Genomic DNA, 72,089 nt, shown 5'->3' on the forward strand with positions numbered 1-72,089 from the left:
GACTCTTCCATAGATAATCGCTTTATAATGGTATCGATATAGGTGGCTTGGGTGAGCCCCAACATCCTTTTTTATCTATCTCTATAGATTTGTATTCCCAATACATAGGACGCTTCACCCATTTCTTTCATGGAGAATTTACTCGCTAAACATACTTTAGTTGATCTCAATAATCCTACATCATTCCCAATGAACATGATATCATCAACATAAAGTACCAGGAATGTCACTACACTCCCACTAACTTTCTTGTACATGCATGGTTCCTCAGGATTCTTAGCAAAATCAAACTCTTTGATAGTGCTATCAAATCTGAGTTTCCAACTCCTTGACGTCTGCTTGAGACCATATATTGATCTCTGAAGTTTGCATACCTTATGCTCACTTCCCACTGATGTGTATCCCTCAGGTTGAGACATATCAATTTTCTCTTTGATGTCTCCATTGATGAATGCAGTCTTTACATCCGTTTGTCATATCTCATAGTCATACTATGCTGCTATGGCTAGTAGTATTCTAATAGACTTAAACATAGCAACTGGTGAAAAAGTTTTCTCATAGACAACTCCTTACCTTTGAATATAACATTTTCCAAGCAGTCTTGCTTTGAAGGTCACTACCTTCCCATTCGCCCCAAGCTTTCTTTTGTAGATCCATTTGCATTCTATGAGAACGATTCCCTTAGGTGGATCCACTAATGTCCAGACTTGGTTTGAATACATAGAGTCCATTTCTGACTGCATGGCTTCAAGCCATTTGGTTGAATCAGTATCAGATATTGCTTCTTTGAAATTCATTGGATCACATCCAACACAAGACTCATCATGGCCTTGTTCATGAAGAAACGTATATATTGCAGGTGGTCTAATAACCCTATCAGATCTTCTAGAAGCTTGTACTTCAACTACTGGTTCTTGGGAAATGGGTTCAACTTCTATAGTTGAGGGAGTATCTTGAATTTCTTCAAGTTCTATCATCTTGCCTTTTCTATCTAATAGAAATTCCTTTTCCAAAAAGGTGGCATTTCTTGAAACAAACACTTTTGCTTCATTGGGATGATAGAAATAATATCCAACAGAATTCTTTGGATATCCTACAAAGTACCACAAAGTGGATCTACTATCCAATTTGTCTCCCACTGTCTGCTTCACGTAAGCAGGACATCCTCATATTCTCTCGTAAGAATATTTGGGAGTTTTTCCCATCCATATCTCATATGGTGTTTTATCAACTGCTTTAGCATGGACATTATTCAACAACAGTGCCGCAGTTTCAAGCGCAAAGCCCCAAAACGATGTAGGCAATTCAGTGAATCTCATCATAGATCGAACCATGTCCATCAATGTTTGATTTCGACGTTCAGAGACACCATTCAATTGTGGTGTTGCTGGTGGAGTCCACTGTGAGAGAATCTCATTTTCTTTTAGATAACCCAAAAATTCAGCACTTAAGTATTCTCCACCTCGATCAGATCGAAGTGCCTTAATACTTCTTTCAAGCTGATTTTCTACTTCAGATCTGAATTCTTTGAACTTTTCAAATGCTTCAAATTTGTGTTTCATCAAATAAACGTACCCATACCTCGAATGGTCATTAATAAAGGTAATGAAGTAGGAATGCCAAAATTTTGTGCTAACACTTAGCGGGCCACAAACGTCTGTGTGGATCAAATCCAGTAGACCATGTGCACGTTCTACGTTTCCATCGAATGAAGTCTTGGTCATTTTTCCTTTCAGACAGGACTCACGGGTAAGTAGAGAATTTATGTCTGACAAGTCAAACATGCATTCTCCCACTAGCTTGTGCATCTTTCTTTGAGAAATGTGACCTAGTCTAGCGTGCCATATTTGTGTGGGATTTGGATCATCTAACTTTCTTTTGTTTGTTGTTGAAATCATGTTTACTTGGACATTCACTTATCATTTCCAGAACATTTCTGGCACATATAATTTCTTATGCCCGGACTTTTTACAGTGAAATAAATATGTTCTAACTTATCGGGCTTTGTAGGCCTTTTAAGTGTCTTTCAGAGTTTGCCTCTTATTGGGATTGTTTTTCTTGTGAGGGGAAGAACATTTCTTTCCCTTACCTTGTGGGCAATTTTCTTCTGACGAAAGGCCCATAAGAAAAGCAATAATTTCTGTTTTATGGTGATCTCATAAGTTATAAGCGTATTAACTAGCTCTTCAAGGCTATCATCTATCTTATCCAAATTGAAGTTCACCATAACCCCGTCAAATGAGGAAGAGAAAGACAACAAATTGATGTCATCAATTAACTCGTTAGGAATCACATATTCCAGGCCCACCACATTTTCAATAAGCCCAATCATATGTACACCACGCTCATGGGCCAGAGCCCCATCTTGCATGCATGTAGTCATGAGCTTTTAAAATGGTGTGCATCACTGTACGAGTTTCATGTGCCATGCAACTCTTGCATGTTTATTCAAATGTCAGCAACATTCAACATTTCCTCAAACTGTCCCTACAGTTCATTTGACATAAAAGCGAGCACATCACACTTTATCTTGCATACTATGGTCCTACCATCTTGCATGCTTTGTCAGTTCAGCAGGACTGACATTAGTGTGTATGTCATATTCTCCTAATTTAGAACAATTTTTCCAACCAGTCTTGAAAATTAGATTCGGTTAGCTTGTTAATAACAAAAATGGATTACGTGACGAAATCGAAAATATACTGATATAGAAACAGAACAATGGTTGCTGATTATTTTAAAATAATTTTAAGATATAAAATATGGATTTCATTTTATAAATCTCTCTCCCACTATTTTGACATTTCCACCACCATCTGATGAAAAAGGGAAATCGTATTTCCTTAGTGGGCACGTAGAGTCCAATTAGCCAATTATAATCCCGAATAATATCAGCCAATTATAATTTCTAAAAGGTAGAATCCAATTTCATCCCTATGCAACCTCCGCGTGTTTTGCCTCACGTTTAATAAGGATTCAATAATATGATGCCGTTTATTTTCGCGTGTCAAACCGACCCATCAATATTGATTTGTAGTAAACGGTCGCCATGAGTTCCCCCAATAATATGAGCCTAAGTCATGGGAGTTCCACTCAATTCACATCATATGTCCGTTGGAAGTCACAGCTTTCCGGCGTACAGGCCTCCCCAATAATATGAGCCAGACACTGTCCGCGGGTAGCGATCAACATGCAACCACGGTTGATGGAAGGCAAGGAAAAATTAAACTCTTTTAATTTTTACTTTTACGGTTTGATATGAATTTTGAATCATATTCAAAATGAGATATTTTAATTTTAAAATTGTCTCATCATTTTAATTTAAAATCGCGTGCCATGTTTGTATGTTTGCCGGATCCATGCAACTATATTATCTAATAATATACATACATGCATACTACTATATATCCCATATATCATAATATGACATTCAACAATAAATAAGGATGATCGATCGCCAACACTATTAGATCCATGTGAGCCAAACATGGACCCAGGTCCAAAACCTAAGTGAATGCAAGGATGCAAATGCAACTATTACAAGTGCTTCCAATATTTTACATGTCTTCATCTCGTCCACCGGGCCCACCATCTTCCAGTCTTGATCTCCCATTATTTCTAATAATTACATTTAAATAGACATGACACATAAGAGATACATCTCATGGGGTGGGAACGGGCCATAAACCAAGCCCACTTTAATAATATCAAATATTAAAAAAAAAACGAATAAAACAGTAACATATCCTAACATACACCTAACATATTGGTCAAGGCTCTCGATCATCATTCATGCATTTAATATCAGATATTAACATCAATTTAATTAAACAATTTAATTAATTGATAAATCATATATCTAATAATTTTATCACTAACCACCACAATTATTAAAGGATTTAATAAATTAAATAAACTCATTTATTTAATTTCCAATTAAATGAATAATAATTGATTTCTTATAAAAACTCATTTTTACCATAAATAATTAAAATCATATTCTAATTATTTATTTTACAAGAAAATTTTTTAATTTTCCAAAATAAAAATTGAAACAATTTTCAAAAATATCAATTTTGCCAAAAAATTTGAAAAATCAGAAAATTGCACCTTAGGCCCAAACAATTCAAGCCCGTCATTCAGAATGCTTCCCGAGACGATCCCGGGCAGCCGCCCTCGCTGACCGCCCGCTGCCCGAACGTTTCGGGCAGGGACAGCAGTGCTGCGTGCGCCGCGTGCAGACTTTCCGCACGCCACGCACGAGCATCGGCGCAGCGCGCCTGCCTGCCGTGCGAGCGCTGCGTGCGGACGCTCCGAACGCCGCGCGGCCGCGCGCTGCGCGCGGCGCCTGTGCGCAGCGGTCTGCCCGGAACAGTTCCGGGCAGATCCGAAAATTTTTTTTTTTGTTTTTTTTCTGAAAAAAAATAAATTTTATGGTGCTACGATTTTATGAAAAATTTTCTTGTGTGGTTAGAAATTAATTATTCAATATGATTTAAAATCATACGATTTAGGAAGCCTGGCTCTGATACCACTGTTGGATCTCGGTTTTCTACACGCCCAAACGCAGCGGAAGTTTAAAATTTTTATTTATTTTGACAATCAAAATATGTTTTGCTTTGGGCGCTCGTATGATTTTATAATCAAACATTCATAGGGCGTTAGAATTTTATACCTTTGGTGAATAATTTCACTTGGCACCAACTACTCTAGTATTAGCAGACGTAGCTCTTGTTGTAAATCCCTACGAACGTTCTTCGATCTAATTCTTTAATCTTCGAATCAGGTCCACGACCGGATTACTTGTTCCTCCTCTAATTTGCATCTAGAAAATTAGAAGATGTTTTTGCGTAGAGATAGAATACGAAGAAGTCGACTGAATGCATTGCCGAAAACTTCTTGGAATAAGAACCAAACTTTCGAGAGCCGCTTGGCATTGGGAAGAGCCGAAAGTATATTGTATTATTCTCTAGCCTTTCGGATGCATGCTTATATTGTCAAATAAGAATCTAAATCCTTATTATCATTTCTTATATTCTATTTACTTAATCAATTAGATTAATTAAGTCAATTAAAGATTCTAAAATTTATTTGCATGCCAAATCACCGAAAACTTTTGGGAAAATCAATTCTCATTTCTCAAACCTTCGGTCATGCCATTTATAAATTAACCAAAATAATATATTTTATTATTTTAATTAATTATAGTTTCCTTAATTAATCACATTAATTAAGGTAATGGATTTCAACATATATTTGATTCTCGAAAATATCAGACCACTAATCATGCAATATCATTTTCTTTGTGTGCAAGCTTCTAAAATTATGGTATCATGAATATTTTCATATTACATAAATCAATATCATATTTTATAAAAACTTAATGGGCTATATTTTAACTCAATTAAATTATAATTTGATTATTAAAGCCTAAATTGAACTTTAATAAATTAGCATGATAAGCTTATACTCTTACAAGCTCATGATCCATGCTCCCATTACATTAATATCATCATAATCCCGATCGACGATCCAATATCATCGATATGACAATTTCAGTTGGTCTGTTATTATGATGCACACTTTAATTTCGAGATCACTAATGTCTAAATAAGGCATGTGCATTCCTTTGAATGTCTTAACAGTCATACTCTCAAAATTTCTATAAGCTTTTATAAACTTTATTTATAAGCTTATCGATTGATCATATCAAACTCATTTCTTATAAATTCAACTCATTGAATTTATTATCTCAACGGGAACAAGTAAACCAGTGCTTGTGTAACCCTCAATGGTTCAGGGATACTGTAATAGCCAAGCTTGGTGATCGGTATGGTTTAGGATTTCTTATGTTTATTGATTATTTAGGTAAGTTTAAGTATAGTTTTGATGTTAAGGATGGCGATTTATGATTTATAGTATTGTTGATGATAGATGTTGTGTAGTTTGATTGTAGCGTCATTACGATTAAATTCGTGATAATTCGTATGTTGAGCCAATTGGTATGAGGCCAATTGGAGTGGTTATATAAGACATAGAGGTGTAACTTTCTTATTTTGAGTTTTGTTCAAATCATTATGGAAGGTAAGCCAAAAGTGCCCCGAAGTGTGTCGTGTGTTTCGACATTCCTCCAGTGACACATGTTGGGAGATTTAGCATAACTTTTTACTCAGACCTTCAAATGACATGAGGCCAATTGGAGATGCAAGCTAATACATAGAGCTACAACTTTGTAGTTTACCATTTTTCCAAATTTTGATGGGAAGAGACGTTTCGGAGGCGATCTTTGGAGAAGCTGTGCGTAGAGTACGCGGTGACCAGAGTGCACCCGCACTCCAAGTTGTAGTGCACCCGCACTCCAACTTGTAGTGCACCCGCGGTGACTAGAGTGCACCCAGCACTCCAAAATGCAGCGCACCCACGTTCTACTGTTTCAGATTTTTGGATGAGGTGCCGAAGGCATAGCGCACCCGCGGTGCAAGGGCTAGCGCACCCGCGATCCGTGAACAGTAAAGTCGTGTTTTCGGATTTTAAGTGAGTTAAATGAATGAGTTGGCTTCATTTCCCTCATTTCCTTCCCCTCATTCTCGATTCTTCTCTCAAGGGAGACTAGGGTTTTCTCATTTCTCCATTTCCTTCCTTTGATTCTTGCATCTTGGTGGCTTTTTGAAGTGAGAACAAGGTTATTTTGAGTTCAAGGAGCTAAGGTAAGCTTGTGGCTTTGATTATTTCTTGGTTTATGGTGTTGGGAGAAGTCTTGGGTATTTAGAGTGTGTTGGCTTTATGAAGTTTATGGTATGGGTTTATGATTATTGAGATGTTGATGGTGAAATTTATGGTTTATTGTTGTAGGTTTTGTTCCAAGAGTATAGAATCAAGTGATCCAAGTGTAGTAAGTGGAATTCATTTCCTTGTGCTCACATGATAATATATGTATTGTGTTACAATGTTTTAACATGTTATTCCCTTTCATTTGATTCATATTATGTATAGATATACCTTGTTGTATATTAGAGGCAATTGAATGTCTCAATTGTGTAAAAGGGAATACAAGAGATAGAGTATGCAAAGTGTTTGTAAAATACCAAAGAGAAAGTTCAAATGTTTTATGGATTGATAGATACATAGTCAGAGATTGCATGCAATTAGTTGATCAACGACCATAGGCTTATATCCCTCAGAGTTAACGATTTATATCGATGGGATATAGGTACAGAGCCAGAGATACTATATAGATATCAATCCAACAGAGAAAAGAGAAATACCATCTTATTGTTCATGTTTTGCTATGTTATTCATGTTTCTAGAGTTGATGGTATTTAATGTTTTCAAAGTCATGATTTTCAGAGTATGCTATGTATCCATTGCTATGTAAGAGTTCCACTTGCTGAGTTTTATACTCATTTCAGTTATTCATATGATGCAGATAAGAGCGACGGGCCGGGACGTTGATTGTGAGCCAGGGTCATATGCATATAGAGAAGGAAGGAAGAAGAGTATTTTGCTAGCATTTTGGACATGATCATACAAATGATATTTTGTATTTTGGTTGTATCATTTCATTGATCATGTATATACATTTGTTTGTAAATGTTTTTATGTCATGAAATTTTAATCCTTCCTCCCTTCAAGAAAAATTTTAAATTCATTCCGCAGTTATTTTATTAAAATCGGTCAGAGGTGTTACAGATACAGCTAGCCGTGAGTTCACAACTATTTGTGATTCAGGACAATTTCCTTTATTCGGGCTTACCCTAGTTAACCCCATTCTTTTCATCAAATCATTGATCAAGAATGTCAGAACTTATTTCTGATTGCACCCATCGGATCATGGTAAGAGCGTCTAGTAGCATCGCCCCATGATCCCCTAGGTATCACTGATAGTGCCTGCAAGAACCAGTCGATTATGATTAACGTACAGTACGGTCCCTTCATCTCATATATCCCGATCGAATATGCAACCATTGGTTCATCGAGGGTTGCACAATAATTCGATAACTATGTGATAGCTATAATAGTGGCATCGCGTGTACTATTTGAGAACTCCTTCTCTAACGTACATCTCATACTCTGGCCAGAGATTTCACAGCACTATTATTTCATCAGATCACATAGGATATCCACACCCGTAGGTGAGCGGTGAATCCCCGACTACAATGCACTGGCTCCTATATGTGTCGCAACTGTACCCAACCTCGCCACATGATGACTCTCCTGAAGCCGGTAAACGAGTCAAAGCACAGCCCTAGCATATAGAGCCTCAGTGTTGTCCCGGGTCGTAAGGACTAATGGTGCACAATCATAACCACGAACTTATCCTCTCGATTAATGATAACCACTTGGAAAGTCCGAGGGAGGGTTGTTCGGTATAATCATCATATGACTACCCATCTGCATGTTTGGACATCCCTATGGCCTTACCAAGAAACGCATTACACAACATCACAGATACTAGTCTCGAGCTCAAGCGGCTTTTGTCCCTGTTTTAGGTGGCTGAATCGACTAGGAACGAATTTAGAATATGCAGTGTTTACAAATGAGTTTCAACATCGAATTACGATTCATTTGTATTAAAGCATAATCAAGGACTTTATCTATGCTGTTTGCATGGGTATACAGATAAAGTATAACAAGACCATAAAAAATTAAATTATATTAAAATAAAGATTGTTTATTTCACTTGAGTCAATAAATTCCCTAACCAACCGTTGGCTTGCAGGGCATCTACTCTAACAAAAGCATGCAAACCTGCTCTGCTAGGATATAGTAAAGGACCCTTGGGGGGAGATTTTGAAATCTAAATGGACTCTTCGAGATTTTGAAGCAATGTAATCTGGTTTCGGCGGTAGGTTTTTCATATACTCATCCACAAAAGGTACAGGATTGGGTTAGATTTTCCAAGGAAAATGGAAGAAACCTAAAAGGTTTCCAGATGTTTTTCAATATGGTGGAACTCCACTTGTTAATTGTAAGATTAATCGTGTTTTTATAGACTATTGTTCTGTGCTTTTTTGCAAATAATGTTAGCTCCTTTATTTTATATCGCGACATTCTAGTATTTTTCGGGTGTTTATTATTGTTTTTCCTCTTTATTTTGTTGACATGTATAACTGTTGTTAATGCTATGCAAGAATATTGATGTGGTACATTCCAATTTTATTATTTACCTCAATGTTAAAGTCTAAATTACTTACAAAAGTTCAATCCCATTATATACTCTTAAAAAATCTATAAACAGTGGAATACTCTCATTATTCAAGAAACACTCTCATTATTTTATGATTAAACTTTTTAACCTTCAGATAACATCTTTAAATTATTTTCTGATTTGAGCGTCGGAATGTCTACGTCTGGCAAACCCTGGCACCTCTGACGTTTGTTTGTCACGCAGGTGATAACCCGCAAAATTTTCTCTCCACCAGCTACTTGGACCCACTTACGAGTTAGCTTGAATACCGATCTACGATTATTTGGATCCGTTTACGGGCCTACAGACTAGTCCAGATAATCACAATTTTTTGCCACATCAAATATAAAAATGTTAAAACGCTTGCGCTCAGCAATTCGTATATCTGAAAGTAAATGGTGTAACCATCTCATTGAAATTCCTAACATTTATCTTATTGCTATTGCTTTTTATCCTCGATACAAATCAGATGGTTAAATTCATTTATAAATCATACAAGCTACATTATTTATTTAAATTTGTTCAAACCTTTTTTACATTTCCAGTTTTTCTTCGTTGAGAAAAATTTTGTAACCATAATCAGGCTATAAATGGACATTTTGCTGGACAAAATACCCCGACATGCTTCGGTTGACACATAATATATTACCGATGGGGGAGATTGAAAGCTTCGAACTTGGCATACTTTAGAGACAACACTGAAGTACCCGAGTTTCGGGGGAGGAAGGAATCGAGCATGTACGACGCATGCACGCTTCGGATTTTAACGTTCATAACATGGCAGGAACATAAACATTTGAAATTCGTAAATCAAGAGAACTTTTAGACACATCATAAACGAGAGAGACTGAAATTTATTAATACATTGAATTCTTAATTTGAAATGACCCTGTCTCAATACGATTTCATCGACTAATTGCGTTAAGAGAGGAAGTTTTCAAAAAAAAAAATGACAGGTAAACTTGAAAATTTTGTCGTCCAACCGATTGTCTAGTGAACCATTAACTTCTTTAATTATAAAAACACTAGCATCGAACATATATGAATGGGATTTCGAGTGCAGATATTGGTGTAACAGAACAAAAGGCAATGCATGGAAGGACGAAATATTTTCTCTAAATTTGTAGAGACAACAATCTGATTTATGGGGATGCCGCGATAGAGTTCGTGCTTGAAATGCTCTAAAAAGACAAGCCACGATATTTATTTTTAGCTGCTTCAAAGAAAAAACTATATGTGGAAGAGAAAGCATTCGTAGGAACATAATGAGCTGGCGCTCTATTTACAGAGGACCTGGAAAAGTGCCATTTTCCCTTTGCTCATTCCATCTATCAATCTGCAACCAAAATGACCCAAAAAAGCTTACAGCTTAACACCATGAAATATCTCCTCGCATGATGCCACAAAGCTGTTTAAAGCTAAAGAAGAAAAAAACAACAGAGCATTTTGGCAGAAATTACCCAAGAGCCCAACAGAACACAAAGTTTGTTACCCTTTAACGTGAAACTAGCTTTCAGAAGGTCATTTCTCATAATAAATAATCAAGGGATATATTTGTTTGAAATCATGTTCCTACTTTGGCAAACACTCCACTAGTCCCTCTGCTCCCAAGTCCCGTCCTCTTATTATCTTAGATTAGATTTAATGAAGTCATTGTCATCAATATATACGAGGAACGAAAAAAACGTCAATTCCATTTGCACACACTTCGAGGTAGATGATAAACATACCCATTCACCGGGACAAAGGGAGCGATAATATTTGGCAAACTTGTCACACTCTGGAGCACCTTCACCTTTAGCAGCAACGCACCTGGCATGTAAAGCAATTGATATTACTCACCATAGTACACGAAAGGTTTGTGAATTATCAGAATTACAATTGAAGGAGGAGGCAAGAAACAAACTTTCATTACCCACCTATGATACTCAATATATCTAGTGAAGCAGTGCCTGGTTTGATTCGTTGTCGGGAAACGAAAGTCTGCTGGTGCTGTCTCAATCTGCGAATCCGAGTGTAAAATAAGAGGGGAGATACAAGCGAACCGATACATAGAGGATTGAGCTCTGTCAAGTCATACCTTGATCTCTGGAGTCTCTTCAGTTTCTTGATCGACTGGGTTATCAGATTCAGGACTATCATTGCTTTCTTCACTGGCCGCGTTTGCCACATCAGTCGTTTCACTAACAGGACTGGATTCCGTACTTTCTCCTGCAGAGGCATCACCACCCTCTTCAGCAGGAGCAGCAGGAGAATCTTCACTATCAACAACAGTTGGGGATTCCTCATTTTTCTGAACAGTTTCCTCAGCAGGAGCTTCTATCAAGGGATTAATGTCAGATCCTCCTCCAGCTTTTGGAGCCACTTCTGCTTTCTGTTCTTTCTCATTCAATAAATATTGCTATGGTCCAAAGAATCAGATATAGCATGTCATTACAGATCAAAGTAAAACCAATGCAATGAAGAAAATAAACCATCTCCAGGGAGGTTTACCATGTTTACTATAGATAGTTCACTAATTTCACATTATTAGCATTTACATTTAACACCAGCATCCACAAACAACAAGATTATTCAATATTCACAAATGAGTCACTCAAAAAGCCGCAAACTATATCAACGACAGGTCTATAAGTCCCAAAACAAGGGCCTAAAGAAATGAAGGCTACAGGAGTGATTAACAGAACTTCGGGAAATTCTGCTAGGTTCCACATAAAGATAGCCTTTCATCAATATTAACTCCAAGAGCAAGTCAGATGCCAGCCCTCAGTTTGTGATGCTAAATTCTTAACCTACTGCATCACTTTGCTTACTTCGGAATTCTCATACATTTGTTGCCAACGATTGTTTATTTATAACCTTGTTCTTCGTGTTCTGCTCTTAACCACCTTTCAGTAAATTAATTTAATTTAATTCCACCCTTTCCCAGCTGAGCCATTACATAATTTAAAAAATTCAGCGGCAAAGAGCATTAGGATCCCCATTAGAACTTGTTTTTACCGAAAACCTAAAAGTCCTCTGATTTTCACTAACTTAAGCTAACAAAAAAAGGGCTTTTGCTCGAATTGCATTTCTAAAACCATCAAAATTTTTCACTTAGTGGACTTAAATGTACTTGGAAACGAGAAATTTGAACTTTTCCCAGCATCAGAAACAGCCACTCAGCTCGCCTAAGCTGATCGCCCATGCCCCAACCCGATCAAGTTCCCCCCTCCAACCAAACCCCATCACTGAAACAAAAAATATATAAAAACCTAAAAAGTCTCGGAAACAACAGGATCCAGATTAAATCGGAAATTCAGCAATAGTAAATAAACTTCATTGTACATAGCTGAATTCCGAAACATAAAATATAAAATACGATAAAAACATACAACATATATATATATATAAACATATATATATATATAATCAAACAAAGAATAACCTCAGCCAAGGATGGGAGACTGGAGGCGTCAGCTTCGGCCATGGATATGACAGCGGCGGAAAATTGGTGGTCTGGTTTAGCTTCGTTTGGAAACTGAAGAGATTTCGGGTTGCGCAAAGAGAGGAGTTCTGGGCTCAAATGGTATACTATGTTCGGGCCGGGTTTCCAGGAACATTATTAAATCTTTAAATTTTAAAAATCATTCTTTATTAATTAAGTCTCATGTATAAAATAAAATATTATATGTAAATAAAAAAAAAATTATATTTTATTGACATGTTTGAAAATAGCGAGAAATTTATGGACTCAAAGAAATAGTTTTTCTCTCTTTAAATTTCTCTAATAATACATCACATTTAATGTTTACGACGACATGTCATCCTTGACGATGATTCTTATTATCGTTAAGATCATTGCTATTTAGCATGATGAATATTTTGACACACAATGAATATCTTTAGGACATTGTATAATTATTACATTGTTATTAAACAATTAACAAATATATTAATTCACATTAAAGTGTTTCGCTTCTTTTTCGTATAATTGTATAAATATATTATATTATTAAGGAAAACATTTATATAACAGCTATACTTGGTCTTTTATTTTATTATAAGTTTTCTAAAAACAATATCTTTAACATAATTTATTCATTTTGAATAGACAATCAACTCTTAATTATTGGTAAGATATTCTAAATCTTATTTTAAATTGTAAAATAAGTTACACGATTATTCAAATCTTAAAATGCAACATAATTAACTTTACAAGCTAAAACATTACATCTTTCAAATAACTAGCATATTATTTTTAAAAATCATTTAAACCGACAAAAGGATGATTTTATTTAAAATTTAAATCATTAAAATTATGGCAGCAAACGAATTGAATTAATTCGCGAACTTTTCGAGTCAGCTCGATAATTATTTGATTTGTATTCAAATTTATTGAACTCAAGCATATTTGAATTGTTTTCAAGTCGAACTTTAGCCAAAATTATTTCGTTCGATAGTTCGAGAGCTGCTCGCGTACCTTAATATTTTATTAATATAATATGATTATTGTATATTAAATGCTTCTTCGGCCCGAATCGAGGAATCCTAGATATATATATTTCGAACTATTCAAACGTTCGAGATGTTAGAATGGATGTTCAGTGAGCCAACTTGTGGTTTGAGCTTTATTGGCTCTTATGTGAAAATAATATTTATTTTAATAATATTTTACGGTTAATCCAATTATAACATTTATTTTATTTGTATACTCATTCAACCTTGGCACCTCCGCCAATGACTAGGCACATCCGCCCATGACTCAATACATGCTTTGCTATAAATCAATAGACTAAGCATATCAATCTCATGAATTGAAAATATCAATGCAATAAAGTAAAGTATGTGGTTTTGGGAAACTCAAGTCAAATCAAACTCGAGTCATATCTTCCCGGTTCAACATTGATTTATACCTTTCTTTTGTCGATCTGACGAAGTCGAAGTCTCGAATTCAAATCTGTCAATGACAATATCGAGGAGTACAATATCAATATACCACTCAAATCAATACTGGATATAACCAGAAGTCAATCCAATTCTGTTTCAACGGCATAACTGTACAATCTCAATATACTCAGCAATACAAATATCAATAGATACCAATCTCCTCATAATCGATCGACAAACATAATCTGATATCAAATCCGTATAATCTCAATTAATTCAATTCTGAAAATGATAACAATTCCATACGGTATCTATTCTTCGATCTGATTTCGATTATACAATGTCTAATATCTCAAGAACACCATATATAAATCAAATCATGATTCCTTCAATACCATATTTTCAAACCATATCAAAACATAAGAAAACTTACGTCTCGTTGCAGCTCTTGTGAAGAGAAATACAGTACTGAAGTCGAATTGAAAATCGGACGAGCGGATCTTGTGTAATCACAATTCTAAGAAGTGCAAAGGCGTAAGGATTTTCACAGAGCTTTCTCGATTTCTCTTTCTGCTAAATTCTGAAGGAATGAAGTTATGTATATATATATATCCAAATGCATGGCAAAGAAACGTGGCTTATTTTTCTTGCATCTCAGTCGGCGCTCGGGCGGTCAAAACCTACCGCTCGGGCGCGGAACGTTCTGTCCGATTACTTATCTTGTGGTGCAATGGCGCTCAGCTTCTCCATTCACATCTTACTTTCGCTCCTGAAACCTCAATTCTGTCAATTAATTAATGTCTGATTACAGTGATAAAATCTCGGTCATTATAGTTATTTTGTTTTCTAATGAATTTACCTAAGTGCGCAGAAATTGAAACTGATCAGAATTAGAACTTATCAATTATCGAGCCAAAACTGAAGCTATCGAGACGCAAACTGAAAGCGCCAACTGATCGGCCAAACTGATCTCGTATTTACCCATTTAGACCGTTGTAAAATAATTCGATTTGCACCCAGTCTTCAAAGCCATGGTTCGGGCACTTTCTCAACAGCTCTTTGTATCTTTCTCACGCCTTATAGAGTTGCTCAAAATCAGTCTGCCTGAACGTACTAATCTTAATCTTCAACTGCGCAGACTTTGAAGGAGGAAAATACTTCGCCAGGAATTTCGTCGCCAACTCCCGCCATGTCGTGATACTCCCCAAAAGAAGCGATTGAAGCCATCCTCTTGCTTGGTCCCTGAGAGAAAATGGAAACAAACACAATCTAATAATATCATCAGGAACATTATTATTTTTTACCGTATCCGTGATCTCCAAGAATGTCCTCAAATGAACGTGAGGATCAGAAGTGGCAGTTCCAGCAAACTGGTTTTGCTGAACCATATTGATCAGAGCAGGCTTCAACTCAAAATTATTGGCGTTGATGGTCCCTCTTGAGATACCAGAGTAATGATTGTTGATTACTGGTCGAAAATGATCTCTGATAGGTATAGCCTATGGCAAGTTTTGTCTGTCATTCTCTCTGTGTTCGGCCATTGCTTGTATCTGTTCTCTTCTTGCTTTTCTTAATCTTTTTGCAGTTCTATCTATCTCCGGATAAAAAATAAGCGAGTCAGAGTTTCGCGATCTTAGCATGCACTGTCAAGCAGAAAAAATGAAAAACTCAATCAATATATAAAAAAATAAAAAATAAAAGCTCTAAATTAAAATCTAGACTAATTGGTAACAATACTGATATAAATTCAAATTTTGACACTCCCCGGCAACGGTGCCAAAAACTTGTTGCGTGTTTTCTTGATTGCTCGCAAGCGCACAACGTCAAGTTATAGTAAAATGTATTTTTGAGTACGAATGTCGAATCCCACGAGGAGTGTGTATATCAACGTATATCAGTGCTTGTAATTAAAATAGTCTCAACTTTATTTAGAAAAATCAAAAGAAGGTTGATTTGTTTAACAACTATTTAATTGCAAATGAATAATAAACTAACACCGAAGGGAGAAATATCACTGAGAGAAAGTATCTAGATAAATGATTTCACTAAGTTTCCACGATAATCATTCCCGATTGAATTTATATTCATGAGTTCCAATTATTTAATGACCAAGAACACTTAATTATTTTATTCCTACTTTCCCAAGCAACGAATAAACTGTATCATTCAAACCTCGATTCAAACATTCCTAATAAGAATCTAGATTTATATGATAAATGCACACAAAGTTCTTGCCTAAGTCTCGCTAAAGTTATATGCCTTCCAAACGATATAAACATTCAAAGATGCATCTCTAATGATCTATAATCCTAATCCCTCTCCCGAGTTGTAGAATTAATCGAATAACACACAATTTATGGCCAGTAAATTGCAGTCAAAACAATACAAAGAAACACAATTAAACGAGATGGAATTCAATCATATAAAGAACCGAGTCAAATTATCGTATCAACAGAGCTACGTCATTATCTATACTAAATAATTAGTTCATGACGAAATCTAAATAAAAACAACGCATGTTCAAAGATTTAGTCATCGAAATACACGAAAATATAAACAACGAAAGAATAGATGACAAATCCGAAGTGTCGTCTCCGTCCCCAGATCCGTCGTTCTTCGTATTTGTGATTGTTCTTCGTACTTTGGATCTTCGCTTCGTGTTCGTGTCGGTCTCCTTTGTGTTTTCTCTCCAAAAAACGGCCTTTTTGTTCTGAACCCTCGATTTCTTCTTATATCCTCCGCCTGGGCCGTGAGTAGAAGCCCATTTAATCTTGTTTCGCCGCCATTGGCGCAGCGGCGCTGAGTAAGTAGCGCTTAGGCACCCGTCAATTGTGAAGTTTAGCGATGCAGCGCTTGTATCTCGGCCTTGAGGCGCCGCGGCGCTGTGTGGGCAGCGCCTAGGCGCTTTTTCTTCGGCAATGATGCACCGCGGCGCTTAACCTTCGGCCTTTCAGCGCCGAGGCGCTTCTTGGGCAGCGCCTAGGCGCTCGTCTTTCGCACAAATGAGCGTTGTGGCGCTGCGGCTCTTGTATATCGCAGTTTCACGCTCAAAAAACATCTCTGATTGCTCTAAACCATCAACTAGTTGTATATCCCCTGCACGACACAAAAACAACAAAAACCAAGCGTAATTCTGTTCGAAACCAGCATAGATCAAAAGGATTAACATATAAATTAAGTGCAATTCTTGCACTTATCAAACCCCCCAAACTTGAACTTTTGCTTGTCCCGAGTAAAATTAAGAACAAAAATAGAAATGCAAACTCAAGCAAGAAATTAACGCTGACAACTATAGTCATGGATATGCAAAAAGTGACAGTGGCCTCAGATTGATCCATTTTTATGTAATTCATAATCACTCAAGAGTCACGTGCGTGTGTGATATGTCAATGTTCATTTACCCAATCAATTGCTCAAATAAATTTACAACACCCACTAGCTTTATAAACTCAAGGGATTCTCAGATCAGTTCAAATCACACTTCATAAATATACAAATTCACTTACACAGATCCCACAGGACTTCATTGGTAACTGTTTGATTTAATAGATATTCAATGCAAGTATACCAAACGATGATGTTACACAATGAGATGCTGACATGTAAATGATTAAAATTCATACTTACTAATCATGTTTCTCAGGTATCTAAAGGCTTGACTTGAACAGCTTTTCTCCACTAGTATATTGGATAAATGTGACAAGGTTAATAGGTCCTCTAGGCTTGTAACGTTAAGCTATGGCTCATGGCTAAAATAAAAGGTATGGAAATCAAAATTTGAGAGAAATAATCGAATTTTCATCATCTTCACTCTTATTTCATTCACCATCACTTCATTATTTTCTTCCCAATCATAACCTCGATTTCCCATAATTTTCTTTTTCTCCACTTTTTGATTCATTCCTTTGATTATTTTTCTTTTCTTGTCACTTTTTCAACTCCTTTTTTCACATTTACTTTTTTTTTATTTTCTTTTCAAGGATTAATTGAATCGTTACAACACCAATGAACTTATTTCTCTCAAGATTAGGTAGGACAATAAGTGTATAAGCTTCATTATATAGTTGTTTTGGGATGTAGAATAGATACAAGTGGGGGCTAATTGTATGTCACTGACACACACCACTTGATTTTTTAAATAGGCTCAAAAATGGGACACTAGGGATGTTTCATGTTTATTCGGTAGGCTCAACGGCTTAAACGGTTTCAAAGATTGCATAAATCATTTCTATGTCACATATTATCCGTATTTCTCCTCGAAAAGTGTTCAAGTAAGTTCTAGATCACCGTCAATCCAGTGGTCAACTCATACAAACCAATCACATGCAATTTTCAATCAAATGATATATGAGAGGTGCACAAATAAAGGTCAAGCATCTCAATCTACTCGAGGCTCTGTTAGAGTAGGTGTCCGTCGAGCCAAATGTTGGCCGAGTGTTCACAATGAAACTCTATGTATAAACGATCTTTATTTTAATAATATTTGAAATTATTATTTTGGCACATCTTTATCTGTATACACATGCTAGTTGCATAGATAAAGCCCTTGAATATACAAATAGTAGAAAGAATATGAGATGCTCATATGATGAGTATCATTGAAACTCATATTTGTAATATTGTATATTCTAAACAGTTCCTAGTCGATTCAGCCGCCGCTAAGAAGGATATAGGCCGCTCAAGTTTGAGACTAGTATCTGCGATGTGAGTACCATGTTTCATTGGTAGGGGACATTGTGATGTCCGAGCATGCAGATAGGTGCTCCTGGTAGAGTGCACTGAACAACCCTCATAAAGGACTTTCCAAGTGGTTCTCACTTATCGAGTGGAAACGTCCTGGTTTATGGTTGTACACCATTAGTCCTTATGACCCGGGACAACATTGAGACTCTATGTGCTAGAATTACACTTGACTTGTTTACCGACTCTCATGGGGTCATCAGGTGGCAAGGTTGGGTGTTCTGTCGAAACATATAGGAGTCGATGCATTGTAGTCGGGAATTCACCGCGTACCTTCGGGTATGGATATCCTATGTGATCTCATGTGTATGTAGTTTGAAATCTCTGATCAGAGTATGGTGGTAATTATGAAAGGGGTTTCATAGATTATATCATCGATGCAACTACGACATGACACATAGTATCGATTCATTGACAACTCTCGATATACCAATAGTTGTCGAATCGGTCGGGATATATGAGTTGAAGGGACCGTACTGTACGCTAACCATAATTGAATGATTCTTGCAGGCACTATCATTTGATACCGAGGGAATCATGTAAGCGATGCTGCTAGGCGTTTAACATGATTGGTTGGGTACTATCAGACTTGAGTTCTGACATTCTTGTTATCAAGGAGTTGATAAGTAAGAATGGAGCAATTGGGGTATGCTCGTATAAGGACATGTTTAGTCCGAATCACATGGAGATGTGAACCCACGGCTAGTTGTATCAATGAACCATTGAGGGCCACACAAGTACTAGCTTCTAGATCCCGTTGAGAAGTAAAATATAGTTCAATGTGTTGAACGGCTTATAAATGAGTTTATAAGCGTAAACAAAAATAGAAGTATGACTTCTATGAGGGAAATGTTATTTTAATTTATGAACTGTGTTTCTAAATTAAAAGTTGGCGAAACAAATAATGTATTTGAAAATTGTGATTTTCATAAACATTATTATGGACTAAATTAAATTAATTCAAGTGTTGAAGTAATTAAACACTAGTGGACCTAGTAGAGTCCAAATAATTAAATTAATTCAAGTGTTGGACTAATTAAATAACATTGGGCCTTGTAGAGCCCAATTAGAAATAATTATTAAACTAGTGGACTTGAGTAATATCAAGTAAAGTTTAAATGGACTCAAATGTGTTTGAGACATTTAAAATAAAAGTCCATGGGCCATGTAATTGTTACAAGCCCAAATAGAAAGGCATGCTAGGGAGGTGAAGGGTTGGAGGCACTTTTTCAACATCCAAGGCATGGCATGCCTTTGGGGACATACTTACTTTTTTCACAACCAAGAAAAACTTTCCCTTCTCTCCTCCCCACTCCCTTTGGCCGAAATTTCTCTCTAATTTTTCTTAAAAATTTGCTTCTTCATTTTGATGGATTGATAGCAAACTTCTTGTAATGCCCGAGATGTGAGTTGGTAATCAGCAATTATTAATGCATGATTTGATGTATTTATCGAAGGTCAAAGAAGCGACGTTGCGATTCGATTTTAGTGCAAAATATATTGTTGGGGCAGCAAAGACAGTGCACCCGCGGTTCAAAAGATAGTGCACCCGCGATCGTTTCTCATGAAATGTTGAAGGTTTACAGTAGCTTGTCTGCACCCGCGGTAAGAACAGGACCGCACCTGCGGTGGATGCACCGAGACAGGAGCGCACCCGCGGTCGTTTTTCTGAAATTTTGGATATGATCCAGTATGCTCCGCGCACCCGCGGTATAAGAATGAGCGCACTGATCGAGCAAAACTTGCACAGTGAATAATCCCAAAATTTATTTTATAAATGAAAGCTCGATTTAAATATCGCAAGTGCACGATAGTCAAGTTATAATAAACGTAAGTGAATACGAGTATCGTTCCACAAGGACTGCGTTACACTATTTTTTATTTTCAAGTAAAATTTCTTTAGCAAAGATAAATTGAGTTGATGATTAAACTAATGTAAAGTAAACAATTAAAATAATTAAATTGCAAAGAAAACGTGTTCAAGAACGCAATGATTAATTTGGATTAAATCAAATGAGAAATGAATTGGTTGGGAATTATCAGTTCACCTACCACTTGTGTTTAAATAATTACACTCGACTTTTATTCGTGCGTTCGACGGAATTCCCTAGACCAATTAATATACTCTGTCGAGCTATATTAATACTAATAAAAAACATGCAGTACTCAAGTGTCCTCAAATATTTAACAGTTCAAGATTGCATTACATTCTATGGAATCCACTAGCTTTCATTCGGGTGAACTATCACTATCGACACGTACCCAATTCCGTATATCTACTAAAATTGTAAATCCGTGGTTTATACTATTTGATCCTATTGTTAACTATTCTATCGAACTCATCAACAACATGAAATAATCAAAGGAAGTTAGCTAGGCTTCGATTGAAACACGAAAGAACAATAGCATAAACAATTCACTAATGAAAACGTCGAGAAATAATGTTAAACACCGAGTACGGGGTAGGATCCCCTCAAATCCCAACAAATCTAGAGTTTAGCTACTGAAATTCATGATAAAAACCAACAATCAATGTAAAAAATAAAATACTGAATAATGAAAATACTAAAGATGACGATGGATGACGGCCACGACGCGTGGAAATCTCGAGGTCTTCGAAATCTCCTTTGCTCCTAGCCTCCTCTCCAAGAAAAATGATGAAAAGTCTGATAAAAGATGAAAAACGGCTACTGTTCTCGTGTGTTAGGTTATGGTGTAGGATAGAGTCCCTAGAAATTTGGAAACAAATCTTTCTCAATCTCGCTTCTCGCTAGGGCGGTATATTTTGACCGCCCTAGCGAGAGGTCCTCGAATAAGCTTCCTCGAGCATGTCCTTGGTTTCGCTGGGCCGGTCACTTTTGACCGCCCTAGCGAGACACTTGCGCAAAATAATCCTCGGCCAGACCACAATGCTCGCTGGGGCGGTCACTTTTGACCGTCCTAGCGAATCCTCTTCGACATTATGCCAAAGTTTCTCCCACTCTTTGGTTCAATTCCTACAAAATCACCACAAAATACACGAGGTCAGTCAAATGCTAAATAATGCTAAAAAGATGCAAAATTAAACTAAACAAACTAATATGATGCATGAATGCGACTCAAAACCAACACTAAAAACACGAAACGAGTCCTATCAACCCCCTCATACTAACCTTTTGCTCGCCCTCGAGCAAAATAGGTTAAAGCACGAGATTCTAAACAAACACAACAAACACAAAATACTCAAACAAGAAATAACCAACACAAGTAAATGTCAATGGTGAGTTAACACTTTTATGCTCATGCCTCAGTGAACTTTCCCACATACAAATCATAATCAAGTCAAATCACAAACGAATACTCATTCTCATCTACACATAAATCTCGACACTAATTTGAACGCGTGTGTGTGTCATGATGGGTCTAGTCATTCGTACTTCAAATAGATCAATCATCCGATCATGCGAGTCACTCAATTAGCACTTCAATACAAGTCTCACTAGCATGCACCCACGTGTCCATTTATCACTAACCATAATTTGAACTTTATTCGATTCTTAAGTGCAGAGAAGGGTGTCGAAAAGAAGGAAAATAAGCTCAAGTGGCTAACAGTCGGGAGTACACCGATCATTTTCATTGTGCAATCGTCAAGACTTTTCGTCTGACTTTCCTCGTCTCCTTACATCTCCAACTTTTAGCCCAGGAATAGAATTTCATTCCTTTTATTTCGGCTCCCCCTCACCTTACATCTCCACCAATTTTTTCTTTTTCGATATATTTTTTTTTCTTTTTTTTTTTGATGCACAATTTTCACACGTGTACTCCCTAGGCTAAGAATATATACTTTGGATTACAGCTGGTTAGGAGTATGATATTTTAATTCAGTGCATTGAAAAAGGGGGTATATGTGAAGTTCAAGGCAAATCACATGTTCTCATTCAAGGTCCCAATTAGTGACTTATTTTCACGGGTTTACATGCTAAATCAACTCATAAATGATGCCTTTCAAGTTAACCACACAAAACCTTCAAATTTCACCATTATTCCTACAAAATTCTAGTCCCCACACATATGTGCTCAAAAATTTCAACTTTGTGCCAAAATTCATGCTTTAACAATCAAGAGTACCATTCATGAGGTGACCCAATCAACACTTTTGTATACTATTAACTCAACATCATTATTGGCTCATACACTATGTCTTCTCACCATAAACGACACCAAATAAAAGAAATGCAACAATTTAAAACCAATTAACTAAGCAAACATAACAATCTACCCCCCTCATACTAGAGTTGTGCAATGCCTTCAGTGCACAAAACGAAACAAACACTAAAAACATAAAAAAAACTCATGAATTTAAATGCAAAGATAGAATATGCAAAATAAAAAGAAAGGGGAAACAATAAACTCCCCTGATCAGAAATCATCCTCCTCCTCATTCTCCGGCGGTGGAACTCCCTCTTCAGCTGCTGGGGGCATATGATAATTGTACTGAAATTGGAAGGGTGGCGGGTATGCGGGTGTAGGTGGCCGTCCGGAAGTGTCGATGCCCAAATGAGTTGAGATCCCCTGCACCAGGTGTTCGATGTTCTGAATATGTGCCTGATTAATGGCCTGGTACTGCGTCTGATAATGGGACCCAAGCGCCCAATTCGGCGACGCGATCTCGCATGGCATGGCGGCGTGGCTGCGGGGGTGCTGGTGCATGTCCTAAGGCCGGAGGTGGTTGAGCTGCTATCCCATAATCGAAAAATACCTCCTCGGGCAGCTCAGCCTGTCTCTTCTCCCTCTTGGATTTATAGAGAGCCTCATCAATGGCTCTCATCGGCGGTAACCACTCATCATCATCTTCGAATATCACCCCCGCTCGGGCACACAGCTCAGTCACTATCATCGGGAAGTAAAAAGCCAAATTGCTGCTATTAATGCACATGTTAAGCTGTCCGAAAATGAGCCTGCCCACATCAATCACCATTCCAGTACAGATGACATAGAGAACAACCGCCCGCTCACGCTGCACATCACTCGTATGACCGACCGGCATCAATCTCTTAGACAAGAATGCATACCACCCGAGCGAGAAGTTTTCGGAAAAAAAATTTTTTTGTTAATCTGTGCGACTCGCTAGGGCGGTCAAAATTGACCGCCCGAGCGAGAAGTTCTCGGGGAGAAAAATTTTTAATCTACGCGACTCGCTAGGGCGGTATATTTTTCCCGCCCTGGCGACACGTTTTCGCAAAAGACTTTTTTTTTTTAAAAAAAAAAAAAAAAACGAGTACCCGCTGGGGCGGTCAGTTTTGACCGCCCGAGCGAGAAGTGTTCGGGAAAAAAATTTGAATGCAATGCCATGCAACTACCTAAATGCAAATGATGCGATTAATAACTAAAAAAAAAAAATATAATCAAAATCAATATAAGGAGTAGAAGTAGTTCTCAATTTATAGTCTAGAGCTCGTCTCTTCACCCATGTCTTCAATGACTGTCATGGAGCCGAGTGACTCCAATTTGTGGCTCAATTGTGCCACCGATATAGTGCTTCAATCTTTGAGCGTTCACAGTAAATGTCCCGTCCTTGCCATCATGCAACACCACTGCACCCGATGGGAACACCTTGGCTATAGTGAATGGTCCTGACCACCTTGACTTTAGCTTGCCCGGAAAGAGTCGTAAGCGAGAATTGTACACCAACACCGCTTCACCCACTTTGAATTCCCTTCTTATAATGTGTTTGTCATGGGCTCGTTTGGTGCGTTCCTTGTAAGATAGTGCAAGATCATAAGCTCTTCCCCGAAACTCATCTAACTGATTCAACTGCAACAATCGTTTTTCACCTGCAAGAGCAAAATCAAAGTTTAGTGCTTTGGTCGCCCAATATGCTCTATGCTCTAATTCGACTGGTAGATGACATGCTTTACCAAAAAGCAACCTATATGGTGTAGTGCCTATAGGTGTTTTAAAAGCAGTACGATACGCCCACAAAGCATCATCTAACCGAATGGACCAGTCCTTCCTATTCACATTAACCGTCTTCTCTAAAATCCTCTTAATTTCTCGATTGGATACTTCAACTTGTCCACTAGTTTGGGGATGGTATGGAGTGGAAACCTTGTGGGTGACACCATATTTGCCCAACAGTTTATCAAAAATTTTGTTGCAAAAATGGGTGCCACCATCGCTTATGATTGCACGTGGTGCACCAAATCGATTAAAAATATGTTTCTTCAAAAATTTTAACACCACTTGTGCATCATTAGTGGCACAAGCATCTGCCTCCACCCATTTAGATACATACTCCACTGCCACCAGAATAAATTTCTTTGCAAAAGACGCAGGAAAAGGACCCATAAAATCAATCCCCCACACATCAAATATTTCACACTCTATAATGTTATTTAAAGGCATCTCATGACGGTTGGAAATATTACCTGTGCGTTGGCATCTATCACAATTGAGAACATACAAACGAGCATCCTTAAAAAGAGTTGGCCAATAGAAGCCACATTCAAGTGACCACCTACCTCACGGTCATGACAATGGTTCAGAATTTGATTGGTTTCCTCCTCCGCCACACATCTTCTTATCATGGAGTCTGCACAAATCTTAAACAAGAACGGTTCCTCCCAAAAATAATATTTCACGTCTGAAAAGAATTTCTTTCTTTGGTGAAACAATAAATTAGGTGGAGGTGTGCCAGTGACAAGAAAATTTGCAAAATCGGCATACCAAGGGTACGCATTTACCTCAAGCAATTGTTCATCAGGAAACCAGTCATCAATATCATCGTCACTGCCCTTAATTCTAACATGCTCAAGCCTAGACAGGTGGTCAGCAACTACATTTTCCACACCCTTTTTATCTCGAATTTCGAGATCAAATTCTTGCAATAATAAAATCCACCTAATTAACCTAGGTTTCGCATCTTTCTTAGCAAGCAAGTATTTTAGGCCAGAATGATCTGTATACACAGTTGCTTTAGACAGAAAAAGGTATGAATGAAATTTGTCGAAAGCAAATACTATAGCAAACAATTCCTTTTCAGTAGTAGCGTAATTCAATTGAACATCATTTAAAGTCTTACTTGCATAGTAGATGGTATGAAATACCTTGTTCTTCCTTTGACCCAGCACCGCACCAACAGCTGTATCACTAGCATCGCACATCACCTCAAACGGTAGCTCCCAATCAGGGACAGTCAGAACAGGTGCTGTCACCAAGCTTTCCTTGAGTATCTCGAATGCATGCAGACAAGTAGAATCAAAATTAAATTCAGCATCTTTCATCAACAAAGAGGATAAAGGTTTAGCAATTTTGGAAAAATCTTTAATGAAACGCCTATAAAAACCAGCATGCCCTAGGAAACTTCTAACTCCTTTTATTGATGAAGGTGGGGGTAAGTTTTTGATTACTTCCACCTTGGCTTTGTCAACCTCAATTCCATTCTCCGATACCTTGTGTCCTAACACAATCCCCTCTTGAACCATAAAATGACACTTCTCCCAATTCAACACCAAATTGCTCTCCTCACATCTAACTAACACCAAGTTCAAATTCTCTAAACATTCATTAGCCAAAAACAGAGAAGTCATCCATAAAGATTTCAAGGAAATTTTCAGTCATGTCATGAAAGATAGCGGTCATGCATCTTTGAAATGTTGCAGGTGCATTGCATAAACCAAAGGGCATACGCCTAAACGCAAAAGTACCATAAGGGCAAGTGAAAGTAGTTTTCTCTTGGTCCTCAGGTGCAATTGTGATTTGATTGTATCCCGAATATCCATCTAAAAAGCAATAAAATTCATGACCTGCTAATCGTTCAATCATTTGATCGATAGATGGCAAGGGAAAGTGATCTTTATAGGTTGCATCATTCAATTTCCTATAATCTATGCATACACTCCAACCCGTAATATTTCTAGTGGGAATCAACTCATTTTTTTCATTAGCAATAACAGTAATCCCACCCTTTTTATGCACACATTGTACAGGACTTACCCACGCACTATCAGAGATAGGATAGATAATACCTGCATCCAGAAGTTTAATTGTTTCAGCTTTTACTACCTCTTGCATCTTTGGATTGAGTCTCCTTTGTGGTTGTGCTAGAGGTGAGTATTTATCTTCCATCAGAATTTTGTGCATGGAGATCGAAGGACTTATCCCTTTTATGTCCGAAACCTTCCAAGCGAACGCTCCTTTATGCTCCTTGAGGACTCCCAAGAGCTTACTCTCCATATCATCTGTCAAAGAAGAGGAAATAATAACAGGCAATTTATTATTTTCTCCTAGATATACGTACTTGAGATGTGGAGGTAATGGTTTGAGCTCCAAAGTAGGTGGCTCCTCTAGGCTTGACTTTTGAGACATTAAATCTTTTCTGTCTCCCAATTCTTCTAGTCTAAGCCTCACTTGCTTTCTCCAAGGTGGAATGGCATTCAAATGAGCTACCATCTCCATCTTTTCCTCGTCTAGCTCGTCCTCCTGCTTTTCAGTAGTGAGAGTGGCCTCCAATGGTTCTTTCAATCCATCCTGCAAAAAATCACAAACAAGCGAATCCAAGACATCAATACAAAAGCAACTATCATTGTGCATTGTGTGCTTGAGAGTATTGAAAACATCAAAAATAATTTCTTCTTCTCCAACTCTCAGTCTCAATTTCCCCTCCTCAACATCAATCAGTGCTTTCCCTGTAGCCAGAAACGGTCTCACTAAGATTAAAGGCATCTCTAAATCTTCCTCCATGTCAAGTACCACAAAGTCTGCAGGAAAAATAAACTTATCCACTTTCACCAGAACATCTTCGATAATCCCACGTGGATACTTGACAGATCTGTTAGCCAGCTGCAACGACATCCTAGTTGGCTTGGGTTCACCTAATCCCAGTCTCCTAAACACAGAAAAAGGCATCAGATTAATGCTCGCACCAAGATCACATAGAGCTTTATGAAAATTAATGTCACAAATAATGCAAGGTATCGAGAAACTCCCTGGATCTTTTTGCTTCGGAGGCATCTTGTTTTGAACTAAAGCGGAGCAATTTTCGGTCAAATTCACCGTCATATGATCTTCTAGCTTCCGCTTATTTGCTAAGATATCTTTCAAGAATTTTGCATAACTTGGCATATTCAATAAAGCATCAGCAAAAGGAATATTAATATGCAATTTTTTAAATATCTCAAGAAATTTACCAAATTGTGCATCTAATTTAGCTTTCTTCATTGCTGCAGGAAAAGGTGGAGGGATAACAATTTTATTCTGTGCAATAGGTGTAGATGTAGAGTTAGAAGACTTACCTCCTCGATTTTTCACCTCATCCTCACCGTGCTTGGTCTTTTCCTCATTAGACCCGAGTGTTTTTCCACTACGCAATTCCACCGCCTTCACATGTTCTCTTGGGTTAGTTTCCGTGTTGCTTGGTAAAGTTCCTTGCTCCCTATTAGCAATCAGCTTAGCCAATTGTCCAATTTGATTCTCTAACCCCTTTATGGATGCATCTTGGTTCTGAAATCTCGTCTCTGTTGCAGAAATAAATTTAGTCATCATTTGCTCTAAATTGGACTTCTCCTCCCGAGACGGTTCTGGCTTGAATCCTTGGTGCATCACATATGGTGGACCTCTTTGTTGGCGATGTTGGTTGTTTTGACCTCCCCATGAAAAGTTTGGGTGATTCCTCCATCCCGGATTATATGTGTTCGAGTAAGGGTCATTTCTAGGACGGTTCTGGAATCCTACTTGTTTTACCGGTGCTCCCTCAGGCACATAGAATGGATTGTCATCTTGGCAATCCTGCACATCATGCTCACCTCCACACTTATCACAGAAAATTTCTTGCAGACGCATAGCCGACCCACTCATGCTCATCCCATCAATCTTTCTATTCAAAGCTTCTAACTGTGCTGAAACCGCCGACAAATCATTAACTTGATTAACTCCAGCACCTCGTCTCTGCTTATCAGACTGAGGATGATAGCTACTAGCAGCCATCTCCTCCAATAACTCATATCCTTCCTCCGCCGTCTTTCTCAGTAAGTTACCACAGGCAGCAGCATCTATCATAGTACGGTTAGGAGTAAGCAGACCGTAGTAGAAAGTTTGAACAACTAACCCAAGAGGCAGCTCATGGTGTGGACATCTCCTCAACAAGTCCTTGTAGCGCTCCCATGCCTCGTAAAGTGACTCTTGCTCATATTGAGCAAAAATAGTAATGTCGGCTCTGAGCTTCATAGTCTTCGACGGAGGAAAGTACTTGATCAGGAACGCCTTTGCCATATCTTCCCATGTAGTAATAGACCCTACAGGCAAACAGTTTAACCACGACTTAGCTTTATCTCTCAGTGAAAATGGAAATAAACGCAAACGAACAGCGTCATCAGACACGCCATTAAACTTAAAAGTATCACAAATTTCAAGAAAGTCAGCTATATGAGAATTAGGGTCGTCAAGTGCACTTCCCCCAAATTGGACATTGTTCTGAATCATCTGAATGATAGCTGGCTTGATCTCAAACTGATTAGCTCGGATGACTGGTCTTACGATGCTTGGACGTGCTCCATCAAGAGACGGCTGTGCATAATCCAACATCGGTATACGCCTTGGCTCCTCTCTTTGTTGATCGCCTTCCATTCTTTCCTTCGCTCTTTGCTGCTGTAGTCGACGTCTAGCTGTGCGTTCGATCTCGGGGTCAAAAGGATCAAGCTTAAACTCGAGTGATCTTCGCATGCACCACAAGAAAAATCTGCAACACAATGAGAGTATCAAATAACAATAAAATAAATAATACTAAAGAATTTAAATGAAAAATAAAAAATTGTGAATCAACAGTCCCCGGCAACGGCGCCAAAAACTTGATCGAGCAAAACTTGCACAGTGAATAATCCCAAAATTTATTTTATAAATGAAAGCTCGATTTAAATATCGCAAGTGCACGATAGTCAAGTTATAATAAACGTAAGTGAATACGAGTATCGTTCCACAAGGACTGCGTTACACTATTTTTTATTTTCAAGTAAAATTTCTTTAGCAACGATAAATTGAGTTGATGATTAAACTAATGTAAAGTAAACAATTAAAATAATTAAATTGCAAAGAAAACGTGTTCAAGAACGCAATGATTAATTTGGATTAAATCAAATGAGAAATGAATTGGTTGGGAATTATCAGTTCACCTACCACTCGTGTTTAAATAATTACACTCGACTTTTATTCGTGCGTTCGACGAAATTCCCTAGACTAATTAATATACTCTGTCGAGCTATATTAATACTAATAAAAAACATGCAGTACTCAAGTGTCCTCAAATATTTAACAGTTCAAGATTGCATTACATTCTATGGAATCCACTAGCTTTCATTCGGGTGAACTATCACTATCGACACGTACCCAATTCCGTATATCTACTAAAATTGTAAATCCGTGGTTTATACTATTTGATCCTATTGTTAACTATTCTATCGAACTCATCAACAACATGAAATAATCAAAGGAAGTTAGCTAGGCTTCGATTGAAACACGAAAGAACAATAGCATAAACAATTCACTAATGAAAACGTCGAAAAATAATGTTAAACACCGAGTACGGGGTAGGATCCCCTAAAATCCCAACAAATCTAGAGTTTAGCTACTGAAATTCATGATAAAAACCAACAATCAATGTAAGAAATAAAATACTGAATAATGAAAATACTAAAGATGACGATGGATGACGGCCACGACGCGTGGAAATCTCGAGGTCTTCGAAATCTCCTTTGCTCCTAGCCTCCTTTCCAAGAAAAATGATGAAAAGTCTGATAAAAGATGAAAAACGGCTGCTGTTCTCGTGTGTTAGGTTATGGTGTAGGATAGAGTCCCTAGAAATTTGAAAACAAATCTTTCTCAATCTCGCTTCTCGCTAGGGCGGTATATTTTGACCGCCCTAGCGAGAGGTCCTCGAATAAGCTTCCTCGAGCATGTCCCTGGTTTCGCTGGGGCGGTCACTTTTGACCGCCCTAGCGAGACACTTGCGCAAAATAATCCTCGGCCAGACCACAATGCTCGCTGGGCGGTCACTTTTGACCGCCCTAGCGAATCCTCTTCGACATTATGCCAAAGTTTCTCCCACTCTTTGGTTCAATTCTTACAAAATCACCACAAAATACACGAGGTCAGTCAAATGCTAAATAATGCTAAAAAGATGCCGTCAAAATGTACCGAGATTGAATATTGATCCGTATATGTATGCCTTTGTATTGGAGGTTAATATGGTACATTCTATATATGTCATTTCAGATTGGTATTGACATATTGGACATCGAAATTTCAAGACTTCGACTTGTGCAATCGAGACTACGACACGAAAGGTATAATTCAATGTTTGATTGGGGAGATATAACTCGAATCAGATCCGGTTTGAGTTTCCCACAAATCACATACTAGACTTCTATACCTTGTTATGTTGTGCTTTATATTGATTTATATACAAGCATTGAGATAGGAGTGTCATTGGCAGATATGCCAAGTTTCTAGACGTTCGCTGGTATCGAGGCATAGGAGAAGATCGACTCCGATTGTAGATATTCGATACAGACAGGGCCGAAGTCTAGGAATAAGACGTACCGCCACCCCGATTGGGAGAGTAGGTGGGAGACTTGTTACGTCTTATTCACACCGGGATCCCTAGACTTAGATACGAGTTGAGTCAAAGATATGAGTGTGATTTTAGTTGCTTGCCTTATATTGATTATGTTTCATAGACTATGGGACGTCATGCTTTTGATCACATTCATGATAGTATATTCATGATTTATATTATGTATATGCATGTGTACATGTTTTATACTGGGATTTGTTCTCAGCGGAGTTTCCGGCTGTTGTTGTGTCTGTATGTGTGCATGACAACAGATGGGACAGGATCAGGGTCGAGGCCAAGATGAGAGATCGAGATAGCGTGGTGATTTCGGGCGTAGAAGATGGACTAGTAGTTTTTACATTTGATATGTAATGTGTTTCAATTACTAGTTTATTTAAGTATGTAATGAAACAAGACATGTACCTATTTTGTTGAAAATAAAATAGAGGTATCATTTGTGTATGATTCATATACAATTGTTTTGATATTAAAAGCAAAAATTTGACCCACATTTTCTAGCAAAGATCCAATTAATCCCAAAGACAATTGAGTTAGAGCCCGGGTCCCCACACTTCTCAAAGAAAATGCCTTACATTTTCTAGTGCAAGTGTAAGGTGGATCTTCCTAGTTGGTGGTGGGCTTGATTTTGAGCAAGGTGTGCTCAAGGGAAGCTTGAAGATTTGTCATCCTTTCAAGAGCTAAGGTGTTTACACCTTGGTTGGAGCCATCATCAATCCATTGTGATTGATAGGTAAATTTCATAACACCCTATGAATGTCATTGTTTGTGTTTTGTATATGTTTACACACTAGTACATGAGGTGTTCAAGAAAATTTTTCCCTTAAAATTTCGGTTTTCTTGCACTTAAACAATTTTGAACTTCCGTTGCGCATTTGAACACCCAAAAACCGATCCTCTTTCAAGTGGTATTATGAGCTAAGGGTACTAGTTTGTGTATCATATATATAATATTATATTGAGGTCGATTTCTAACCAGAATCCGACGACGGAGCTCCGGCGATGGCGATGACGACTAGGGTTTTCAAAAGGTGTTTTTTGAAATATCAAGGTGTCATGGGCCTTGAGTTGTTGGGCCATTGGATCGCTAACATATTTGTGAAATTTAAATGGGCCAAAATGTTTTTGGTGAAAAATGATTTTTTGGGCCCTTAAGTTTAAATTTACAAAAGTTGAAATTATTTTCTTATTAAATAAATAATTGAAGTTGGACTTTAATTATTTATAGTAAATTGTGATTTGCAAGAAATTCGGTTATAAATAAATTAATTAGAAAGTAGACAAAGGTGTTTGTATACTTTGTTAATTTAGTTTATAATCGTGGCGGTTAGTGATTGGATCAAGATATATAATATTGGATCAATTAATTATTCTGATAATTAATTGATGGTGTATGATATGTGATATTATGCATGAAGGATGATCAAAAGCCCAAGCCCAATTTGCTAGGTGTATGCTAGGATATTTTGTGTTGAATGATTGTAATAATTATCAATTTATAAAGTGGGCTTGGTTTATGGCCCGTTCCCACCCCCATGAGATGTATCCCTATTTGTCATGGATATTTATTTGTAAATATTAGTATAGTGGATGATCAAGATTGGAAGATGGTGGCCATGATTATTATGAAGATCGAAGACATGTAAAGATTGAAAGCTAATGTAATAGTTGCATTTGCATCCCATGCATTTCCCTAGGATTGGACCTAGGCCCTTGTGTAGCTCACACGTGCCATTAGTTTTGGGGCAATTGATCATCCTTGTTTTGTTTACTGTTTATAATATATGCATGATATGTTATAAATAATGAGTATGTGCGTTATTATTATGATAATAACAAAGTTGCATGCATCCGGCAAACATACGATCAAACATGGCGAGCTTTTAAATAAAATTAATGATGAGACCTTTCAAAATTAAAAACCCTCATTTTGAATAAGATTCAAAATTAATATCAAACCCGAAAAGGGGAATTATAAATTTTTTTATAATTTCCATGTCTTCCATCGACAATGGGTGCATGATGAACGCTACCCGTACTCGGGGCTCGGCTCATATTATTGGGGGGGCCCTAGGTGCCGGAAAGCTGTGACATCCATTGACATGGTGATGTAAACTATGTGAAACTCCCATGATTTTGGCTCATATTATTGGGGGAACTCATGGCGACCGTCCATTAAGGTTCAACATCGATGGGTAAGGCTTGACACGTGAAGATGAACGACGTCATATTATTGGGTCCTAATCAAACGTGAGACAAAAGTTTACGTAGAGGGTTGCATTGAGATGCAATTGGAAACTACCTTTTAGGAATTGTGATTGGCTGATATTATTCGGGATCATGATTCGCTAATTGGACCTTGCATACCTACTGAGGAAAGGAGTTTCCCGTTTTCACTAGAGGGTAGTGAAAGTTGTCAAAACAGTGGGAGTAAACATTTATAAAGTAAAAGTCCATACTTTATATCTTACTAAATATTTTAAAATAGTCATTAACATTTATCTGTTATACTTTTCAGTACAATTTTTGACAATGTCTTCGATTCGCAATCCGCTATCTGCAATACTCGACAAACACGTATTAACCGGACCTAACTACCTCAATTGGCTAAGAAACCTAAAAATTGTCTTGAATTCGGAAAGGATAGCATATACACTGACTGAGTCGCCCCCTGTTGAGGCTTTGACTGACTGCACTCCTGAGGAATTGCAGACTTACAAGGAATGGTATGACCATGACTTGAAAGCCAGGTGTTATATGCAGGCTTCTATGAATGATGAGCTGCAGAGGCGTTTTGAGGATGCAAAGAGTGCTGCTGACATTCATTTGCATCTCAAGGAGCTCTTTGGTGAGCAAACACGGCCTCTTAGGCATGCTACCGTCAAGGAGTTGATCACTTTGCGCATGCGAGATGGGGCCTCGGTCCATGAGCATGGCCTGAAGTTGATTGGGCTCGTGGACAAGCTCGTTGGCATGGATCTGATGTTGCCTTCGGAGTTGACCACCGACGTGTTGCTCTTATCGCTGCCTAGCTCATTTGATCATTTTGTGGTGAATTTCAACATGAACAAGCTAGAGCCGACCCTTGAGGAGTTGGTTAGCATGCTTGTTACGTTTGAATCCACCATCAAGAAAGAAAAGTTGGTTATTTATGTGGGTTCTTCATCTGGTACGAATATTGATCCACATGGGAAGGGAAAAAAGCGTTCTTTCCAACGTCCCAAGAAGAACGTGCCCTTGTTGAGGCAATCTCTGAATCCCGTCGTGGCAGCCACACCAGTTAAGGCTGACAAGACTAGTGATGTTTGTCATCACTGCAAGAAGCCTGGACATTGGAGGCGTAATTGCAAAGAATATCTTGCTCAGAAAAGTTCTGAAAATGGTATGTTCTACATTGAAGTAAACATTTCAATTAACTCTACTTCTTGGGTATTGGATACCGGCTGTGGCTCACATCTCTATAATGATTTGCAGGTGATGGGAAGAAGTAGGAGAGTAAGGGGAGGTGAGACCTTCTTGAGGATGGGCAATGGGGCAAGAGTTGCTGCCAAGGCTGTTGAAGATGTTTACTTATTGTTGAACAATAATTTTAAGTTAATTTTTAAGAGATGTTTTGTTTGTACCTGATTTGATGAAAAAATATTGTTTCCATTTCTATGTTGATAAAGATGGATATTCTTGTTTCTTTAGCAAAGATGTTTGCAATATTTACAAGAATGAATATTTGATTGGTACTGGTGAACTTGAAAACGATCTATATAACTTAAAATTGAAAGATATTCCACTAAATGTCCATTCAAAGGCAGAAACCATATGAGATATGGATGGGTAAGCCTCCCAAATATTCTTATCTTAGAATATGGGGGTGCCCTGCTTATGTGAAGCAGGTAGTGGGAGATAAATTGGATAGTCGATCCATTTTTTGTTACTTTATGTGGGATATCCAAGGAATTCAGTTGGATACTATTTCTATCATGCCCAAGAAACAAAAGTGTTTGTTTCTAGGAATGAAACCTTTTTGGAAAAGGAATTTCTATTGGATAGAAAAGGAGAGATGATAGAACTCGAAGAAGTTCGAGAGACACCCACAATTATAGAACCCACACCCGAAAAGCCAAGAGAGGAGATACAAGCTCCTAGATGATCCGAGAGAGTCTCGAGACCACCTATGAGGTATGGTCTGCTTCTTGAAGAGGGCCATGATGAGCCTAACCATGGATGTGATCCAAGGACCTTCAAGGAAGCGTTATCTGATGCCGATTCATCCAAGTGGCTTGAAGCGATGGAATCTGAGATGAATTCCATGCATTCGAACCAAGTGTGGAATCTCGTGGATCCACCTGAGGGAATTGTTCCCATAGGGTGTAAATGGATTTACAAGAGGAAACTTGGGCGGATGGGAAGGTATTGACCTTCAAGGCGCGATTGGTGGCAAAAGGATATACTCAAAGACAAGGAGTTGACTTTGAGGGAACCTTTTCTCCAGTTGCAATGTTCAAGTCCATTAGGATATTGCTAGCCATAGCTGCATGGTATGACTATGAGATATGGCAGATGGATGTCAAGACATCATTTCTTAATGGGGATATTAAGGAAGAGATTTACATGTCTCAACCCGAAGGGTTTACATCTGTCGGAAGTGAGCATATGGTATGCAAACTTCAGATATCTATTTATGGTCTAAAGCAGGCATCTATGAGTTGGAACCTTAGATTAGATAGTTCAATCAAAGAGTTTGGTTTTACTAAGAATTCTGAGGAACCCTGTGTGTATGAGAAGGTCAGTGGGAGAGTTGTGACATTCCTGGTGCTGTATGTTGATGACATTCTACTCATTGGGAATGATGTAGGAATGTTGCAATCAACTAAGATATGGTTAGCGAGTAAGTTCTCGATGCAGGACTTGGGTGAAACATCTTTTGTATTGGGAATACAGATCTATAGAGATAGATCAAAAAGATTGCTTGGTCTCACCCAGTCCACATACATTGATACCATCGTGAAGCGGTTCTCGATGGATGAGTCCAAGAGAGGACATCTACCAATGTGTCATGGCGTGTCCCTATCCAAGTCTATGTCTCCCAAGACTGATGCAGAGATAGTGGCGATGACAAGCATTCCTTATGCATCTGCGATTGGTAGCATCATGTATGGGATGATATCTACACGTCCTGACGTGGCTTTCGCACTAAGTGTAGTGAGTAGATATCAATCAAACTCTGGTCTTCCACATTGGAAAGCTGTGAAAGACATCCTCAAGTATTTGAGAAGGACCAATAAGTTGTTCTTGGTCTATGGGGTGGAGAACTGAAATTGGAAGGCTATACCGACTCTAGCTTCCAAAGCGATGTCGATTACTCGAAATCAACCTCTGGATTCATATTCATGCTCAATGGTGCTGCTGTCTCTTGGAAGAGTTCCAAACAAGACAGTACAGCGGATCCCACCACTGAGGCCGAATATATTGCTGCATCAGATGCAGCAAAGGAGGCTGTTTGGATAAAGAATTTCGTCCAAGATTTGGACGTCATTCCTAATAGATTTGCTCCTGTCCCAGTGTTGTGTGACAACACGGGAGCTATAACTCAAGCAAAGGAGCCAAGGTCTCATCAGAAGTCCAAACATGTATTGAGAAAGTACCACATCCTCCGAGAGATTGTGGAAAGAGAAGATGTCTCGATTGACAAAGTCGGCTCCGCAGATACTGTTGCTGATCCACTAACTAAGCCCTTGAATATACAAATAGTAGAAAGAATATGAGATGCTCATATGATGAGTATCATGAAACTCATATTTGTAATACTGTATATTCTAAACAGTTCCTAGTCGATTCAGCCGCCGCTAAGAAGGATATAGGCCGCTCGAGTTTGATACTAGTATCTGCGATGTGAGTACCATGTTTCAATGGTAGGGGACATTGTGATGTCCGAGCATGCAGATAGGTGCTCCTGGTAGAGTGAACTGAACAACCCTCCATAAAGGACTTTCCAAGTGGTTCTCACTTATTGAGTGGAAACGTCCTGGTTTATGGTTGTACACCATTAGTCCTTATGACCCGTGTAGAACCCGTAAATCAGTAGACGTATAAGCCATGCATAATTCTAGGTTTTCTTAAATTTAATTGACTTCATTGCATGATGCATTTATTTGAAGTTAATTATTTATTATTTCAGTTCAGTAGATTGATTTTTAGCATTTCAGTATTTTCAGTGAGGCCGGACCGGAGTTGGAGTTTTGAGATAGAATTTAAGATTTCGAGAAATATTTCCAGAAGTTAATTTAGCCAGCAACCAAGTTCATTTAAGTTAGAAAGGGAGGTTTGAGGATTTAATTTAATTATTTGAGGTGATTAAGAAATGAACTCATTTAAGTTATTAAATTAAGGGGTTAGCTCACTAAATTATTTAAAGGATTAGTAAGGCTTTCAAGGATTATTAGTTGACTAGATAATCAACATTCCCCTTTATTTTATTATGCATTTTTCGGCCACCCTTAGTGCTAGAAGATTCATTTTCCAACTCATCAACTTTGACCAATTCTTTGCATGTAATTAGTAGGATAATTCTAGGATTTTTGGGAGCACAATTTAATAAATAAATGGACATATCCTAGTCTAGAACAAGAGAAATTTCGGCCACTACCTCCTAGAAGCATCCACCAACTCATTTGATATCAATTCAAAATTTAAAATTCAAAGGGGAGTGGACTTGGTCTTGATTCTTCCTTATATTGTGCACCCTTCTCCTCACCCCTCATAACCATTTTTCCCCCCCTCTCCTTTTCGAAAATTCAGAGTGAATTCACACTCATTTTCAGTAGAAAAATCGTGAGGTACCTAGCCAAAAAGAAGAGAGAAAAATCGAGAGCAAGGTAAGGTAGAAAAGAGAAGCGCTCCACCTCCTCCGTGCCGCGTCGTCGTCGTTTCGTTCGTTTTCTTTCGAAACGAAACCAGGCATGCCTAGATTCCTTTCAAACCTCAATCAAGTCATATTATCATTAATTTTTCAGTACATGATCATGTTTATTCAAGCAAAAACCGAGATACATGTCAAAACATTTTGGAACAACACATGCAGAATTTTCGTTTTTCCTTGGCAAGCTTCACGTTTTTCTTGGGTTGTGAGTTTCAGGTGATTGGTTCGACTCCAGGCTCCCAAGGCGACTCCTAGACACGTAATAGGATGCATTAGGACCATGTTGGTCCATTCAAACCAGCCCCATGCTTGCTGGAAATTCAGAATGACAGCAAGTCCCCATAGGTGCAGAAATGTTGTTCGAAAAATTCAGTTTGTTGTCATGGAGGAAGGATCTGATCTTGGCTGCCCCAAGGGCCTATAGCCATGGTTGGATCACTTCCCTAGCATGTCTAAGACGTGACTAAGTTTCCCTTTTGGTGGCTTGGTCCATGGTTCATCGGTTTTTAATCAAAACGTCACAACAGCCCCTATACCCCTTCGGCTTCTTCATTTGTTCAGCTTTTGGTTCGTTCTTTTGTTGCTTGGTATGGATCTTGGTTGGCCTATGGTCCTTAGCCACGGTTAATATCATGCTCCTAGATGTCTAGATCGTGCCATGGTCAATCAAATGGCCACTGGAACGACGCAAGACATCGATCATAGCATAAACACTACACACGCATTCAAGATGCTCTCGGTTGGACCCTTCGGTTGAGTTATGGTGTGATGCGGATTGTGGCTGGCCTAGGGCCCTTAGCCATGGTTCAAATCATTCCTTGGGATGTTGATAAGAGTCTCTGGTCGGTGGTTCACTTCCCTAATGGCCGATAGCCTCGAAACCAACGCAAGTCTTGTAGTTGCGCAGCTGCTGGAAATTACAGCAAGTTGCTGTGTCGGTTCAGAGGCTCGTTCGAGTTCTTGGTTGGCTTTTAGCCCATGGCCTTGGACTCGACAGTGCCTCATTGAGTTAGGAAGGTCATGTTTTTGACCGTTCGTCATTTGGATCATTTTTGAGGTCGTACAAGAATTTACGGTGCAATGTGCCAAATTGACTCTCGAAAGAGCGTTTCGTGTTTTGGCCTCCATTCCACCTAGATTTCGACCCTATCATTTTAGGAACATTATTTTATGATTTTTCCGCGTATTTTAATCATGACTATATGTCGGTTCAGTGTCGGTTCAGGTTGGCTCGGAGTCATGATTAAATGCGAAGTCATTAGGCGTCATAGTCGCATCTTTTGAACGTAAATTGCATAGTTGGTCATGTTTAAGCTATTGCATATTTTTCATGGCACAGTTAGGTTGCAGCGAGCCTGGGAACGATCCAATCCAATCCAGTTGGTAAAATTACAGGAATTTTCATTATGCCAATTAATTATTTTACGTGCATTAAATAGAAAATGATTATTTTTGAGATTTATGCGATATGGCTTGTGGTTCATTCACTATGTGGGAGTGTTATTTTATACGGTCGCCAGTGACCGATCAGTTCAGTATGGTACCACCCGGTCGCCAGTGACCGGCCAGCTCAGTTCAGTTTCAGCCTCCCCGGTAGTCAGTTACCGATCAGTTCAGCTTAGTGCAGTGGCCACAGGCGTAAAACATAATCTCAACAGAAAATTTTACCAGATATTTCAGTACAGGCTCCAAGGAGCAAATATTTTTACAGTAATTTCCAGTTCAGTTATGCACGTATTATAATTGCTCAGTACAGATTATTTTCAGTATGCCTCAGGACAGGATATGTTAACTCATGCATATTTTAATTCAGATTTTTACTCGTTACCTGTGATATATGCATGCTGAGTCTTTAGGCTCACTAGACTTGATTGTTGTAGGTACTGATGAGGCCAGGGCCGAGGGCGGGGACCAGTGAGCCAGCTTAGGTCGGCAGTAGTGGCACCCGAGGACCTCAGAGCAGCAGTTGTTATTTTTTTTCGCAAACAATTTTATCAGTCGTTGGATATTTTTTTAAATCGTTGTTGTTGGCAAAACTTTAATTTTCTTCCGCTGCAGTATTTTGAAATATTGAACTTGATTCACCAGTGATTTTATGAATGAGGCCATTTAAGTTCTTTTAAAAAGAAAATTTTTAATTTTCCGCAAATTTTCAAGAAAGGAGTTTTAGGCCCTTTACAGTTGGTATCAGAGCGAGGTTCTGTATAGGGTTTCACTACTACTGACCGCGAGAAGCTCACGAAGCCACGTCTTCGGTCTGTAAGTTTTTCAGTTCAGCATTTTGTTCGGCATTTCAGTTAAAGCATGAATTAGTTTGTCAGCATGCTTCCAGATTTTCAGTACTTCAGTGTTCATTTAAAATAAATTATGGAATTATGCATGTTAGTTACGTATGGGTTATGTTGGAACAGTATGCCCCCTAGACGCATTTTAGAGCGCAACAGAGAGGAGGAGCCTCGCCGAGAGGACAGGGAGGAACGTAGACCGGAGGGAGACCTACCACATCCTCCACCGCCCCCACCGGACATGAGTGCCCAGATGTTAGCTGGGATGGCACAGTTCTTCGCACAGTTTGCGGGGGGCAATGCCGCAGCCGTAGCCGCAGCCGCAGCCAGGCCGACAGGGCCCGAGGCTGTGTATGAGCGATTCATGAAGATGCGCCCGAAGGAGTTCTCTGGGGCATCTGACCCCATGGTTGTCGAGGGATGGATCAAATCCCTCGAGGTTATCTTCGATTTTATGGAGCTGGGGGACGCAGACCGAGTCCGATGTGCCACCTACTTGTTCACTGGAGACGCCCGCTTATGGTGGGAAGGAGCTTCGGTAGCCCTGACATTGGCTACACTTTCTTGGACCAGCTTTACGGAGGTTTTCGACTCCAAGTATTTTGCTGAGGAGGTTCGCACCAGGCTGACCACCGAGTTCATGAGTCTGAGACAGGGGGATATGTCGGTTACGGAGTTTATCCGTAAGTTCGAGAGGGGCTGTCACTTTGTGCCCCTGATAGCGAATGATGCCAGAGCCAAGCTGATGCACTTCCTGGTGGGTTTACGGCCGATCTTGCGCCGGGATGTTAGGGTATCTGACCCTGCTAATTATGAGATTGCCGTCTCCAAGGCCTTAGCCGCAGAGCAGGATCTGCAGGATATCGAGAGGGATCGCCAGGGCAAGCGCCCAGTCCAGGCACCGCACCGCTCTCCTCCTCATCAGCATCAGCAGCAGAATAAGAGGCCTTTTCATGGACCGCCCAGGAACCGAGGCCAGCAGCAGCAGCAGCAGCAGCGGGGACGCCCAGCCCCGAGGACTCAGGAGCACCCAGTCTGTCCCAGGTGCTCACGTCGCCATCCTGGAGCATGTATGGCTGGCTCAGGAAAGTGTTTTAAGTGTGGCAGTCCAGACCACATATTGCTGCAGTGCCCTCAGAGGAATCTGCCTACCCAAGGCAGAGTTTTTGCTCTCCATGCCGCGGAAACCAACCCGGAGACTATGTTGTTGACAGGGAGAATTTTTATATCTGGTTCCGCTACCAAGGCCTTGATAGATTCAGGGGCCACTCACTCGTTTATTTCGGAGGTCTTTGCAAACTTTCTCAAGATCCAGACCATTGGGCTAGATACAGCCTTTTCAGTAGTGTTGCCGTCAGGCGAGGAGATGGCAGCTACCAATGTTATCCGAGATATAGACCTTGAGCTGCACGGTAATCTTGTTTATGCGGATCTGATCGTGTTACCGATGCCGGAATTTGACATCATCCTAGGGATGGACTGGCTATTGAGGAACAGAGTGTTGATAGACTTTCAGCGGAGATCCGTTCTTGTCCGACCGCTTGGAATGGAGCAGTTCTTATTTGAGCCGGACAGGTACTTTTCTTTACCGCGCATTATTCCATATGTTCAGGCTAGGAAGCTCATGCATAGAGGGTGTCGGGCATTTCTAGCAACCTTTTTATCTGTCCCCGAGGAACCCAGCCAGTCAGCCTCAGATGTTCCGATAGTTAGAGATTTCTTAGACGTTTTTCCCGAAGAAGTCTCTGGTATGCCACCAGAGAGAGAGGTGGAGTTTTCCATTGAGCTTATGCCAGGTACGGCTCCGATATCCAAAGCGCCGTACCGTCTAGCACCGACAGAGATGGCAGAGCTTAAGAAGCAGATCCAGGAACTTCTCGACAAGGAGTTCATTCGCCCGAGCTTTTCTCCATGGGGCGCGCCAGTCTTATTTGTGAAAAAGAAGGATGGCTCGATGAGGCTTTGCATTGACTACCGGGAGTTGAACAGGGTTACAGTGAAGAATAAATACCCACTGCCGAGGATTGAGGATCTGTTTGACCAGTTGCAGGGAGCTTCGATTTTCTCCAAGATAGATCTGCGTTCGGGTTATCACCAGTTGAGGGTGAGAAGTGCTGATGTTTCGAAGACAGCTTTCAGGACTCGTTATGGTCACTACGAGTTCCTTGTGATGCCGTTCGGTCTGACGAATGCGCCAGCGATCTTCATGGATCTCATGAATCGCGTATTTCAGCCGTACCTCGACCAGTTTGTGATAGTGTTCATAGATGACATTCTCGTCTACTCCAAGAATCGGGAGAAGCACAGCCGACATCTGACCACAGTGTTGCAGACATTGCAGAAGCACAAATTATTCGCAAAGTTCAGTAAGTTCGAATTCTGGTTAGAGAAGGTGGCGTTCTTGGGCCACATTGTTTCTAGCAGTGGTATTAAGGTAGACCCCGCCAAAGTTGTAGCAGTCAGAGATTGGGTTGTGCCTCAGAATGCATCCGAGATCCGCAGTTTCCTTGGGCTAGCAGGATATTACAGAAAATTCATCCAGAGATTCTCCTCTATCGCCGTTCCACTCACAGCACTGACAAAGAAAAATGTGAAGTTTGTGTGGAGCGAGGAGTGTCAGAAGAGCTTCGATACTTTGAAGCAAGCTCTTATTTCAGCACCAATTTTGGCCATGCCATCAGGGCCCGGCGAGTTTGTTCTTTATACCGATGCTTCGAAGCTTGGTTTAGGTGCAGTTTTGATGCAGCATGGGAGAGTGATAGCGTATGCTTCTCGACAGCTGAAAATCCACGAGAAGAATTACCCTACCCATGATCTGGAGTTAGCGGCCGTAGTTTTTGCTTTGAAGATTTGGAGGCACTATCTGTATGGAGAGAAGTGTCAGATCTTTACCGACCACAAAAGCCTCAAGTATTTCTTTACGCAGAAGGAGCTGAACATGCGTCAGAGGCGTTGGTTGGAGCTTGTGAAAGACTACGATTGTGACATTAGCTACCACCCGGGTAAAGCTAATGTAGTTGCGGGGATGCTTTGAGCAGGAAAGTCGCAGTGATGGCTCATTTGACGATGCAGAAACCTCTTCAGATTGAGATGCAGAGGTTTGATCTTGAGACTTATCCTCGAGGTAGATTTCCTCGTGTATCTACCTTGACTATCCAGTCCTCTCTTATTGACCGTATTCGCAGCGGTCAGGCAGCAGATGAGCAGTTGGCACAGTGGAAGAACAGAGATGAAGCCAAGGGCAGTGTTTTGTATTCAGTCAGCGACGGTATTGTGAGATACCGAGATAGGATATGGGTTCCCAGCAGTGATTCTATCCGAGCAGACATCTTATCAGAGGCCCATACGTCCCCGTACTCCATTCACCCTGGGAGTACGAAGATGTACAAAGATCTGCAGCTATTGTATTGGTGGCCAGGGATGAAGAAGGACATCAGGCGTTTTGTATCCGAGTGCCTGACTTGCCAGTTAGTGAAGGCCGAGCATCAGAGACCAGCAGGTTTGCTCAAGCCTCTTCCTATTCCCGAGTGGAAGTGGGAGAACATTACCATGGACTTTGTGACCGGATTGCCGAGGTCAGCCAGAGGATCGAATGCTATCTGGGTGATTGTATATCGTCTTACCAGATCAGCGCACTTCTTGCCTATTAAGACGACTTTCACCATGGTTCAGTATGTAGAGTTGTATATCCGAGAGATAGTCCGACTCCATGGTATTCCAGTTTCTATCGTATCCGACAGAGATCCCAGATTCACTTCCTCGTTTTGGAAGAGTTTGCATTCGACTATGGGTACGAAGTTGCTGTTTAGCACAGCTTTCCATCCGCAGACAGATGGACAATCGGAGCGAGTTATTCAGATCTTAGAGGATCTTCTCCGTGCTTGCGTCATTGATTTCTCTGGGAGTTGGGAGTCGAACTTACCATTGGTAGAGTTCACCTATAACAACAGTTTCCAGTCGTCTATAGGTATGGCTCCGTATGAGGCGCTGTATGGCCGCAAGTGTAGATCTCCTGTTCATTGGGATGAAGTAGGAGAGAGAGCAGAGTTGGGTCCAGAGATTGTTCAGCAGGCAGCAGATGTAGTAGTCAAGATCCGTGATAGAATGAGGACTGCTCAGAGTCAACAGAAGAGTTATGCCAATCAGCGGAGGAGAGAGTTAGAGTTTGCAGTGGGCGATCATGTCTTCGTGAAAGTGGCACCTATGAAGGGTGTCATGAGATTTGGCAAGAAAGGGAAGCTCAGTCCGAGATACATTGGACCGTTTGAGATCCTTGACAGAGTTGGGATGCTAGCGTATCGTGTGGCTCTTCCGCCGAATCTGGCCGGAGTACACAATGTCTTTCACGTCTCCATGCTGAGGAAGTATATGGCAAATCCTTCGCATGTGCTGAATTTAGAGCCGTTGCAGCTTACTCCGAACTTATCTTATGAGGAGAGACCCGTGCAGATTCTAGACAGACAGGAGAAGAAACTTCGGAACAAGTTGGTTAAGCGAGTCAAAGTCAAATGGCTCAACCATTCAGAGGAGGAAGCTACGTGGGAGTCTGAGCCGGAGATGAGAAGTCGATACCCTGAGTTATTCGGTGAATTCTAATTTCGAGGACGAAATTTATTTAAGGGGGGGAGGATTGTAGAACCCGTAAATCAGTAGACGTATAAGCCATGCATAATTCTAGATTTTCTTAAATTTAATTGACTTCATTGCATGATGCATTTATTTGAAGTTAATTATTTATTATTTCAGTTCAGTAGATTGATTTTTAGCATTTCAGTATTTTCAGTGAGGCCGGACCGGAGTTGGAGTTTTGAGATAGAATTTAAGATTTTGAGAAATATTTCCAGAAGTTAATTTAGCCAGCAACCAAGTTCATTTAAGTTAGAAAGGGAGGTTTGAGGATTTAATTTAATTATTTGAGGTGATTAAGAAATGAACTCATTTAAGTTATTAAATTAAGGGGTTAGCTCACTAAATTATTTAAAGGATTAGTAAGGCTTTCAAGGATTATTAGTTGACTAGATAATCAACATTTCCCTTTATTTTATTATGCATTTTTCGGCCACCCTTAGTGCTAGAAGATTCATTTTCCAACTCATCAACTTTGACCAATTCTTTGCATGTAATTAGTAGGATAATTCTAGGATTTTTGGGAGCACAATTTAATTAAATAAATGGACATATCCTAGTCTAGAACAAGAGAAATTTCGGCCACTACCTCCTAGAAGCATCCACCAACTCATTTGATATCAATTCAAAATTTAAAATTCAAAGGGGAGTGGACTTGGTCTTGATTCTTCCTTATATTGTGCACCCTTCTCCTCACCCCTCATAACCATTTTTCCCCCCCTCTCCTTTTCGAAAATTCAGAGTGAATTCACACTCATTTTCAGTAGAAAAATCGTGAGGTACCTAGCCAAAAAGAAGAGAGAAAAATCGAGAGCAAGGTAAGGTAGAAAAGAGAAGCGCTCCACCTCCTCCGTGCCGCGTCGTCGTCGTTTCGTTCGTTTTCTTTCGAAACGAAACCAGGCATGCCTAGATTTCTTTCAAACCTCAATCAAGTCATATTATCATTAATTTTTCAGTACATGATCATGTTTATTCAAGCAAAAACCGAGATACATGTCAAAACATTTTGGAACAACACATGCAGAATTTTCGTTTTTCCTTGGCAAGCTTCACGTTTTTCTTGGGTTGTGAGTTTCAGGTGATTGGTTCGACTCCAGGCTCCCAAGGCGACTCCTAGACACGTAATAGGATGCATTAGGACCATGTTGGTCCATTCAAACCAGCCCCATGCTTGCTGGAAATTCAGAATGACAGCAAGTCCCCATAGGTGCAGAAATGTTGTTCGAAAAATTCAGTTTGTTGTCATGGAGGAAGGATCTAATCTTGGCTGCCCCAAGGGCCTATAGCCATGGTTGGATCACTTCCCTAGCATGTCTAAGACGTGACTAAGTTTCCCTTTTGGTGGCTTGGTCCATAGTTCATCGGTTTTTAATCAAAACGTCACAACAGCCCCTATACCCCTTCGGCTTCTTCATTTGTTCAGCTTTTGGTTCGTTCTTTTGTTGCTTGGTATGGATCTTGGTTGGCCTATGGCCCTTAGCCACGGTTCATATCATGCTCCTAGATGTCTAGATCGTGCCATGGTCAATCAAATGGCCACTGGAACGACGCAAGACATCGATCATAGCATAAACACTACACACGCATTCAAGATGCTCTCGGTTGGACCCTTCGGTTGAGTTATGGTGTGATGCGGATTGTGGCTGGCCTAGGGCCCTTAGCCATGGTTCAAATCATTCCTTGGGATGTTGGTAAGAGTCTCTGGTCGGTGGTTCACTTCCCTAATGGCCGATAGCCTCGAAACCAACGCAAGTCTTGTAGTTGCGCAGCTGCTGAAAATTACAGCAAGTTGCTGTGTCGGTTCAGAGGCTCGTTCGAGTTCTTGGTTTGCTTTTAGCCCATGGCCTTGGACTGGACAGTGCCTCATTGAGTTAGGAAGGTCATGTTTTTGACCGTTCGTCATTTGGATCATTTTTGAGGTCGTACGAGAATTTACGGTGCAATGTGCCAAATTGACTCTCGAAAGAGCGTTTCGTGTTTTGGCCTCCATTCCACCTAGATTTCGACCCTATCATTTTAGGAACATTATTTTATGATTTTTCCGCGTATTTTAATCATGACTATACATCGGTTCAGTGTCGGTTCAGGTTGGCTCGGAGTCATGATTAAATGCGAAGTCATTAGGCGTCATAGTCGCATCTTTTGAACGTAAATTGCATAGTTGGTCATGTTTAAGCTATTGCATATTTTTCATGGCACAGTTAGGTTGCAGCGAGCCTGGGAACGATCCAATCCAATCCAGTTGGTAAAATTACAGGAATTTTCATTATGCCAGTTAATTATTTTACGTGCATTAAATAGAAAATGATTATTTTTGAGATTTATGCGATATGGCTTGTGGTTCATTCACTATGTGGGAGTGTTATTTTATACGGTCGCCAGTGACCGATCAGTTCAGTATGGTACCACCCGGTCGCCAGTGACCGGCCAGCTCAGTTCAGTTTCAGCCTCCCCGGTAGCCAGTTACCGATCAGTTCAGCTTAGTGCAGTGGCCACAGGCGTAAAACATAATCTCAACAGAAAATTTTACCAGATATTTCAGTACAGGCTCCAAGGAGGAAATATTTTTACAGTAATTTCCAGTTCAGTTATGCACGTATTATAATTGCTCAGTACAGATTATTTTCAGTATGCCTCAGGACAGGATATGTTAACTCATGCATATTTTAATTCAGATTTTTACTCGTTACCTATGATATATGCATGCTGAGTCTTTAGGCTCACTAGACTTGATTGTTGTAGGTACTGATGAGGCCAGGGCCGAGGACGGGGACCAGTGAGCCAGCTTAGGTCGGCAGTAGTGGCACCCAAGGACCTCAGCAGCAGTTGTTATTTTTTTTCGCAAACAATTTTATCAGTCGTTGGATATTTTTTTAAATCGTTGTTGTTGGCAAAACTTTAATTTTCTTCCGCTGCAATATTTTGAAATATTGAACTTGATTCACCAGTGATTTTATGAATGAGGCCATTTAAGTTCTTTTAAAAAGAAAATTTTTAATTTTCCGCAAATTTTCAAGAAAGGAGTTTTAGGCCCTTTACAACCCGGGACAACATTGAGACTCTATGTGCTAGACTTACACTTTGAGTTGTTTACCGACTCTCATGGGGTCATCAGGTGGCAAGGTTGGGTGTTTTTTCGAAACATATAGGAGTTGATGCATTGTAGTCGGGGATTCACCGCGTACCTTCGGGTATGGATATACTATGTGATCTCATGTGTATGTAGTTTGAAATCTCTGATCAGAGTATGGTGGTAATTATGAAAGGGGTTTCATAGATTACGCCATCGATGCAACTACGACATGACACATAGTATCGATTCATTGACAACTCTCGATATACCAATGGTTGTCGAATCGATCGGGATATATGAGTTGAAGGGACCGTACTGTATGCTAACCATAATTGAATGGTTCTTGTAGGCACTATCATTTGATACCTAGGGAATCATGTAAGCGATGCTGCTAGGCGTTTAACATGATTGGTTGGGTACTATCAGACTTGAGTTCTGACATTCTTGTTATCAAGGAGTTGATAAGTAAGAATGGAGCAATTGAGGTATGCTCGTATAAGGACATGTTTAGTCCGAATCACATGGAGATGTGAACCAACAGCTAGTTGTATCAATGAACCATTGAGGGCCACACAAGTACTAGCTTTCTAGATCCCGTTGAGAAGTAAAATATAGTTCAATGTGTTGAACGGCTTATAAATGAGTTTATAAGCGTAAACAAAAATAGAAGTATGACTTCTATGAGGGAAATGTAATTTTAATTTATGAATGTGTTCCTAAATTAAAAGTTGGCCAAACAAATAATGTATTTGAAAATTGTGATTTTCATAAACATTATTATGGACTAAATTAAATTAATTCAAGTGTTGAATTAATTAAACACTAGTGGACCTAGTAGAGTCCAAATAATTAAATTAATTCAAGTGTTGGACTAATTAAATAACATTGGGCCTTGTAGAGCACAATTAGAAATAATTATTAAACTAGTGGACTTGAGTAATATCAACTAAAGTTTAAATGGACTCAAATGTGTTTGAGACATTTAAAATAAAAGTCCATGGGCCTTGTAATTGTTACAAGCCCAAGTAGAAAGGCATGCTAGGGAGGTGAAGGGTTGGAGGCACTTTTTCAACATCCAAGGCATGGCATGCCTTTGGGGATATACTTACTTTTTCCACAACCAAGAAAAACTCTCCCTTCTCTCCTCCCCACTCCCTTTGGCCGAAATTTCTCTCTTATTTTTCTTAAAAATTTGCTTCTTCATTTTGATGGATTGATAGCAAACTTCTCAAAGAAAATTCCTTACATTTTCTAGTGCAAGTGTAAGGTGGATCTTTCTAGTTGGTGGTGGGCTTGATTTTGAGCAAGGTGTGCTCAAAGGAAGCTTGAAGATTTGTCATCCTTTCAAGAGCTAAGGTGTTTACACCTTGGTTGGAGCCATCATCAATCCATTGTGATTGATAGGTAAATTTCATAACACCCTATGAATGCCATAGTTTGTGTTTTGTATATGTTACACACTAGTACATGAGCTGTTCAAGAAATTTTTTCCCTTAAAATTTCGGTTTTCATGCACTTAAACAATTTTGAACTTCCGTTGCACATTTGAACACCCAAAAACCGATCCTCTTTCAGGCTCAATGGGCTAACGAACGATAATAGCAATGGAAACATGCCCAAAGACATTGAGAAAGATTGCCTAGGTCATTTCTGTGTTTGCAAAAGTATCAATTAATGTCATGTGAAAAATACTAAAATTCAAATATCCATTGTCTATTTAGCATTACAAGCATGTAAATTGTCTCTAAGCATTGATAGTGTCAACAAATATGACCGTGCAACGATATTTGTGACTCCCAAGTTATCATGAATACATATATACATTAAAACCACGATTTCATTTTCATCATTGGCCACACAATGACGTATCCATGACTCTTCCAAACAATTCTAGCATGCAATAAATAAATAAACGATTTTTTTTAACGAAAGACCAGACTCTACTGTGCAGGAAATAACTAATCATGAAATTCCTAAAACTGAAACTCAAAAGTAAACGACCCCCCCCAAACTTAAGTACGTGCATTGTCACCAATGTACAGTAATAAAACAAGAAAAACAGGGGATTACGTACCTCATACAGCGAGCATCAGGACTCGCTATCCTCGCCTGACAGCTCAGGCTCCTCCTCATCATCATCAGATCCGTGTCCAAATGCTGGTGGTGGTGGGAATGACTCGCCAGATGGACTAGTAGCAGGGTAATGCTGTGCAAGAACTCGATGATAATCATGCACGTACTCCTGGTGCTCGCGTGTCATCCTCAATAATCTGTCCATCTTGCGCTCTAATTCATCAAGACGGGGGTTTTCGATCTGCGCCTGTCGTGTGTGTGAATGTTGTGGGGCGGGCTGTGAATGTGCTCCACTGCCTGAAGCCTCTCCCTGGCCACTGATAACTGTTTATAGTCATCTGCTCAATCAAGTCATACGCTTGCTCAGGAGATTTGGCAAAGATCGTGCCACCAGCTGCTGCATCTACTGTTCCTCGTGTTTGCCCATTTAGACCGTTGAAAAATAATTCGATTTGCACCCAGTCTTCAAAGCCATGGTTCGGGCACTTTCTCAACAGCTCCTTGTATCTTTCCCACGCCTCATAGAGTTGCTCAAAATCAGTCTGCCTGAACGTACTAATCTCAATCTTCAACTGCGCAGACTTTGCAGGAGGAAAATACTTCGCCAGGAATTTCGTCGCTAACTCCTGCCATGTCGTGATACTCCCCAAAGGAAGCGATTGAAGCCATCCTCTTGCTTGGTCCCTGAGAGAAAATGGAAACAAACACAATGTAATAATATCATCAGGAACATTATTAATTTTTACCGTATTCGTGATCTCCAAGAATGTCCTCAAATGAACGTGAGGATCAGAAGTGGCAGTGCCAGCAAACCGATTTTGCTGAACCATATTGATCGGAGCAGGCTTCAACTCAAAATTATTGGCGTTGATGGTCCCTCTTGCGATACCAGAGTAATGATTATTGATCACTGGTCGAAAGTGATCTCTGATAGGTATAGCCTATGGCAAGTTTTGTCTGTCATTCTCTCTGTGTTCGGCCATTTCTTGTATCTGTTCTCTTCTTGCTTTTCTTAATCTTCTTGCAGTTCTATCTATCTCTGGATAAAAAATAAGCAAGTCAGAGTTTCGCGATCTTAGCATGCATGCACTGTCAAGCATAAAAAATGAAAAACTCAATCAATATATAAAAAAAATAAAAAATAAAAGCTCTAAATTAAAATCTAGACTAATTGGTAACAATACTGATATAAATTCAAATTTTGACACTACCCGGCAACGGCGCCAAAAACTTGTTGCGTGTTTTCTTGATTGCTCGCAAGCGCACAACGTCAAGTTATAGTAAAATGTATTTTTGAGTACGAATGTCGAATCCCACGAGGAGTGTGTATATCAACGTATATCAGTGCTTGTAATTAAAATAGTCTCAACTTTATTTAGAAAAATCAAAAGAAGGTTGATTTGTTTAACAACTATTTAATTGCAAATGAATAATAAACTAACACCGAAGGGAGAAATATCACTGAGAGAAAGTATCTAGATAAATGATTTCACTAAGTTTCCACGATAATCATTCCCGATTGAATTTTTATTCATGAGTTCCAATTATTTAATGACCAAGAACACTTAATTATTTTATTCCTACTTTTCCAAGCAACGAATAAACTGTATCATTCAAACCTCGATTCAAACATTCCTAATAAGAATCTAGATTTATATGATAAATGCACACAAAATTCTTGCCTAAGTCTCGCTAAAGTTATATGCCTTCCAAACGATATAAACATTCAAAGATGCATCTCTAATGATCTATAATCATAGTTCCTCTCCCGAGTTGTAGAATTAATCAAATAACACACAATTTATGGCCAGTAAATTGCAGTCAAAACAATACAAAGAAACACAATTAAACAAGATGGAATTCAATCATATAAAGAACCGAGTCAAATTATCGTAGCAACAGAGCTACGTCATTATCTAGACTAAATAATTAGTTCATGACGAAATCTAAATAAAAACAACGCATGTTCAAAGATTTAGACATCGAAATACACGAAAATATAAATAACGAAAGAATAGATGACAAATCCGAAGTTTCGTCTCCGTTCTCAGATCCGTCGTTCTTCGTATTTGTGATCGTTCTTCGTACTCTGGATCTTCGTTTCGTGTTCGTGTCGGTCTCCTTTGTGTTTTTCTCTCCAAAAAACGGCCCTTTTGTTCTGAACCCTCGATTTCTTCTTATATCCCCCGTCTGGGCCGTGAGTCGAAGCCCATTTAATCTTGTTTCGCCGCCATTGTGCCGCGGGGCTAAGTAAGTGGCGTCTAGGCACCCGTCAATTGTGAAGGTTAGCGTCGCGACGCTTGTTCCTTAGCGCCTAAGCGCTTGTATCTCGGCCTTGAGGCGCCGCGGCGCTTTGTGGGCAGCGCCTAGGAACTTTTTCTTCGGCAATGATGCGCCGCGGCGCTGCCTTAACCTTCGGCCTTTCAGCGCCGAGGCGCTTCTTGGGCAGCGCCTAGGCGCTCGTCTTTCGCACAAATGAGCGCTGTGGCGCTGCGGTTCTTGTCTATCGTAGTTTCACGCTCAAAAAACATCTCTGATTGCTCTAAACCATCAACTAGTTGTATATCCCTTGCACGACACAAAAACAACAAAAACCAAGCGTAATTCTATTCGAAACCAGCATAGATCAAAAGGATTAACATATAAATTAAGTGCAATTCTTGCACTTATCAAGAATATTGTGTTTGAAGTACCCTCGCAAGTGCCCGAACCGATCCATCATAAGTTGATTTCATGTAATGGAAGATGCTGAAGTTAACTTAACAGCCAATTAAGAGAGAAGAGTGACACTGTATGTTTTAGTGAATGAGTTTACAAAATTGACAGCTGACAAAAATGGATCAATGGAAATTTTGTATGTTTATGCTATTACGTTCAAGTTTCAAGTATGTACGCTCTACTTTAAAGATGCATGTGGTTTTATTACATTTTACTTGTTATATCCAGTTTATTCGTGTTGAGTCTTTAGACTCACGAAACTTGATCGATGTAGGTGACGATGAATTTGAGGAGACGAGGGATGGGGACCAATGAGCCGACTTGGACTGAGCAGGAGGCTAAACCCGAAGACCGCCCATGTTTTTAAGAAATTATGCATTGTTTAAAATACTATGATTTCACGTTATTGTTTACGATATTTAAACAAGTGTTTTTTTTTAGCAAACTTTATTTGTGATCTTTTCGTTGCAAATTTTTTGAATGATCAGTTCATTGTTATCGCAATTTGAAGGTTTATATTTGATTAATAAAATTTTTATTTTTTCGCAAATTTTAAAGTAGTTTAAAAGTACGGTACGTTACAATACGAGTATTTTAATAAATTAGGGGGTAGAATTTGTTTAATTAATAATTATCAACTAATTACAATACTAACCCACTATTACTATACTAACAATCCCATGTAAAATTTAAAATACACAATTAAAATTCCAATTACAATGTTAATTCCCACCAACTAAACAAAGTTTTCTAATTTAAAATAAAATGCACAATTGCTAAATTTTAAAAGTTTTAAAAATCCTAAAATCATTAAATAAACAAATTATGCTTTAAAATGTTAAAAACTTATTAAATCATTTAAAATGACATTTTCTTGACTTGAAATAAAATATCACATTTTAAAATCACCAAAATCGTCGCCGGTCTCTTTTCCTCGATCCCGCATCGAATAATCGTCTGAAACATGAAACTCGGGAAAATATTTTAACGTGCATCACATAAACATAAATAATTTAAAATAATAAATTTAAATAAATCATGCATCTTTAAAAATCATTTTAAACTTAAATAAGTAATTTAACAATTTAAATAAATGTATGGATTTTACGTGTACTGATTTTGGCTCTACATCTTATGTGACTATGTTTCAATTTAATGTTTACTTTGAAGGTTTCGGTTTAAACTTTAATGTCACTGTGTTTCAATTTTATTTTGGCATCAGTGTGATATTTTTATCACTTTCTGATTACTCATTGTCATTATAATTCAGTTTATGTTTACTTTGAAGCTATGAATTTGAGAGTTCATATGGTCGATTAAGATATTTGCTTTTGATCAAATAAAAATAGTTGATTTAAATTCAACAATGATTATCAAGTAATTATCCATTGACTATTCATTTCAGTTCATGATTGATGAAACAAATATGCAGCCTTGATCAGCACAAGTGTACTTGCCATTTTGTTGAGTTGCAACATTTTTTTCTTATATTTAATTATTTGGTTATTGAATTGTAGCTTTTAAGGGATTAATTTTTTTTATGGATATCATATCCCCCACCTCACGGGATCTCGAACATTCGAGTCTCAATACGACGAGTCTCTACCCGATCCCAACCCTAGTGGTGACTACTAAGAGCAAAATTCTCATGAAACATTCTAGAAGATTCTATAATAGATTAATAATTAATTAGATACTTAAATAAAAGTTATTTAATTTAAAGCATAAATATATATATGATAGATCTTTTGTGAGACAATATCACGTATCTTTATTCGTGATACAGGTCAATTATGCTCATATTTACAATAAAAATTAATACTTTTGACATAAAAAGTAATTTTTTTTCATGGATGACCAAAATAGAAGATCTGTATCACAAAAGTGACACATGAGATAGTCACAAGAGTTTTTGCATGCACGTATATGGACATATATATAATATATTATATATATATGTATTATCAAAATTTGTTAATAATTTAATTATTTATTATATTTTCAAAAATAGAAAATACATTCATTAGAGATTTTTGAATAATAGAATTACTTCAAATAGGATTCCGATTTGATCAGAAATTTAAAATATAAATATTTCATTTACGTTATATGAAATACCTAAATTTTGTCCACAAAAGTTTCTCTCTCATCACAAGAAATTTCGACCACCAATTTTCCACCGCGCCACCGTCTCAACATCGTTGGATTTCTGAAATTCCGGCGATCCAATCTCGAAGCAAACTTCGTTTAGATATGTGATGCGATCTGTACGAGGAACAAACTTTCTGATCGTGGACTTGATTTGACGATCAAATGAGGAAAATCCGTTCGTACGTATTTACAAGAAGGACTGTATCCGCTTAAAGCACGGAAGTTGGAGCCGATGTTATACACGCAAAAATAAATCGGATCCAAACATTCTATGAATGATTTAAATCATACGACGTCCAATGAATATTATGAACGTAAAAACAAAAAAAAAAATTAAACTTCTGACGTCTTGCATGCGAGAAAACGATGTTTCAACACACCTTTATTCTCGAACCTTGTTTGTTCGAATAACAAATAGGGTCGAACATTTCGAATCGAATTTGAGCTATAAATTTTTATTAATATTCGGTCAACTCAATCTATTTACGCTCTTAATTAAAACCAAGAAAATAGATCTCAATGACGACATCATAGGATCAAGAATTTTCTTCGTGGTAAACGATAAATGTTTTTATATTTCTCTAAAGATATTAGATATTGTATATAATCTGATTAACATATAAAATAGAATATACGTAATATAAATGAATTATAAAGAATATTGATATTAAGAAAGTAATTCATCCACGTATGTGGACTCTTTGCAGACTATATTCAAATATTTAAAAATAATATATTATATATATCAGTGGATAAAATAAGTAAACAAGATTAAATAAATAATACATATATATATATATATATATACACTTTGTGTGTGGTATTTATATCTCAAGAGGAATGTTAAAGGAGGAGATGCGAATCCATGAGCAATAATGAAAAAGTGGCAGCCTACTACTTAAAGAATACCGTACAATCCGAAAATCGAAAATCCCTAATTCCCAAATCTCAAATGACGTTTGGCCACTCCTTTTGAGAGGTGGACTGGTCAGAGATTTACAGTAATCTTTGTGCTGCTGTATGTCTGAAAATGGATAAAGGATTTGATTCTTCGACTAGGAACAGCGAAATGTACTTGAAACAAGTCAGCAAGAATTCGTACAAGATTGCGAAGCCCGTGCGGAAGCCTCAACCTGCGGTAGCTGCTTCTGCTGTGGCGGCGCCGATTCTTGAGCACAATACGCAGCAGCCACCGGTGTATAACATCAACAAGAACGACTTTCGAGACGTCGTTCAGAAGCTCACGGGCTCGCCGTCCCATGAACGTTTTCCTACGCCGCCGCCAGTCTCGCAGCCGAGGCCGTCCAGCTCACGACTACAGAGGATCCGTCCCCCACCTTTGGCCCAAATTGGCAACCGCCCACCGCAGCTGACTCAGGTGGTTCCTCGTCCTCCTAACGATACTGATCAACGGGCAGTGGGGCAGCTTTTACCGCTGCCGCCTTTGCCATCTGTTCATCCGGCGGCGGAGTCACCTATTTCTGCCTACATGCGTTTTATCCAGGGCTCTTCTATCCCATCTGCACCGTCGCCTTTGTGGAACGGTGTGGCCGCGGCTGGACCTCGTCCCGATTCTCTCATACCTCTTAACGAAGTTGGTCAGCGGGGAGCCCACCCTCAACCCTTATCGCAGCTACATCCGATAGAATCCCCGATCTCTACTTACATGCGTTTTCTCCAGAGTTCGGCGAACACCACGCCTGCTGCTTTGCCACGGTGGAACGGTGTCGGTCCACCATTGCCTCATCCTCCACCTCCCCACACACAGCAACAGACGCCGCCTGTGCAATCATCTTCTTCTTGGCCATCACCTTTTCCAGTGCTGCCTCTTTCACCGCTGCCATTTGGATGTGTGCCATCGCCTAGGTCTCCGTATGCTATGCTCTCTCCTAGTTTGCTGTTTTCACCGACCGGTCAATTGGGGTTGCCGCCGCTACCCTTATCACCGACGGTGCCTCTTCCTAGCCCAAGGTGGAAGGAAGGGTATGTAAGCTTTTCGCTGAGGTATCAGAAAGGTAACTCATTTTAGAGTTCTACAGATTTGTGTTTCTTTCCCTTTTATTTTATAGTTATAATACTGTAATTTAAATATGTAAATGGTTTTGGGAGATTATAGTGAATATGACCACTGAATTAAAGTGGAAAAGGAGATGCAGGCCACTGTTCAATTAGCGTTCGTTTTGTACATGAATGGTGGAGAAAAGGATCTAAAACCTTAAGTCACTTCTTCAGTAGTTATCATATTTATTGAATCTATTGTATGTTTTGACAATGAATTCTAAATCTCTTTTGGTTATATTGATTGATCTTCTGTTGATCTTTTATTTGTTACATCTTTATTCCTTTTCAACTTTTGTGCTGATCGTGCATTATGCTTTGTTCAGTTTATTTATTCTTAGATGTTTGGTGGTCAGTTTTTGTTGAACGAATTTGGATGTTGATAAACTTCATTGATTAATAAATAGAAAATCCTTGTGCATGCTCCTACATTTCTTAATTTTTAATGGAAAGTGGAATCGCTCTCCTTTCTTCGAAGAAGAAAATGTTGTTGATGGAGTCCAATAAGTAGCCATCCTGTCATGTCTTTATGATTGATGTAGTATCCATAGACCTTGAGATAGCAGATGGTTGCAGGTGTAAGCATAAAATGGAGTTGGGACTGAAAAGGTCCGTTCCAAGTAATGTTGTGTTGGCCCCTTTGTAGCCATACACTCCGTGTTAGAATAATAAATCATTTGAACAATATCCATTTCATTTTAAATTTCTATGGATTATGTGACCTGCAGTTAATAGTATTGAGCAAATTGGGATCAGATCCTTTAGTTCCCAAGGCACGAAACAAATGATAGTACATCCGTTAACCAATATTCCACGAGATGTCCTTCAATATCCTTATGCGGCCTTCTATGTGCGCTTTCATTATCCCTGATAATATCTTCAAACACATCTAGTATGGTTGTAGTACTCAGTGGAAAGACAAGGCTCTGCACATAATGTTTTGAAAAACATAGAAAGCTGTGTGTCGCCTAAGCATGAAGGAAGCTACGGAAAATCCCATTTTGAATTACACAATGTATATGTCATTACATACCTCATTTTCCTAATGCCATATAGGTGCGCTTGCATTGCGATGAAGTGGATACGATACAGATGACATTCTATCAGAAAAGTACTGAGATGGTGTTTGGCAACTTTATACTGTAAATGAAGCTGTGATTGGTAAGGATTACAATCTATTGTTGGGCCATTCTTGAGTTTAAATTGGGTTTGGGTATGCAATAATATTGCAACATGGATTAACCTATGTCTACCACGAGGAGTTAATCTCTAGAAGACGGAGCTTCCCTCACTTTTTTCAGTTCTTATATTATAGAGCATTGTAACTAAATGAATTTATCCGATGACCAAATAATTCATCTGTGGATGGATATTTTACTCAATTTGTTCATTACGGATAAATTTACGCGAGTAATGTTCCAACAACAAATTATAGGAATTACGTAGATTAAGTTAAATTACTAGAGTTTTAACAATGCAATGACGTTTCAAGTTCTCTACTTCCCAGAAGAGATGCACCAGGCAGGTGCATTTGGGATCGAATCAAATCTCATATTTCTTACATAATGCAATTTTTATCCGGGAAGTGGGGTCTGATTATCTGATTGTGAAAGTGTGGGTGATCTCAGGGAATAGATACATAGAAAGTCATTTGTGTTTGTTTGAGAAACTAGCTGTCGATGGTAACATATAATGTCCCTAAGAGCTGTGGTGATTTGGAGAGGGGAGCTGGGATAAGTGGTAAGCTGGTCATAGAATGGCAGTTTGGGTGAGAGAAAGGCGCATATTGACCTGCTTCTAGACTCTTGCGATGCTGCTGCACGGCGCATGAGAGTCAAGGGCAGATGCAGCACGAGAGTCAAGGGCAGAGAATGACTGGAGTAAAGGGATTCCTTGGGTGATAAAGTGGTGTAATGCATTCAAGGGAGGCACTGAAAATGTTAAGCAAGGGCTTGAGCTTTACTAGGGAATGTTACTGTCTTGTTGAAAGATGATTCCAACTCTTGTGCGTCATGTAAATCTTCACTCTCTGACCAACTGGTCGTCGACCCGTACAATTGGTTGCGATATGGACTTGTGCAGCACCAAGCGTTGCAGAAGTTTCATTTAGTTGAAAAATATTGACTAGAAAGTGCAATTAGGATTTATGAATATGAGATCTACTCGGGGCATTTCTCGTAAAATATATATATATATAATATACATGAAATTTAAAACATTTATCCATTGGAAGTGTCATGTCACATGGAACCATTCAAGTCAAAACACAAAGCAATCGTCATCCAATATCTTTTGGGTTCAAGTTATAGTTTATTTTTCTCCTATTTCCTCCCCTGGAAAAATAATAAAAAGTTGATAGAAATGGACAATGTATTAAATCATTTTAGAGAAATGGTTGTACTTGAGCCACTAAAAGACCAGTCAACTAGACTTGGTTAATTTGCTTGATATTTTTCAAGGTTAGATATGGTACGATGTGTGCACATATCTTTTCTTGGGAAAATATATGTCAACTTCCAAGTTTTATAGAAACTATTAACAAAATAATGGTTGCATATGAGACAGCTCCCGTGATAAAGCTTTTCGACCCGTGATAAAGCTTTTCGATTATCTAAACAGAATATTATTACTAATATTTTTCTTTTGTTCATGTAAGAATTATAAACAGAACTGTAATCCACAAATCAAATTTATTGCAAGAAACATAAAAAAGATGAAATTCACAAAAAAATCCCACTATAATAAATTAGAAAAAAACCTGAGTGAGCACGACAACCACCACCAGCGCCTAGCACAGCTGGTCTTCATTTAAACTGTAACCATTCGATTCACAATCGTCCCAGTTTCTTGACAAGATTGTTCTCAATCTCCACTCTCTTCCTCATCAACAATCCATACCTAGTAACGAGCTCTGGATCTCCAGAAGTAGCCGCGAGCTTGCAGTTTAGAGACGTCTGTTCCAATTTGTCGGTATACATGCTAGATATAGGAACAAAACAGCCCCTCTTGTTGCACAGCCAGCCATGAGCAGCTCTTAGTGCAGCCCCCATAGAAGCCGAGTCTGTAAAACCGAGTACATGAAAATTTCACCAAAAAGGTCTTAGATGAAGAACATATTGCACAATATTTTGTGTAAGTTGAATGTATCATTTATGATTCTCACATCCAACTTGAGGCAAGTGTCGAAAATAAAAATAAAATACAAAAGAATGAAATCAGACTGACAGTATTAAAGTTATGATGGATATTTCCTATACACAGTCACGATTTTATATGAGATTACTACAGTTCTAATTCCCCAAGAAGATATCCAGAGGTGATAAAAAGAAAATATGGCTTGCCTGAGCTTTGAATTGTATGTACATTGCACCCAAAAATCGAAGATATTAACGCGAGAATGCATTTGTTTGCTGATGCTCCGCCCGTAGCAATTATACTGTTTGGAGGTGAAGGGAGCCCGAATCTTTCAGCATGAGCTCGCATTGAGAGCAACTGGCCCTCCACTAATGCTCGGACCTGCAAGAACTTTGTTTCAGCGAGTATGTAACCATACTAACATTTATGCATATTGAAGGTGAGGCAGACAAACCTCAGAAGTAGGGTCAAATGCATCAACTTCATGTTCTTTTACTCCATCTAACGAGTCACCACTGAAATTTTCGAGAACGTAACGATGGAACCCAACTGCAATCATCGCAAGCTAGTCATATATTCGCGATACTCGTATTGTAGGGCAGTCGAAGACAATATATTCGTGTAATTTGAACCTTTTTATCCTATTCAAAAGTGGAGATAAAGGGGATAATGAATAAGATCTTTTAGCAAGAACAACATTGATTCCAGAACTCTGGAAGCAATTATAGGTATTTTAATCGATAATAATATCTATGAGTTCGTACAATTGATCAAAATTTGTGTAAGCATTTTTACCTGGGAGGGGAGGAAGAATTTCATGTTCCTTGTAATAAAAGCCTATCTTTCCACCTGTACCTTACAACATTAAAACCGAGGCGAAGAACGACGAAATAATACGTCCTTAAAGAAAAAAGTTTAGAACAGATGCGCTAACCATTTAGAGACGGTGATTCCTGTAAACATCTATTAAACACATCCCAAGATTTATCCGCACATTGGTTACGTATATCTGCCAAGTTTGGAACAAGAAAATAAAAACATTCAACAATGATCTATAATATCCAAATCGTTGTTTTCAGCAGTTTGTTACATACCTTCACGGGTAAGAGATCCGTTCTTGTAGCACAGCATTACCATGTAACCTTTTTCATCCACTGGATTAGGAAAGACGTGCCCTTCTAAGCATGGCTTGTGCTCGTTGGTGATCCCAAAGACCTATTTTCAGTGTCGAGGTACTGTCGTTAAATTGAACCAACATCACATGCAGCATAAAACAGCAGATGTTCCGACAGAAGACGACTTACAGTGTCACTGGTTCCGAGACTGATAGCTAGATCCCCAGGACTACTAAGGGTTAAACCTAAAACATACAAGGAACTCAATGAGCATCAGATGAATTACTGCATAGTTTATAGAAACTGTAAACTGGCATTATCATGATAATGAAGGAACTAGATTACATTGGTTTTCAACTGTTTTATAAATGTCTGATTGATTGATGGATTTCAAATGTTTTTTTGTTGTTTTAGATAAGTAAGACCATGAACTTCAAATTCACCTAATGATAATGTCATTTGAAATTCATTCTACTTTGTGTAACTAATGTGTAAAAAAATAAGGTATGAATTTAGTATTTGATCTATTGTTTCATTGTTTACAAAAATCTATGTATTTCAAATAAATCCTCCCAACTGCACCCTAAAGCTACATTTGGATCAATGAAAACGAGGTTCACAAATTTAAAATGTGTCCAATTCCACCATGTCTGCATTTTGTCTTTCGAATCCAACGCATTTTTAGGCTATCTTTTGGTGTGGATTTGAAATTCCTTCAAAAAGTTATAATTTGAACTCCATGAAATCCTCTCGTTCAGAACACATTATCAAATCCAAATTCATCGATCCATATGGAGCCCCAAGAGAATTGTCAAAGGCCTGATGTGTTGTGCGGGGCATTCAATCCCGCAAACAAATTACAAACAAGAACTTTCGTCTGTCAACAACTTGGTTATAAGAAAAACACGAGGAAACACAGAAATAGTTACCAGCTAGGCTGTTGGGATTATCACCAGACCACTGAATGATCAAACAGTTCTTGTCAAATTTATACCTGAACATTTTCTAACAAGGCTTATAAGAAATCCAACAATGTACACAAACATGGAATATATTAACGGTGAAGATTAAGATGCCACTGACCTCTCCACGAAATAAGGGGCGATTAAACCAGCTACCGCGTGTGCAGGAGCTAATTTCCCAAGTTTTTTCTCCAAGCCTGGAGCAGTGGCCTACAACATACGTACATAACATATAAATATATTTAGTACAATGAACTTCTACTGAAATAGAAACATTGCATCGACCAAGAAATCGAAAACCAATAATGGAGTATAAACAAACCTCCAAAAGCATCTTTGACCAAGCCCTCTTTTTGATGTCCATCAAATTCATCCCCGCCCCATCCGTTTGATCGATACAAGCATATTTCCCGATGAAAAGAGATGCCATAAACGAGCTGACTAGAGAGATTCTCTCAGTATTCTTGTAAGCTTCTGGCTGTGTCTCAAATATTCTCCGAATTTGCGGACCTGTAAATCTTTCATAAGCTCGAGAACCAGTGAGCTTTGACAACTCCAGTCCACCACCAACAGATTTCTCAATTTCCTTACATTGTTCGGTAGTGCTACTATCCATCCATATAGGCGATTCTTCAACTGAAAACGCATCACGGAATTGATCCACCAATGCCTTTTTCGAGTCCAATGATGAAAGGGTTGAAGAGCTCCCATTTTTCCAATACACGCTACCGTGTTGCTGTCCACTACCCGAAATGGCAGCAATCTTTCCAAAATTTAACTTCGATTTTTCGAGTCTCTGGAGTATTAAATCCAATGCCTCCACCCACATTAAACTGGGTGAAACAATCCTCCCATTGACAGAAGGATCCCTATAAACACCATCTTTGGTTTTGTAATGGCTTAATTCAGAATCGAAATTAATTATATCAGAAGCTACAATATTGAGATTTGCATCCAATACGGTTGCCTTCAATGACCTACAGGAAAAACGATCATTATCTCTTAATTTATACAAAATTTAAATCTTGAATCCCAATCACTGGAAATCGCTGGAAAAAGATAAATTTAACAGAAACCCACAAAAATTAGTAGAAATCCAGTTGAATAAACACTACAAATTGTTTTAATAAGAATCTTCTCGTCACACAGAAATCTACTATCTTACATTATATAATAAAAAACCATTGATCCCATTGAATATTTAATGAACATCGGTGCAATTTTGAATGAAAACATACTGCGTAGAGCTATCAAATCCAAGAAAGTAAGAATCTTTTGGGAGATGGAAGTCCTCCATTAGAGCAAATTTAAGGAAGCAACAGAGCTGGTGGACTTCAATGATTCAAACCAAAAGCTAAAAGAAGATGTGAAATAAATTTTCCAGTAAATAAAAATTTACAGAATAGTTATTATATATATTTACGAATATGCAGATGCTGATTTGGTATTAATTTTTGATAAGAATCAATTTTCTCCAAATGGATGAGAGTCAATCCGTTGTTGATAAACCTGAAATTACGCTTAGAATTTGAGTTTCATGATTCGATATCTTGACAATTCCAGATATTTTATAAAAGGTGATAATAATTTTGGAGTATAAATTTACATTAAGATGTAAAATCCATAACATACGATAACACGGGACTTTAATTTTTAAGAGTAGGTTTTTTACGAGATGGTCTCACGATGAGTCAACTCTATCGATATTTATAATAAAAAGTAATATTATTAGCATAAAAAGTCATACTTTTCATGGATGACCTAAATAAGAGATTTGCCTCACAAAATAAGACCCGTGAGACCGTCTCACCTAAGTTTTTACCAATTTATTCCCAAGGAGAATGGTCCTAAAAATGCATTTTTCAACTCTATAAAATAAATTTTTTATCTGAAATTTATTTTGCTAATTCCCATATAGAGTCCTGTTTGATACACACACATATATATACAATATTGTTAAAGCAGGGTGAATTTTTAATAATTTTGTATACATAAATAAATTGGTATATATATATATATATATATCAATATGTCCAATATATTATATCAAATAAGTTTTTTTTCCAGAACAGGGAGTTTATTTCTATTGAATTTTAATCGAATAAATGAGATCATATTCTGTCCACAATTTGATGATTTTAATGATTTTTTTTTTTAAATGATAGATTTGTGTTGATTTGATATATTTTTATTAACTTTTTACATAATCTCAAGATTTACAAACAAATTTTGTAGATTCTTGTACTTTTTTACAATATATTTATAGACTTTCATAATTTTTTTATAGAATTATATAGATTTTGTACCTAATTATGATATATTGTTTTTTCATTAATTTTTTTGAACTAATAACTAATTGATATATATAAAATATTTAGTTTAAAATATTTTTTAACAATTAAATTAGTAAATAAATTAGTTATTTAAAAGTTAAATCATTTAATCCTTATATGTATATGTATATGTGTGTAGATTTGTATGTATGTTTATAAATTTTAAAAAATGTATCACTATATTAATGTAGGCAAAAACTTGTATGAAACGGTCTCACGGGTCGTATTTTGTGAGACGAATCTCTTATTGGGTCATACATGAAAAAGTATTACTTTTTATGCTAAGAGTACTACTTTTTATTGTGAATATCGGTAGAGTTGACACGTCTTACTCTCACAGATAAAGATTCGTGAGACCTACTCATTAATATAATATTGTATTTGAATTGATAATATATATATAATGTATCTTCACGTGAAAATAATATTATTTATGATGGTGTGAATATAATTTTTTTATAAAAATATGATAATTTATTAATTAATTGAAAATGTAAAAATAATTAAAAAAAATTAATTTTTATTCAAAAAACTAATAAATTTTTTAAATTTATTAATTAAAAAATTAATATTAATTTTAATTCTATGAGTTAATAAAAGTTTATTATTTTCTTATAATTAGTATAATAATTTTATTAAAAAATTCATAATTATAATTATAAACCGTATGAAATTCAAGATAAACAATCTTAAAATAAATAAATAAAATTTATTTTTAAACAATAACTGAAACAAATTATTTTATTAATTATATCATAAAATTTCTTTATAAATTACAATTTAAATCTTAATTTTTATTTTATTTTTTATCATGTTTTTTGAGAAACTATTCAACTATTAAAGAACTTAACAGCGTTATTTTTTTGGATCATCTTTTATTATTATTAAATATCACGTTCATTTGTATAAATCATAAATCAAAAAATCAATTATATAATTTAAAATTTCTTATGATATTAAAATAACAAATCATTAAATGAGCGACTGACAGAAAATATGAAAAAATTTAAGAGAAAAAAATGTATTTCGTAATGAATTTGAAAATAGATTGTGGACGAGAAGAGAAAAAAAGTGAAAAAAAGAGAGAGTAATGTGAGATGAGAGAAAAAAAGAAAGAACTTTGTATGATTTAGAAGTTTTACTGTTTTTAGATTAATGATTTATGTAGAGTTATTAAAAATTTATTGAAAATTTGAATCTATTTAATATTTTTTAATATTGAATGTTGAATATGAGTGTTTTTTTAAAAACTCTACTGTTATACAAAAATCTCGATTATATACTTTTGTTTAAATCTATTGAATTCACCCCCACTTAGTTTTTCATTCGTTATGTCCTTAGATTTCAACTAAGGAGTAGTTTTATCGTGGGTTTTTTTAAAAAAATAATACAATTTTAAAAAGTATATAATAAAATATTACAAATTTAAAAGTGTTTTGAAAATATAACAATCCGTGAATGAAAAATCCGAATTCAAAATTTTTTTTTAAAAAAATAATAAAGTCACGGATTCATTGAATCCGTAACAGACTGTCACTGATTGAGAATCCGTAGCAGCCGTGAGTGTCGGTCACAGATTCTAAGAATCCGTGACTCCGTGACCCTTTTCTGCCTATAAAATGCACCGAAGAAAACTAGGAAAGCAAACTTTCGCAAACGCAACAATTTATTCGGCATTCCTTCTGATTCATTTCTTCGCTTCGTTTTTTTTTTTGTTAACTATTCTTCTCGTTCCGACATTGAGTTCAAAAATTTTTTGTTATCGAGAATTGTCAGGTATTAAAATTTTTTTAATTAATGTTGTTTTATAATATATTTTTTTATAAGAATGTTTAACATTGACATATTATTATATTGTTCGTTGATTATATCATTTAGTTCATATGATGAAATCTTAAAAGGTGATGTTATTATTTTTGTTCATTATATTTATTGTTGTTCAATTGACGTTACTAAAATTGATTGACTGAATTTTATTATTGAAACAATTAATATTATTAAAATTAGCTCAATGTAATAATTGGGATCGAATGCATGTACGTTGATAAATTAGCTTACCCGCGAATTTATTTCACAGATGTGCAAAGTTCAACACATTTTGTACTAAAAAAATCCACCTGCAGTATCCTTCATGACTCCTTCATCCTTCACATAGTTTTTATTCAAAAATTACATTAGTAATAGTAATGACACTGATTTAAATATTTTTATTTATAGTTAATTAATTTAGATAATAATGATAATAATAATATTAAATGTGTACTAATTTTTGCATCCACGCTTAAACAAATTTAGAATTCAACGGAGAATATTAATGTATTATGATATTAATGATTTCACTAATCGTTTTTATTTAGATTAATAATAGTCTTAAATCATAGTAGTTTTAAATAATAACAATAGTAATAATAATAACTATAATTATTTTAATTACGATAATTATAATGTTAATTGTATTATTAGAATTAAAATATTTATAGTTGTTGTTATTACTATTGTTATTATTATAATTATTATAATTAAAATGTGTTGAACTTTGTACATCTGTGAAATAAATTCGCTGGTAAGTGGAGTGGTTTAACTTGTTACATCGTGGGTAAGCGATGTGTTGAACTTTGCACATCTTGTGAAAATTTTATTATTATTATATTTTTTATTTTATTTTTTAAAAAATATCGGTATTTGAAATATCCCAATATCTTTGTAAAATTATTTTTAAACTTTACTCATGTTTTAACGTATTCTTACCACAATTTGTGTATATGATGCGCTGTCGGGTCAAATTTATGTTATAAAATTTATTAAGTGATAATTTGTATAAATGGAAGTCAAAATATTTTATTAATAACTCGTAACAAATAATATACATTGCATATGAAAAATACAAGCTGAAGCAATTATTTTTGGTACTTTTCGTTGGAGATAGTACTCAACATTTACTGTTTTTACGTGTATGATTAATTCATACAATGAAAATCTAAGTAATACTTGGTTGGATATACTGAATTATTTACAGTAATTAGTTTATTTACAATAATTAATACTTTGTTGGGTAAAAGACAATATAATCATTTACAGTAATTAGTTTATTTATGTATTATGAATTATTATTTATTTTTAGAAGAATCTAATCACCTTTATCACATTTACCAATTTATCATCAGCATATACGTTTTATTATTTACAGCCGTAAACGCAAAATAATTTATTTTAATATAAAAAATGTAGCTACATTTTGTTGATAAAAAGTATAATATTTGTTATATAATGATTTTTCTATGAAAGATGACTGAAAATACGGATAATGTGTTGTATTTGCGGGATAGACACATATCAAATAATATCAACGCTGAAAACATGGATGCACTAATTCCACCACGCCAGTCTGACGCAATCTTAATTTTGATGTTAACAAAACTTGTTATTTTGTGTTACTAATGTTTAACTTAGTGTGCAGAAGCTATGATCAGTTACGAGGTGTTTGAATCGCAAACTGAAGACCCAACTGATCGGATAAACTGAATCAGACAAACTGATATGTCATATGAGCAGTTCAGCTGATTGACCAGTTGATAGGTGATTTAGCAGGAGAACCTCAGAAGCCCGGCCAGCCGAATGAGTGTTCAACTGATGAAGAAACCCAGCTGATCAGACCAAGTGAATGAGAGTGAAATCAGTTCCACTGAATTCACCAGCCCAACTGAAGATCAGTTCAGCTGACTAGTTTGGAGCGTCAGTTAAGAATCTTTCAGTTGTAGATGAAGAAAAACTCATCTAGTGGATTCCAGCTATACACAAATGTACAAAGCAATTGTCCAGTCAAAGGACAATAATGAACTTTGTATCAGAGCATTAAAGACAAACGTTTCAGAAGGGCAGTCGAAAAGTCGAGACACAGAGTCCAAGGAATAAATTCAAGATGTAACGGATACAATAATTGAGTCTCACTGTACGATCAGTTTTCCGCCTATATATAGAGAAAATCAGTGGAGACGAAAACAAGTGAGAACAAAATAAAACTAAAGAGAGTGTGGAAAAAGAAAGGGCACGCTTATTTGCCTATCGGCTTTCAAGAAGCATTCAGCTTAGGGAACTATTCACAGCCATATCAGCTTAGTTAAAAAGTTTATTTCCCTGAGTGTGTGAGAACATCCTGGTTCAGTTCTCACACACGAACACACTCTACCTGAAAGGGATCGATTTTAGGTGCCCGAGATCGCAACGGAAGCAAGAAAATTTTCGATTTTACAAGAAGAAAATTTCAGCCACCATGTTCTAGTGTTGTAGCATATACAAAACAAACCATGACATTCATCGTGTGTTTAGAAATTTACCTATCAATCTCAAATATTGATGTAATGGCTCCAACTAAGGTGTAAACACCTTAGCTCTTGTATGACAAGAGAAATCTACAAGCTTCCTTCCTTTCCTTCAAGAATTAGGCCCACCACCAAACTTAGAAGATCCACCTTACACTTGCACTAGAAAATGTAGGGCATTTTTCTTTTGAGAAGAGTTTTGTTTTCAACAACTTGAAGAACAAAATGGAGAGAAAAATGAGGAAAAAATGCCTTCAATATTTCGGCCAAGGTGAGGAGTGGAATGAGAGTGGAAGACTTTTTTTGGTCCTTGAAAAAGTTGAGTTAAGCATGTGCATGCCATGCCTTGGTTGTACAAAAAGTTGTGTACCAACTCTTCACCTCCCATGCATGCATTGTTATTTGATTTTTAATATTTAAAAATCCATGGACTTATTTTAATTATCTCAAACATATTTGAGACTAATTAAACATTACTTGAATTTACTCAAGTCACTAGTTGAATAATTATTTTACTATTGGGCTCTACAAGACCCAATATGATTTAATTAATTAAACACTTGAATTAATTTAATTATTTGGACTCTACTAGGCCTACTAGTATTTAATTAATCCAATACTTGAATTAATTTAATTTAGTCCATAATAATGTATGAAAATCACAATTTTCAAATATATTATTTATTTGACCAACTTTTAATTTAAGAATACTTCCACAAATTAAAGTTACATTTCCCTCGTAGAAGTCATACTTCTATTTTTCCTTACGCTTATAAACTCATTTATAAGCCGTTCAACACATTGAACTATTTTACTTCTCAACGGGATCTAGAAAGCTAGTACTTGTGTGGCCCTCAATGGTTCATTGATACAACTAGCCATGGGTTCACATCTCCATGTGATTCGGACTAAGCATATCCTTATATGAGCATACCCCAATTGCTCCATTCTTACTTATCAACTCCTTGATAACAAGAATGTCAGAACTCAAGTCTGATAGTACCCAACCAATCATGTTAAACGCCTAGCAGCATCGCTTACATGATTCCCTAGGTATCAAATGATAGTGCCTGCAAGAACCATTCAATTATGGTTAGCATACAGTACGGTCCCTTCAACTCATATATCCCGACCGATTCGACAACCATTGGTTTATCGAGAGTTGTCAATGAATCGATACTATGTGTCATGTCGTAGTTGCATCGATGGATATCCAACAGAATTCTTTGGATATCCCACAAAGTAACATAAAATGGATCGACTATCCAATTTATCTCCCACTACCTGCTTCACATAAGAAGGGCACCCCCATATTCTAAGATAAGAATATTTGGGAGGCTTACACAGCCATATCTCATATGGTGTCTTGTCAACTGCCTTTGAATGGACATTGATCAACAACAGTGCCGCTGTCTCAAGCGCATATCCCCAAAAAGATTGCGGCAACTCCGTGAACCCCATCATAGACCGAACCATGTCCATCAAAGTCCGGTTACGACGCTCCAAAACACCATTCAACTGTGGTGTAGCGGGCGGAGTCCACTGCGAGAGAATCTCATTCTCCCTAAGATACTCTTGGAACTCGGCACTTAAGTACTCACCACCTCGATCCGATCGAAGTGTCTTGATGCTTCGTCCCAACTGCTTCTCTACTTCACTTTTGAATTCTTTGAACCTTTCAAAGGCTTCCGACTTGTATTTCATCAAATACACATACCCATACCTCGAAAAGTCATCGGTAAAGGTGATGAAGTAGGCATGTCCATGCTTAGTGGTGATGCTAAGCGGACCGCACACATCGGTATGGATCAAATCCAATAACCTTTGGCTCGCTCCACATGGCCCTTAAAGGGAATTTCGGTCATCTTTCCTTTCAGACAGGATTCACAAGACGTGAGAGCATTAATATCAGACATATCAAACATGCCCACTCCCACTAGCTTGTTCATCCTTCTTAGGGAAATATGTCCTTAATCGAGCATCCCACAATTGTGCCGAATTTAGAGTATCTTGTTTTCGCTTGTTTGTTGTTGTTATAGCTTGGACATTTTTTAGTGGAATATCTTTCAATTTTAAGTTATAGAGATCGTTTTCAAGTTCTCCAGTAACAATTAAACATTCATTCTTGTAAATGTTGCAAACAACTTTGCTAAATAAACAAGAATATCCATTTTTATCAAGCATAGAAATGAAAACAATGTTTTTCACCAAGTCAGGTACAAACAAAACATCTCTTAAAATCAACTTAAAATCATTGTTCAACAATAAGTAAACATTTCCCACGGCCTTTGCAGCAACTCTTGCTCCATTGCCCAACCTCAAGAAGGTCTCACCTTCCCTAAGCCTTCTACTTCTTCCCATCACCTGTAACTCATTATAGAGATGTGAGCTACAGCCGATATCCAATACCCAAGAAGTAGAGTTAATTGAAATGTTTACTTCAATGTAGAACATACCATTTCCAGAACCTTTTTGGGCAAGATATTCTCTGCAGCTACTGCCTCCAATGTCCAGGCTTCTTGCGGTGATGACAAATATCAATAGTCTTGTCAGCCTTTACTGGTGTGGCTGCCACAACGGGATTCGGAGCTTGCCTCTTCAAGGGCACGTTCTTCTTGGGACGTTTGGAAAGAACGCTTCTTTCCCTTCCCAAGTGGACCAGTCTTCGTACCAGATGAAGAGCCCACATAAAGAACCGACTTCTCATCTTTCATAGAAGTCTGCATATAACACTTGGCTTTCAAGTCATGGTCACACCATTCCTTGTAAGTCTGCAATTCCTCAGGAGTGCAGTAAGTCGGAGCCTCAACAGGGGACGACTTAGTAAGTGTATACGCTATCCATTCCGAATTCAAGACGATTTTCAGATTTCTTAGCCAATTGAGGTAATTAGGTCCGGTTAATACGTGTTTGTCGAGTATTTACATATAG

General features: G+C 37.8%; 3 protein-coding genes and 1 non-coding gene across 5 annotated transcripts; 2 read left to right on the forward strand and 2 right to left on the reverse strand.

Annotated features, from left to right (window-relative positions):
* Window positions 1–10,277: 10,277 nt before the first annotated feature.
* LOC142547426 (uncharacterized) lies at window positions 10,278–12,773 on the reverse strand. Its single transcript, XM_075655720.1, has 5 exons — window positions 12,615–12,773; window positions 11,268–11,588; window positions 11,107–11,189; window positions 10,918–10,999; window positions 10,278–10,523 (listed from the first exon to the last, which is right to left on the reverse strand). Exons 1-5 carry the CDS (start codon window positions 12,654–12,656, stop codon window positions 10,470–10,472), a joined length of 582 nt encoding a protein of 193 aa, XP_075511835.1. The 5' UTR covers window positions 12,657–12,773; the 3' UTR covers window positions 10,278–10,469.
* Window positions 12,774–28,889: 16,116 nt separating this feature from the next.
* On the forward strand, window positions 28,890–28,996 carry LOC142547864 (small nucleolar RNA R71). Its single transcript, XR_012820755.1, has one exon. It is a non-coding gene; the product is annotated as a small nucleolar RNA R71 (small nucleolar RNA).
* A 27,071-nt stretch (window positions 28,997–56,067) lies between these two features.
* Window positions 56,068–58,651, forward strand: LOC142547427 (VQ motif-containing protein 9-like). 2 transcript variants are annotated; one of them, XM_075655723.1, is made up of 2 exons: window positions 56,068–57,251; window positions 58,351–58,651. In XM_075655723.1, exons 1-2 carry the CDS (start codon window positions 56,267–56,269, stop codon window positions 58,368–58,370), a joined length of 1,005 nt encoding a protein of 334 aa, XP_075511838.1. In that variant the 5' UTR covers window positions 56,068–56,266; the 3' UTR covers window positions 58,371–58,651. The 2 variants fall into 2 exon arrangements, with proteins under 2 accessions (XP_075511838.1, XP_075511837.1); XM_075655722.1 differs by lacking the exon at window positions 58,351–58,651 and adding an exon at window positions 57,871–58,282.
* A 1,266-nt stretch (window positions 58,652–59,917) lies between these two features.
* LOC142547428 (xylulose kinase 2-like) lies at window positions 59,918–63,992 on the reverse strand. Its single transcript, XM_075655724.1, has 11 exons — window positions 63,745–63,992; window positions 62,829–63,483; window positions 62,628–62,716; window positions 62,474–62,538; window positions 61,734–61,789; window positions 61,524–61,644; window positions 61,364–61,438; window positions 61,225–61,278; window positions 60,884–60,978; window positions 60,636–60,810; window positions 59,918–60,355 (listed from the first exon to the last, which is right to left on the reverse strand). Exons 1-11 carry the CDS (start codon window positions 63,801–63,803, stop codon window positions 60,123–60,125), a joined length of 1,677 nt encoding a protein of 558 aa, XP_075511839.1. The 5' UTR covers window positions 63,804–63,992; the 3' UTR covers window positions 59,918–60,122.
* Between the last annotated feature and the right edge of the window lie 8,097 nt (window positions 63,993–72,089).

The sequence above is a fragment of the Primulina tabacum genome, chromosome 5 (genome assembly GCF_025594145.1).
Source record: "Primulina tabacum isolate GXHZ01 chromosome 5, ASM2559414v2, whole genome shotgun sequence".
Classification (NCBI taxonomy): Eukaryota; Viridiplantae; Streptophyta; class Magnoliopsida; order Lamiales; family Gesneriaceae; genus Primulina; species Primulina tabacum.

Coding starts and splice junctions, on each gene's coding strand:
- LOC142547427 (XM_075655722.1), top strand. CDS start 56,267: ATGGATAAAGGATTTGATTCTTCGACTAGGAACAGCGAAATGTACTTG. Junction 57,252..57,870: donor TTCGCTGAGGTATCAGAAAG/GTAACTCATTTT, acceptor AGATGGTTGCAG/GTGTAAGCATAAAATGGAGT.
- LOC142547428 (XM_075655724.1), bottom strand. CDS start 63,803: ATGGAGGACTTCCATCTCCCAAAAGATTCTTACTTTCTTGGATTTGAT. Junction 60,979..61,224: donor AATTCTTCCTCCCCTCCCAG/GTAAAAATGCTT, acceptor CGATGATTGCAG/TTGGGTTCCATCGTTACGTT. Junction 60,811..60,883: donor CATTTGACCCTACTTCTGAG/GTTTGTCTGCCT, acceptor AAGTTCTTGCAG/GTCCGAGCATTAGTGGAGGG.
- LOC142547426 (XM_075655720.1), bottom strand. CDS start 12,656: ATGGCCGAAGCTGACGCCTCCAGTCTCCCATCCTTGGCTGAG. Junction 11,589..12,614: donor GTCTCCCATCCTTGGCTGAG/GTTATTCTTTGT, acceptor TTTGGACCATAG/CAATATTTATTGAATGAGAA. Junction 11,190..11,267: donor AAGAGACTCCAGAGATCAAG/GTATGACTTGAC, acceptor TCGGATTCGCAG/ATTGAGACAGCACCAGCAGA.